The 70,462-nt window shown below is 50.4% G+C and overlaps 1 protein-coding gene across 1 annotated transcript; it reads right to left on the bottom strand.

Moving 5' to 3' along the window:
• Window positions 1-17,782: 17,782 nt before the first annotated feature.
• On the bottom strand, window positions 17,783-69,635 carry OAS3 (2'-5'-oligoadenylate synthetase 3). Its single transcript, XM_046641023.1, has 28 exons — window positions 69,340-69,635; window positions 67,028-67,310; window positions 65,457-65,632; window positions 64,409-64,647; window positions 63,306-63,459; window positions 62,527-62,871; window positions 61,164-61,446; window positions 59,358-59,533; window positions 58,314-58,564; window positions 57,757-57,901; window positions 57,208-57,381; window positions 55,649-55,934; window positions 54,821-54,922; window positions 54,442-54,617; window positions 53,869-54,107; window positions 52,809-52,956; window positions 42,496-42,570; window positions 41,783-41,980; window positions 39,941-40,208; window positions 31,336-31,514; window positions 30,190-30,425; window positions 29,531-29,672; window positions 25,483-25,656; window positions 24,439-24,721; window positions 23,104-23,291; window positions 21,732-21,970; window positions 20,248-20,401; window positions 17,783-19,114 (listed from the first exon to the last, which is right to left on the bottom strand). Exons 1-28 carry the CDS (start codon window positions 69,520-69,522, stop codon window positions 19,016-19,018), a joined length of 5,595 nt encoding a protein of 1,864 aa, XP_046496979.1. The 5' UTR covers window positions 69,523-69,635; the 3' UTR covers window positions 17,783-19,015.
• Between the last annotated feature and the right edge of the window lie 827 nt (window positions 69,636-70,462).

The following is a 70,462-nucleotide window of genomic DNA, read 5'->3' as shown; positions in this document are numbered from 1 at the left end:
GGATCTGAGGGCCCCAGGGTGGGGAAGAGACTGGCTCAAGGGCACATGGAAATTTAGCAGCAAGTTGGAAAGAAGAACCGAAGACTCCAGACTGTATAACGCTATTTAAGTTCTAAGGAAAGGTCACCACCTCCGGGAAGCCTTCCCTGAGCTCATCCCATCTTTCTCTGCTCCTCTGCCCAGACCTTGCTGTGACACCCTGTATCACCATTGGCCACTTCAGTGGACTCCGTCCCTGCCAGAGTGAGAAGTCCATGAGGTCAGAGACTGTGTCTTATTCACTTTGGTGTGATGTGGCTGGTGCTCCTTACATAAAGGTTATTGTTTATTGGGTGCTTGTTATGTGCTAGACACTTAGATAGTACTCACGACTCTGCACAACTGCCCCACAAGGTAGGCGACGTTGTCTTATTTGACAGATGGAGAAACCTTGGAGGTTAAGTGTCTTGCCCGAGTTCCCAGGGGGAGGAAGTGGTGGATCTGGGATTTGACTAGCAAACCCGGCTGTACCTGCCCCTGCACGATGCCGCCTCTGTGTGTGTTTGGGGACATTAGAATGGCATCCAGCTGAGGATCTGCGGCAGATCCTGGTGGCCCCTCTCCACTGGGCTCTGGGACATGTGGAAGTGCAAAGGCCCGGCCCCAGGGAGAAAGGGATTCTGAGGAGGGGAATGGAACTCGGCCTTCAAGGAGCCCACCACCCGCTGGGGAGAAGGCCCAAACATCAACGGGGAAGCCCAGAGAACAAAAGCGATCAATCATGAACTCTTTTCAAAAATTCGTCTGTGCGTATTGCACCCCTAGAAAAAGAATCTTGGGATTTTCTCTTCTGTTTTTGTCTTGCTTCCTCGCGGCCATGATACTCGCTGAGGTCATCAGGGCAAGCAAATCAAGCCGGCAAGATGGGAGAAGGTTATCCTGCCACTTTTGTAGACCTTTGAGATACACATCAAATCTGGGGCTGATCACACTTATTTAAGCTGCATGTGAGGTTAGCGACGATTTCCTCAGCTTCGTGACCTCAATGACTTCAAATTCGTCGATGTAACCATGGTTATGGTCACCGTTAGAAGCCAGATGAGGGTTTTGAAGCACGACCCAGAGGGACCTGGGGTTTGCCTCTCTCTTCTCAGTACTGTCGATGCTCTTGAGAGCATCAGTCAGGATGTTATGTGCACTGTTATGGTAGCATGGAAAGATGGCAGCAAGAGGTGAACTCATTTTTTTGTTCTCGTATCCATTATCTATTCATCCATCCATCCATCCTTGCGTCCATTCATCTATACATTCATCTGTGCAAATGATTTTTCCTCCCTCCCTGCCTTCCTTCTTCTCCCCCCATCACTTCCTCCTAACCACCCATCCCTCCATCCATCTACACTCATCTATCTGTCCATCCATTCATCCAAAAGATACCGGCCCTCGCCTCTGAGCCGGACACTGGACTACGCGCTGAGACACAGAGATAACCAAAACAGCGTAGTTCCTGCTCTCCTGTGTCTCCGAGTCTAGTGAGAGGGGGAGACATGAATTGAAGCATCACACAAAGTTGATTATGAAATTTTGCAAGAGCCATGAAGGAGAAGTTCAGGCTATCCTGAGGGCCTCTAACAGGCGTCCTACCAGGTCTCGGGAGCCACGGAGGGCTTCTCAGAGGAGGTGACATTTCAGCTACTCCCTGAAGGATCCATGATCTTCATGTGGTCAAGCGGGTGGGAGGAGGAACAGAGGGAACAGAGATGTGCAAAGGCCCAGAGGTGGCAAAGAGCTTAGTGTGTCAGAGCAACCGCTGGGAGGCTGTAGTGGCCACTGAGGAGGGAGCAGGGGAGAGCCTGGGGCAAGAAGACGTGGGCGAGGCCTTGTGAGCCCCAGTGTGGGCTTGGGATTTTTATGCTAAGAGCCACGGGGAGTTACGGAAGGGGAAGGCCCACGCTGAGAACCTCTGCTTTAGTTCCCCTGGGGGTAGTAGTCTTCCCAGTGGTCCTTCCCCTGGGTTTGGGGATTGAAGCTGAGAGGGGGCCGAATGAGCCGTCTCCAGCCCATTGGGCCCATAGGACATACTATGAGCTCTCAGGTCTCATGTGGGCCACCCACTTGTTCATTCAATCAGAAAATGTTGATTGAGCACCTACTGTGTGCCAGACGCTATTCCAGGCCCTGGGGATGAGATAGTGGGTAAAAGAGACAAAAGTCCCCATTCTCCCAGAGCTGACATTTGGGGGAGGGGTGGAGTTAGGCAGTAAACAAATGCGTAAATAAAATACATAGTCGATCACAGTGGAGAAAATAGAGGCCTCGCAACACGGCCCGGGGATGTGAATGGGCGCAGCCTTGCTGGGAACGGCCTGGCCTTGTTGCCTAAAGCTGAGCCTGGGCACAGCCTAGGACCCAGCCCTTCTACTCCGAAGTGTGCAGAAGTCCCTGCCCATTGACAAGAGGAGTCACGTGGAAGAATATTCACAGGGGTTCTGATCACAGAGGCCAAAATTGGAAAGCAGCCACACGCCCGTTGATGGGAGAGCAGATGAAGAAATTCCCCCAGTGAAATATTGCATGGCAGTCAAAAGGAAGGAAGCAGAACCATACGCCACAATACAGACGGATCTCTGAGGCAGAATAGCCCATGAAGGATGTCCCATCGCGTAAACATGATACCTTCATACAAAGTTGAAGCAGCTAAAATTATATGCACGTATGCAATAACGAGCTCTACAAAGGAAGCAGGGGAGGTTAAACACGGGACTCAGGATGAGGATTATGGTAGGGGATGGGATGCTGGGGTAGGGGGAACCACGTGGTTTGGTGTAGGTCATTGTCAAGATTCTAGTTTCTGTTTTGGGTGGTTTCACAGGTGTTTATTACCTTATGAAAATTAATCATTAAAAGCTGATAAGACTGGGTTGTGAAGCAAGGATTACGATAAACCCGTTTTTTTGTGAAGCAGAGTTAAAGGAGAAAAGCACGCACACAGGAGAGGGGCCACAGCACGCGTGCAGCAGAGGCAGGCTGCAGTTTTCAATCAATAGGTTAAGGAAGGCATCTGAGCCAAGGCCTGAAGGAGGGAGGTAGTGAGCCATGGGGCAGGTTTAGGGAAGAGTGTCCCAGACAGAGGGCACAGCAAGTGCAAAGGCCCTGAGGTGGGAGCATGCTTGGCATGCTCTAAGAATGGCAGACGGTCGGGGCTGGAGGGAGTGAGTGTGGGCAGGTGTCCTGGAGATGACCTGCGGGGAGCGGAGGAAGAAAGCAGGCTTAGGGAGGGGGAGAGAGAATGGGGAGGAAAGGGAGGACATTTCAGGGTTCCGAGAAGGGCCCAGTTCCTGAGTCTGCTCTTCTCAGCGATTTGCTGTTCAACTTTTCACTGGATTCCATGAGACCCTTCAGTTTCCTTGAGGCAGTTTAACTGAGTTTCTCTGACTGGAAACCCAGTGCGTCCCACCTGGGTGAATCGCTGACGCTGTGCCCAGAGGGCCCGGCGCTGGTTTCTTCAGGAGAGGTTTCTTAAGAGAAGATGCAAACCAGAGAGTGGAGGCTGGGCCGTGGGAAAGCGCTAAGAGGCGGGAGGAGGCCGGGCCAGCACGGATCCGACCCGGGTGTGGGATGGGGATCAGCCCGTTCACGGAGCGCCTCCTGCACCAGGGGTTTTTGAAGCTCTTCAGTCCTGCCCGGTGTCCTTACAGACTTTACAGACGGAGAGACGCAGGCCCCGGGCGGTTAGGACATGCAGGTGAGCAGCTGAGCCTGGAAAGCCCAGGTCTCTGACCTTGACCTTGAAGCTGTCCTGTCTGGGATAAGAGGTCTCTGACCCGTTTCCGCTGCGGCGTCCCCTCATCTTTGGGTAACCTGGGGGCAGGTGAGTCCTTGTCACCTGTGCCTCTTCCCCAGCCTCCGGGCAACCCAGAGGCCTGCGGGCAGCTAGGCGGGGTGGGCACGCCCCACCCAGGCCTCCCTGTGTCTCCAGCACAGAGGGAAGGGACCCGGAGAAAGAAGGGGCTCAGAGTCGGGGGGATGGGGACGGGGTGGGAGGGCGGTGCGGCCGCGGCGGGGCTCCCGCGGAGCTGGTGCATCCGGGCAGGGCGCGGGGAGGAGAGGGGAGCGCTAACTTTCTCCAGGACCCTCGCACCTTCCCTCTGCACACCGCCAGCTCGGGGCGTGGGACGAAGCAGGGAGGACTGTGAAGCGGAATAGGAGCGGGCGCACACTGCCCCCTGGTGGCCTATGTTTGGGCCGTTGCCCTAATGCTGGAGGGATTTCCAGAGAACTCATTTTTATTTATTTTTTTATTGTGTCGAAAACCATAACATACAATGTATCACCTTAACCGTTCCTAAGTGTGCAGTTCGGTAGTGTTAAGTATGTTCGCATTGTTGTGCAACCATCTCCAGAACTTCTTCATCTTGCAAGACGGAATCTCTCTATCCGTTCAACACGCCCCATCCCCATCCGCCAGTCCCCGCCACCAGCGTGCCGCTTTCTGTGTCTGTGTCTGTGACTACTCTAGAAACGTCAAGTGAATGGCATTATACAGCGCTCGTCTTTTTGTGGCTGGCTTATTTCACTTAGCGTAATGTCCTCAAGCTTCACCCATGTTGCAGCCTGCGTCAGAATTTCCTTAAGCCTGAGTAGTGTTTCATTGTACGTATGCACCACATTTTACGTGTCCGTTCAGCCATTGGTGGACACTTGGCTTACTTCCATCTCTTGGCTGTTGTGAATAACGCTGCTATGAACGTGGGTGTGCAACTATCTCTTTGAGACCCTGATTTCACTTCTTTTCGGTCTGTACCTGGAAGTGGAATTGCTGGATCATATGTCCTATGAAATGAATTGTGTCCCCCGCTAAGTTCATATGTTGCAGCCCTACCCTGGAGTATGGCTGTATTTGGAGACATGGCTGTTGGGGGGTAATTAAGGTTAAAGGAGGTCGTGAGGGCAGGGCCCTAATCCAATAGGACTGGTGGCTTTATAAGAAGAGGAAGAGAGAGTGTGTGTTTCTCTCCTCCCCTGTCCTCACTCACTCGCTGAGGAGAGGCCGTGTGAGGACACAACGGGAAGGCAGCCATCCACAAGCCAGGAAGGGAGCCTTCACCAAACCCAGCCACGCTGGTACCCTGATCTGCAACAGCTAGCCCCTAGAACTGCGAGAAAATGCATTTCTGTAGCTTAAACCTATATTTCTATGACATTTTGTTATGGCAGCCTGAGCTGACAAATACAACATGGTAATTCTATCTTTAATTTTTTGAGGAACCGTCGTACTGTTATCCACAGCAGCTGCACCATTTTGCATTCCCAACAAGGGTGCACAAGGGTTCCAATTTCTCTACATCCTCCCCAACACTTGTTCTTTTCTTTTTTTTTTTTTTGAGGAAGATTAGCCCTGAGCTAACATCTGCTGCCATTCCTCCTCTTTTTGCTGAGGAAGACTGGCCCTGAGCTAACATCCGTGTCCATCTTCCTCTATTTTATACGTGGGACGCCTACCACAGCTTGGCTTGACAAGTGGTGCGTAGGTCCACACCTGGGATCCGAACCATTGAACCACAGGCTTCCGAAGCAGAACGTGCAAACTTAACCACTGCGCCACCAGGCTGGCCAAGTTATTTTCTGTTTTTTTGATAGTAGCCATCCTAATGGGTTTTCCAGGAAGTTTTTTTCCTGACAACTCGGTGAGGGCTCCCTGTGTGCCAGCCCCAGGCTAAGTGCATCTCGTGCTTTCTGTCATGTAACCTTTGTGTTAGCCTGATGGTGAAAGTGTTACAGGTGAGGACACTGAGGGTTGAAGGGACAAGTGACTAGCTTAGTGTCACCAGCGAGTAAGTGCTAGGTCCATCAGGGGTTCACACTTGGTTGTGTCTCTCTACAGCTCAGGTTCTTGACAGAAACCTTATTAATCTTGATGATGATGATTCTAATGATGACAGCTGGTGGGTACAGAGCATTATCTCTGTGCCCGGCACTATCCTCCACTTTTTACATACATTTTATAGCCCACTTAAGCTTTGTAACAACCCTCTGAGATATGTGCTATTATTATCCGCATTTTACAGATGAGAAAACCAAGGCACAGAAAACTCAAGTTGTTGCTTCAAGTTATATGGCCACTAAATAGGAAAGCCAGGATTTGAACCCAGTGTCCTATTCTGCCTTTGTATGGATGCACATAGCTTCAAAAAATCCCACCTACGAAAACCCAAATTCTCCCAAAGGGAAAGTGAGGCAGGATTTGCTGCAGTAAAAGCACGACATGCATAGCTCTCCTGTGTGTGCGTGATACCGGACAGTTTGCAAAAGACTTTCACGGCTCAGCGGCATGAGGCCTCACGCCATCTTTGTTGAGGAGCGACTGCTTCTAAGTAGGAGAGGGCCTGTGGCTGACCTGAGGGGACCCCTGGGCTCCGGGAGCTGGGACTCCAACACTGGGCTCCCACGAAAAGGCCAGGCATTTGCATCGGATAAACCACGTTTGCACCCTGGCTCCTTTCCTTTTTTTTGGTTTAAATTTTTATTTTAAATTCATTCTGGGCTTACAGGGGAGTTGCAAAGAGTGCAATGAATTCTTGTCTACCTTCACCTAGATTCTTCAAATGATAACATCTTACCCTATTTGCTTTATCCTTCTATCATCTATCTATCATCCATGTGTCTTTTGTTTTTCTGAAATACTTGAGAGTAAGTTGAAACATACATATGTTTATTTTCGGAAACATTTGAGACTAAGTTGCACATACGCTATTCCTTTACAATATCCATATGTATTCCCCGATACAAAGGAATTCTTCTGCCCAACCACAATCAATGATTAAAATCAGGAAATCGATACAACCCGTGATCTAATCTACAGACTTGACTTAGATTTTGCCAACTGTCCCAGTAACATCCTCTATAAATAGCAGAATAACAATCATCATCGTTCCAGGCTCATGAGGGGCTTTGAGACCATTCTAGACCATTCATCTCAGCCACCCACCAACTGAGGCAGGTGCACGTGTGAGCTCAGCTGACCCACAGACTTACGAGAAATGATAAGTGGCTGTTGCCCTAACTCACCTATCTTTGGGGTGATTTTTCATACAGCAATAGAACTGACGGAACAGGTGCACCAACGAGGATGCTTTGGGCTGCAAGGAACAGAAAACTCAACTCAGAGTGGCTCAGACCATGAGGACACTTCTTTACTTAACAAGGAGTTCTGAGGTCAGTCGTCCCATCAAAGCCATTGTGTGAAGGATTCTCTGCAGAAACAGAACCAATGGGATGCGTGTGTGTAGAGAGATTTGTTTGTTTGTTTGAAGGAATTGGCTAATGTGATTGTGGAGACTGGCACATCTGAAATCTGCAGAGCAGGCTGAAGACTAAGGGAAGAGTTGCTTTTGCCACTGAAGTCTGAAGGCCGTCTGGAGATGGAATTTCTTCTTCCTTGGGAGAACCTCAGTCTTCAACTGATTGGATGAGGCCCACCCTCACTATGGAGGGTAATCTGCTCTACTCAAAGACTACTAATGCTAGTCACATCTAAAAATACCTTCACAGCAACATCTAGACTGGTGTTTGACCAAACATCTGGGCACCATAGTCTACTCAAGGGAACAAATAAAATTAATCATCTCAGCTATCAAGTCTCTTCCATCCTTCTGCTTTCCCATCCTTGAGATTTTGATATTTCAGCCTTAGTGTTGTCCCCTCAAGGTCACAAGATAGCTGCTGAAGCTCCAGAAATCACAATTTCAGACAGTAGTGTCCAGAGCAGAGGGGAGAAAGAAGATAAAAAAGGTGTTTTCTTTGCCCAGCTCTCTCTTCATAGGAGGACAGTCTTCCCAGAATCCCTTAGCAGGCGTCCCTGTGTGTTTAATTGGCCAGAGCCGGGTCACATGCCCACCTCTAGACCCATCACTGGCAGGGGCACGGGACGCCAGGACTGGCTTAGACCAATCAAGACTCATGCCCTGGGAATGGGTGGATCCGGGGGAGCAGGCAGAAAGGGAGGAGTGACTGGTGGGTAGCCAGCCAACTGTGCCGGCTGTGCTGGATGCTGTTGGAATGCTGAGGAGTGAACTCCTGGAAGACTGACCCTCTGCAGAAGCCAGAGGCCATAACAGAAGGCAAGTGTGTTGAGAGTCGGCTGGAGCCCCTTGGTGCGATTAGCTTTCCTGGCTTGCCCCGTGCCCTCAATAGTTAACAAGCCACCTGGAGGACCCCACCTGATCCGGTAGACAGGGCAGGTCAGCTGCAGAGGAAGAAGTGGCCACCACGAGCTGTTGTCTTCTCTGATGTGACACTCTGGTTCTGTCCCACGGCCGCCTGAGCTCTGGCCAATCCACTGACCCCTGGCCAGCCATCTGCCGTTCCTCTAGAAGCTGAGTCTGCAGGGGGAGACCATGGAGGACATGCCAGGAGATCCCCCAGCACCTAGTGTGGTGGGAGGAGGAGAATTGACCCCAGAGCTAACAGCCAGAGAGAGGTCACGCATGTGCTGAAGTGGACTGAAATTCCATCCTCATTCGTGGGACACTTCCCAAGGCTTTTCACGCTTTATTATCTTGTTTAAGTCTCCCCACAGGCCAGGGAGAAGATGTCACTCTCCTTATCGTACAGATGAGGCCCTGGAGGCCCGCAAGCTCAAAGGGCCTTGCCAAGGCCACTGTGTGCGTGTTCTGTTGCTGCTGCGACAGACGGCCTCAGACTTGGTGACTTCAAACAACACAGATTTCTTCTCTTACGGTTCTGGAGGCCAGAAGTCCTAAAACCAAGGTGTGGGCAGGTCTGCGTTCATTCTGGAGGCTTCGAGCGAGAATCCGTTCCCTTGCCATTTCCACCTTCTAGAGGCTGCCTGCATTCCTTGGCTTGTGGCCTCTTCCTCCATCCTCAAAGCCAGCAGCATAGCATCTTCCAACCTCGCTCTCTGCTTCCGTTGTCACATCATCTTTTCTCACCCTGACCTCCTGTCCCCCTCTCCTAAGGAGCCTGGTGTGGACATTGGTTCCACCCAGAGAATCCAGGATAATCCCATCATCTCGAGATCCTTGGCTTAATCACGTCTGCAGAGTCCCTTTGGCCATGTAAGGTCACACATTTATAGGCTGTGGGGATCAGGATGTGGGCGTCTTTGGGGGGCCATTACTCAGTCTGTGACAGTTACCCAGCTGAGGAGTGACTGAGATCTGAGCACCCCCCATTGCCCCTTCACCCTCCCCCTCAGCGGCTTCGCTGTGACTGCAGGACCCGACAGATCCCGGGCGTGCCCTGCACACCCCCACAGCAGCTTTTCAGTGGATCCTGCGCTGGCCATCTTTAGATAAGGGATGAACACGTGGACCCTGGAGTCTGGCTGTCTGAGCTGAAATCCTGGCTTCAACCCTTCCCAGCTGTGTGATCTTGGGAAGTTACCGCCCATCTCTGTGCCTCTGTTTTCCCATCTGTAAGATGGGAATGATGATAATAGATCCCTGTCCCATAGGTACGGAAGATGCGGACTAAGTGATTTAACGAACATAGAGTTCTTAGAACGATGTCTGGTTCGTAATAACTTCACTAAATGTTAGCCAGCTTATTTTTTATTGAAAGCATGACATTCCATCACTTCCTATCTACCAAGTTGCTTTGCTCTCTTCTAACTCTGGGGTCTGAATGTGTCGGGGTATTTAACACCAGCTGCCATAACAGACAAACCTGGAGTCTCGGTGGTTAAACGCCATCCAGGCTGGCTCCTCACTCACCTAAAGGCTCGTGAGGACGGGCAGCCCTCCTCCATTTAGAGCACATGGCCCCCGGGGTCCGTGTGGCTGGGAGGACTGAGAGGGAGTAGCTCTCTCCATCTCCCACCGGCAGCTCTCAACTGGCTCAGCTCGGAAGCGACGTGTCAGTCTCCTCACGGTCCACTGGCTGGAACTTGCTGAGGACGATCCTGGCGTGGCCTGAGGGTCAGCCCTGTGGGAGGCATAGCTTTCAACATTCTGGGTGGAAAACCGAATCTGGGTTTCATCTGGAGAAAGGAGGATGGGGCAGAAGTGGGCTGATTCATTGAGAGTTCGGCGGACCCAGGAGACCCCGTAAACGGGGGTTTTTCACCTGGGGTCCACAGACCCCTTGAACTTGGATGGAAATAAATTATATCTTTATTCTCGTCAACCTTAACTGTAGCATTTCCTTGCACTGTGAACACTGGCCACAAACGGTAGTCTGGGAGACTGTGGCGTCTGTAGACGTCGCAGATCATTTCGTGTCACATTTTGCGTGTTGGAGCTATCTCAAAAAATATGTTACCCATCACTACTGGGAGATCATGATGGTTATTAGACTGGAAGCTTCATTTTAACCAGGGCCGCAGGGCTGGGTTAATCGATGCCCCCACCCCGCGCCGAGGAGCTGCAGCTGAGGTCTGATGAGCTTGCCAGGCTGACTGGGGGATCGGTAACCCCCGGGGAGTGAGGGTCTGTCTCTGGGGTCATTACGGCTGATCATTACGGCTGCAGTGAGGGTCGCCTGGCCCAGGTCGGGTTGGGGGCTGCAACCGGGGTTCAGGGCTCAGCTGGGAGTATTTTGGAGGTTTCTCATCACTCCAGGAGAATCATTTTGTTTTTGAAACTCTGGCCATGAGAACCTTTTCTCCGGGCAATCCGAGATCTGCTATGGTTAATGAGCCCCTGAGACCCGTAGAGCTAAGGGATTAAAAGCTTAGAATTTGGAGGCGGAGAGGCCCAGGCTAGAATCCCACCAGGCTACTCACCTGCTGTGGGCCCTTGGGCCAGGGGCGTGACTTCACGGGCCTCAGTTTCCTTATTTGTAAAGTGAGAACAATGGTATCAAGCTAGACGGCAATGTTGAGGATTGAGGGCGACGGCACTCACCCTACTCTTGGCCCGAGGGAAGTGAGTGCTCAGAGCCTAGAGGCAGCTCTTATCCCAGCCTTTCACCTGGGCCCAACTGGACCACCGAGCCAGCAGCAGCGCCCCCTCCCTCCCCGTTCGCTCAGATATTGCAGCCATGGTGGGTTCCAGGCTTTCCAGTGTACTAAATCCAGCTGAGCAGCGTTGCCTGGTAACGGGGACATTTTGACTCTGAACAGCTCTGAAAGAGCAGGGCCCTAGAATCAGCTTTGCTGACGGAGTTTCTGCCTTGCGCTGGGCCTGTCCAGGCTGTTTGCTGCAGGACGCAGAGCAGGGAGGGGAAGAAGGACCTGGAGCCTCGTTGCTCCATGAGGCTCCCCGGCATCCGCTGAGCGGGAATCCAGTCTCCTCCTGTGGGGCCCAGGCGTGAGCACGGGGATGCTTCCTGGTCAAGACCCGGGTGGTGACCTCCGGCGAGAGAGCTGCTCTAAGCGTCGGCTTCCCCCTCTGTCAGATGGAGATAAAGTATCTACCTTGTAGGCAAGAATCGGATGTGCAGTGAAGGAAAAGCTCCGTGCCAGATGCACGGGACAGTCACCGTCAGCAGCTCTGTCGTCTCCTTCCTGGACAGGATGCGTGGAGCTGAGCCCAGGGTGGCCATGGCTGAGCGCAGAATGGGGCATGGGGTGTTGTCCCGTGTGCTTGGTCTGGCAGCATCTCCCAGGAGCCCTTGAGAATGCTGTGAGCTGGCGTTTGGCCTGAGCTGGGCCTGGCTGAGGCGGGGCTCAGGCTGGGGAGAGGTGTGGGTGTGTGTTATGTAGGAGGACAGTGGCATTGGGGGGTGACAAGAGAGTGGCTTTGGTGGCAGTAGCACTGAGAGGAGACAGGCCTTGTTTCGGGGAGGAGTCCGGGGGAGGAGTCTGGGGGAGGAGTTCGTGGCGCTGGGGAGGGATGTTGGGTACCTGGCTATGCCGGGGATGTTCTCGGTGACGGGAAGTCTGGAGGGGGCGGGTGCTGGCTGGTGTGTCGTGGAGGGCCCATGCTTCTACTTCTGCACTGTCCTACTCAGGCTGCTGGCTTTTGGGTCTCATGCTTGCCCCCTGTCTTTGCTCAATGGCTACTGCAGCTGCAGACTTGACAGAGTGTTGGAGGCAAAGTCAGGGAGCCCTGGGTGGTGCTGGCCAGCCAAGGCTTTCTCTTTTGTCAGGAGAACTAAAGGTTTCGGAGCCCCCAGCAGACTTCCCCTTAAGTCCCATTGGCCAGCGTGGGGGCTGGAACAGGCTCCATTGTTCAGCAGTGACGAAGCAGCGAGGGAGGAGGAATTGGGAATGGCTGCCGGCTTGGACAGCGACAGTGTCCGCCTCAGCTGCCCTGACCCCAGTGCGATCCTCCACCTGCTCTCCTCTCTTCAGTGCATCCCCCGGGCACACCTAGATGCCCAGCTGCTGCCCGGTGACCCCCAGCCCTCAGCTATGCCAGGGCGGGTTCACGGGCCCTCAAGGCTCATCCATGCTGTAGCCCATGCATTTCATTCCTTTTTATGGCTGAATTATATTCCACTATGTGGATAGACCACAATTTGTTTATCCGTTCCTCTGTGGATGGACACTTGGGTTGTTGCCACCTTGTGGCTGTTGCGAACAGTGCCGCTACGAACGCTCCTGGACAAGCATGTGTTTGAGTGCCTCTTTTTAAATCTTTTGGGTCTATACCTAGGAGTGGAATTGCTGGGTTATATGGAAATTCGATGTGTAACTTTTTGAGGAACTGCCAAGCTGCTTCCACAGCGGCTGCACCATTTTATGATCTCAACAGCAATGTGCAAGTGTTCCGATTTCTTCACACCCTCTCCAACAACTGCTATTGTCCAAAATTATAGCCATCCTAATTGGTGTGAAGTGACATCTCATTGCGGTTTTGATTTGCATTTCCCTAATGACTAATGATGTCAAGCAACTTTTCATGTGCTTATTGACCATTTGTATATCTTCTTCGGAGAAATGTCTATTCAAGTTTGTTGCCCACTGTAAAATTGGGTTTTTGCCTTTTTGTGGTTGAGTTGTTGGACTTCTTTATATATTCTGGATTTTAAACCAGATGTATGATTTTTATATATGATTTTAGATGTATGATTTGCAAATCTTTTCTCCCATTCTGTGGGTTGTCTTTTCACTCTCTCGCTAGTGTCCTTTGATGCACAAAAGTGTTTAATCTTAATGAAGTCCAATTTATCTATTTTTTCTTTTGTTGCCTGTGCTTTTGGTGTCATATTTAAGAAAACATTGCCAAGTTCAAGGTCAAGCAGATTTTCCCTTACATTTTCTTCTAACAGTTTTATAGTTTAGCTCTTAAAATTTAGGTCTTTGATGCATTTTTAGTTAATTTTTGTATATGGTGTAAAGTAAGTGTCCAACTTCATTCTTTGCCTGTGGATGTCCGGTTTTCTCAGCACCATCTGTTGAAGAGATCATTTTTCCCCATTGAATGATCTTGGCACTCTTGTTGAAAATCAGTTGGCTGTAGCTGTGAGCATTGATTTCTCGGCTCTCAATTCGAATTCATTGGTCTCTATGTCTATTCTTATGCAAATACCACACTGTTTTGATTACTCTTTGTACCAAGTTTTGAAATTGGGAAACATGTGTCCTCTAACTTTGTTTTTCTTTTTCAAGATTGTTTTGGCTATTCTGGGTTCCTTGAAATTCCATGTGAATTTTAGGATGAATTTTTCCATTTCTGTAGAAAATACCATGGGAATTTTGATAGAGATTGCCTTGAATCCGTGTGTTGCTTTGGATGGTATTGTCAACAATATCACATCTCTCAATCCGTGACCACAGTTCCATTTACTTTTGAGGATCTCTTGCAATTACCTATTAACAGGGGGTTCTTCAAAGGGAGAATGCCTCCAGAACTCAAAGACTTGAATCCCTAACGGTGAAATCTGAGGCCAATGGGAAGGACCTGTTTCTTGAATATACGGCATAGAATGATTTCAGAAACACCACAGTGGGTTAATTCTGTAGAGTGTGTCCAGTGTCCACAGGCATCTGCGAAGCCAAATTAAAAGGAAAAAAGTTGTTTCAGAGCCATTGGGTCTTTCCTTCTCTTCTCCTAGTGGGTAGTTAGTGAACAGTGTGTGGAAATAACGGATTGCTTAAAGATGCCTTGCTGCGTGGATCGTGACTCGAAATGAACCTCCCTCCCCGAATCACGTCACGGTGGCTTTAAGCGCACCTCACTGTCTTCTAGGACTTTCCCGCTTTCTGCTCAGGCTAATTGAACTCTCTTGAATACCACAAGATGGCAGCAAGAGCGGGCTGCAAAGAGCCGAGCAGAAGAGAAGATCAAGCGCAAGAAAGAGAAGGAGGGAGACGCGAGGAGAAGGAATGAGAAAGAAGGACGGGGCACGAGCAGGAAGACACAGCTCCGTGCGGATGGGGCCCCACAGCCGCACACTCAGCGGCCCTAGGGGACTGGCCGTGGGGCACGAAGCTACCCTGTGCAGGTGGGTTGACCTGCCTGAAATACGATTATACAGGAAATTGTTAGAAAACCAGTGTTTTCCTGTAACAGTGGGAATGGAGGAAGCACGGGGAAATTAGGGACCGCAGAGAACTCTCTCATTCTCTCCTTCACTTGAAGACGCAGTGAACTGGCAGCTCCCTGCAAACCTGCAACAGAGCGCCCACCGGCTGTTCCCGAGTTACGGCCTTTTATAAGGAACCGGTAATCTAGTAATTAAACTGTTTTCCTGAGTTCTGTGAGCCCCTCTAGCAAATGATTGAGCTGGAGGAGGGGGTCGTGGGAGTCCCCCGATTTATAACCGGTTGGTTAGAAGCACTGGACTCAGGCTGGCATCTGGCGGGACTGAGCCCTCACTTGTGGGGTCTGACACTGACGCCAGGTGGACAGCGTCAGAATTGCACTCACTTGTAGGAATCCGTTAGTGTGGGAACCACCTCCGCCATCTGGTGTCAGACACATTGAGGGCAGAGGAGAAAAGCAGACTTTTCCCTTCCACGTGTGACTTGCCTTCCCTGGACGCAGGCTGGGCCGGCCCGGGGCCACCGTGGTCCTGGCGTGGGGAGTGGGTCTGGTTCCCGAGCTCCTGAGCGACCCCTGCCCCTGTGAGACAGACGCTGCCAAAACGAATTACCGCAAACCCCACGGCTCAACGCCCCGCAAGTTTGTTGTCTCCCAGGGCCGTCGGTCGGAAGCCCAGGAGGCCGGGCTGGCTTCTTGCTGTGGGTCCCATGAGGCTGAAACCAACGCGGTGGCCGGGCCGCCTTCCCACCTGGAGGCTCCAGGGAGAAGGGCTGGCAGGCTCACTCGGGGTGTTGGCAGAGCTCAGTTCCGAGGGCTTCCTCGCTGGCTCTCACTGGGGGGTCATTCTCAGCCCCCGGAGGCCATCCACACCCCCGGACTCGTGGCCCCCTGAGTCTTCAAGCCAGCAGCAGCAGCAGCTCAGGTCCCCTCCTGCCTTTTCCTTGCCGAGTCGACTAACTTGAGTTTGGAAATGCTCTCTGCTTCTGAGGGCTCCTGGGCCCAGCTGAGTCACCCAGGGGATGAGCCGTCCGGCACATCTCAAGATCCTTAACTTAGTCCCACCTACAAAGTCCCTTTGGCCATATCAGCTCCCATACGTGCAGGTCCCGAGGAGAGGGTGTGGACATCTTTGGGGGCTCTCCCTCTGCCCGCCACACCCCTTCCTGCTTCCCAGGCCTCCTGTGGGTTTAGTGGCACTTTCTCTCGTCTGTCCGAGCTCGAGGTGGTCACCTGCTGGCTATCTCATTCTCCTGTTATTCTGGCCACACCATGGCCAAATCTTGGGTAGGATCCCTTATCCTGACTCCTCTCCCCCAGCAACAGAGCCTTGTCACTTCTCCCAGCGATAGCTTCTGCTCCATCAACTGGAGCCGTGGCCCTTGGAACGTGAGAAGTTCTCTTTTGTGATTCCCAGCCTGGCCCCACAGTGAAGAGAGAGTGGCTTGGAAGTGGCACCTCTATGAGGAACGCCAACCAAGATGAGCATGCCATGCACCATTGGTGCTCAGAGGGAACCCTCTCAGTTGGGTTCGGTTACTAGGATCCTCGCATCCTGCTCCCTGTGCCCACTTCCTCTCTCTGGGTCTGCAGCCCACTCCAGGGGACCCAGGCTGGCTCACACAGGTCTCCGGCCCACTCCAGGAGACCCAGGCTGGCTCACACAGGTCTCCGGCCTGCTCTAGGGGACCCAGGCTGGCTCACACAGGTCTCTGGCCCGCTCCAGGGGGCCCAGGCTGGCTCACACAGGGAGAACTTTCTTCACCTTTTCCTTGTCTGAGGTTCACCCCAGGCACGGAGGCCAAGAAATAGAACCAACGAGTGACCACGTTTTCCCTGCTCAGATTTGACCAAACTCAGCTAAAGAGGCCTCAGGGCAGAGCAGCTGAGGCCCTCCAGCACGCAGGTTCCAGATCATTCTTTCACCCACCAATTCTCCTCCTTGCTGGCTTCATTCATGGTCTGCTGCTCAAATCCTTCCCAAACTCCTCCTGGGCCATCGGTCACTCGCCAGGTGTTGCCCTGCTTCTAATCGTTGCATGATTCCTTCGATGGAAGTGGGGACCTTGTTGCCAGGGTAACCGGGAGTCGACAATGGGCCTTAGATCTTGACCTTTAACCCCACTGAGTTGGAGCCTTCCTATGTTCTTGGCTTGTTTCCCTTTTGCGGTCGTAAGAATGCCCGCCCTTCCACACTTCTGTCCTTGTTTCTCCTGACTCTTGTTCTCTTCCTATGAAGTCTGTCTGGTCTATACATTTTCTCTGGAATTTGCTAACTCAATTCCTTTTGTTACTTATAGCCAATTTTTTTTTTTTTTTTGCAGAAATACTTAAAGGATGGTGCCGTGTGCTCCAGATTGCCCCACACTCGCGGACACGCCGTGTCTGTCTGTCCCTCTCCTACTGAGGCTGTGATTAAATCGTGGATCTGGGAGGTGGCAGTCTGTCCCCCTTCTATTAAAGGGTGCCCCATCAGTGTCTCCTCTAATGGTTTCATCTGTTGCTAATCACTGCCTAAATCATTATTTCATCAGAGTTTGCAAGATGGTGATGTTTCTATTTTGTCATCCTTTCAACATTTATTAAGTAGAATTCTTCTGTAAAATTTTTTTTTTCCTTCTCAGTTAGGGGCTGTTCATTAATCCTGAAATACAGTTGTACAAGAGAGCCTGAGTTTAATTATTACCTATTCCTTGCTGTGCCAATTTTCTGAAAAAATGTTTGTGGCCTCGTTACCTCCAATGATGACCCATGACCACATTTCCTGATCACTGTGAACGCTCCCTTATCTTTGCTGTTAATGAACTTAAATGTCTACTGAATACTGAGAAGACATCAACGAAAGAGACTGAAATGGTTCCTTTCTGTCTTTGAGTGCCTTGAGTTCTCTCTTGCTGGTCTTAGTCCACTATATACCTATCGCTTAGTGCATGGCTGTAAATTGCCCTTCCTTTTCCTTTAAGAGAGTTAGGGTTCCTCTAGGTACATCATGAGCCCTGTGAGGATGAGGCAGTGTCTTACAGTTTCCTGTCTATGTATCAAGGGCAAGCTGGGCCTCCAGAAGGGTCTGGCGACTAGTTGTAGATGGAGTAGACGTGACCTTAGCCTGGTCATTCTTTCATTCTTCAATCTCAGGTCCTAGCTGTTTCCTTTGCTGTTGCTCTGGACAAGGGCAGTGATACATTCCAACACCAGCTCACCGACACCAACTGGGCGCCCTACAATTCAATTCCGTTCTGACGCTGCCTGGAGTTGGTGCAGGCCTCATGAGTTAAAGGGCAAGGTCCCACCAAGACTGCCCCCACTTCAGATGCCGGTCACAGGGGAGTCCCCAGACGACCCGTACTTCTAACTTGGCTATGGATTCAAGTTCAACAATTCACTAGAATGACTCTTAGAACCCAGGAAACTGCTATGCTTACAATCACCATTTTATTACAAAAGATACAGATAAACAGCCAGAGGAGAAGATACATAGGGGGCAAGGTCTGAAAGGGTCCTGAGCCCAGGAGCTTCTATCCCCACAGAGTCAGGATGTGCCATCTTTGTGGTACATCAGCACACTTGCCAACTAGGAAGCTCCCAAGCCTTGTTGTCCCGAGTTTTTATTGGGGTTTCATTACGAAGGCACGACTGATGAAATCATGGGCCATGCACTTGAACTCAGTCTCCAGCCCCCCTCTCCTCTTGGGAGGTTGGGGAGTGGGGCCGAAAGTACCAACCGTGTAAGCACATGCTTGGCATTTCTGGCATGGCCAACCCCTCCCCTGAAACTATCTCAGGGCCCACACCTCACTAGGTAAACTCAGGGATGGTTGGAAGGGGCTCAGTATGAATACAAAGGACACTCCTATCAGGAAATCCCAAGAGTTTTTGAAGCTATGTGCCAAGAACTGGGGACAAAGAACAGATATATTCTTAATTTTATGACAGTTGGTTTATATGGCAGTAATAAAATGTTAAGTGGGTATCTGAAGTTAAAATGCATAGACCTTCAAGCATCTTTGAAGCTAAAGCCAGAGGAGAAGGCCGTTAGATTTGTCAAGAAGATACTCATGGATGGGGGAAAAAGGTGGGCTCAGAAGGAAAAGACAACAGGCTAATATATATATATGGCAACAGTGAAAATCCCAAGCGTTTAGAGAGTTTGCAGGTCTATGCAGAGGCTGGCTCACTCCTGGCGTAGGAGACCTTCGACCGGGCAGGGGCAGACAGGATTCTGTGTACGGAGGAAAAGAGACAGGAGGTGGGCGAGGTGGAGGAGTATGAGAGTAAGATTGTAGAACTATGGGAGCCAAGGGGCAGGCAGAGGGCTTCACTTTGGGAATGCAGAGAGATTCCGCTTCTAAGACTTGAAGGAAAAAGAAGGAGCTAATTGGAATAATCCAGAATGGTGGACAGAAATATGGTGCACAGAAAGCTGGATGAAAGCAACTCTTTTTAATTAAGGTAGGTCACTCACGGAATGAGAGCTCAGCAAGGCGAGACTTTACAAAAAGAACTTGGCGGTCTTGATTTCAAGAGGGGTTGAAGAAACAAGGGAGGGAGCCGTGGGGACCGTCAATGGAAGAATGGATCTGGTTAGTCTTTTATATAGTGAACGGATTCTTTAAAAGCAGTTGCCAGAGGACCTCTAGAAGCTTCTTCTAGCATTGGTATGCCAGGATTCTATGACTTCGGAGTGAGAACATCTCCTTGACAATAGGATGCACCCCCGCTCCACAACTTCCTGGCATCTGCGCTGTCTAGAAAGAAAGAAATATATGTGTGAGAATACATATCCCAAGCAGTTACAACCGTTGGTTAAAAGAGTCAGAAAAAAAAGGAAGAACTGTATCTGAGAGGGTCACTATTACCAGGGGGACAATTTTTGGGTGCTTGCTGACAGTGTAGATCCTGGTAACTAAAGCTGACCCCAGAGTGGGGGTGGGGGTGTTCTTCTAAAGCAGTTCTCATTTGGGGGCAATTTTGCTCCCCATAGGACATGAGGCGGTCTTGAGGCAGTTTTAATTGTCACAACTGGGGGGGGGCATCTAGTGAGTAGAGACTTGAGATGCTGCTCAACAGCGCCCCACAACAAAGGATTATCTGGCCCCAAATGTCAATAGTTGCTGAGGCTGAGAACTCTGCTTTGAAAGAGCCTCGAGAAAGAACCTGGCGGAGAACAAGCAGACCTGGGGGCAGGTCTCTTGGTGGGAGGTGCAGCCGTGCACAGGTGTGGCAGGCACTCGGTTGGCTCACCAACCCTCATCCATAGTTGTCTTCACCCCCCTTTTTGGAGCCACTTTTATGTTGCGGGTAGCCATGTGAGTGTTCTGGGCAATGAAATGTAAGAGAATTTGCTGGATGAGGCTTCTCATAGGTGCCTCCCTCCTCCCTGTTCTTCTTGCCTGGACCCCGAACCCCACCTGGAGCGGCAGTAGCCACTTTCAGTGCCATAAGGACTAAAATCAATACCTAAAGAGGGTACAGCCAGAAAGAGCTGGGGATGAGTGTGTCCCCAAGGGACACTTTGTAGTGTCTAGACCTGCTGTTTTGATTGTCATACTGGGTGAGGCATCTAGTGGGGATGCTAGATGCCAGGCAGGCTGCCCAGGACAGCCCCCATTACAAAGAAGTGTCTGGCCCCAAATGCCAATAGTGCAGTGGCGGATGGAGAAAGCTCGATGGAGCTGTTGGGCGAGTCCTGGTTTGCCTGCCTTAGGATTTCTCGTAATGGGCAGAAAAAACCAATTGTGTAAGTGTACGCTCCTGAGTCGGGTTTTCTGTTATTTGTGGCTGAATGAATTCCAAGTGGAAACTACAGCAGGAGAAGCTCTTTGCTTTAAGTCTGTCGCAGGGCACACTCCGGATGACATTTCTTTTAGATTATTCTTACGGGCACTTCCCACTTTTGTACGGGGTGTGCACTGCCGTCTTGGAAGCAGAGGGAGGACATCCATTCCGTAGCTTCTTTTGCTAGAAGATGCCAACACCAACGGTTGCCTCCGCCCACATCACCAGTGGGTTCGGCTGGGTCCAAGATCACGGGCCTATGCAAGGGATTAGGAAGCATTAGAGGGTGCTTTTCAGAACAGTGGCCTCAGAATTGGGGGTCCTTTCTACTCTCAGCAATAAAACAACGTGCCCTCATATCTTAGATGTCAGCAATTCAAATGTACGATTGCAGGTCTAAGTAATTTCCTAGAATTAAATCACATTTGTCAAAAGAGTTTTGAAAGGGGCCAGCTGGGTGGCATAGTGGTTGAGTTTCACGCACTCTATTTGGGCAGCTGGGGTTCACGGATTCGGATCCCGGGTGTGGACCTACACTACTCATCAAGCCATGCTGTGGTGGCGACCCACATATAGAGTGGAGGAAAGATTGGCACAGATGTTAGCTCATGGCCAATCTCTCTCAGCAGAAAAAAAAAAAGCTTTGAAAACTGTTAATGATTATACACATGGCATAATATAAAGATCTTCTCCATGCTTTGTCATCTGAAGCATGATGTATAATTCAATCAACTGTAATGTCAAGTAGGGCACACCCCTGGTGGGTAACCCACCAGATCTCGTCCTCTCTTTCCTCTTCTCTGTTCTTTCTCAACGCTCCTGTCTTTTCCATACTTCCATTGTTTTCGTCCCTTGCTGGTGGCATGGAGCAGATACCCTAAGATTCCTTTCTATTCTTTTTTTTTTTTTTTAAGATTGGCTCTTGAGCTAACATCTGTTGCCATATTTTTCTTTCTTTTCTTCTTTTCCCCAAAGCCCCCCAGTACCTAGTTGCATATTCTAGTTGTAGGTCCCTCTGGTTGTGGTATGTGGGATGCTGCCTCAGCATGGCCTGAGGTGCGGTGCCATGTCTGTGCTCAGGATCCGAACCAGCGAAACTCTGGGCCACTGAGGCGAGCCCGCGAACTTAACCACTCAGCCACGGGCTGGCCCCTTCTTTCTATTCTTGAAGGATAAAGGTTTTGTGAGATGTGGATCTGAAAGGGCAGATGAAACCTGGTCTAACAGAAACCCTGCAGACTAAATCGATGGGGAACGATAGCGTCATTTCTCAGGGACACCTCCCAACTTCCACACCACTTAGACCTGCTAATGAGTCCACGCTTTTCCTTCCGACCTAGAAAGACAAAAGCAACTCAGGGACCCAGCACCTTGGTTCTCCCCTCTCTATTCCTCCCAGAGCATGTTTTCTCCTGCTTCCCTAGGACTCCACCCCTGGAGACTGGGTGGTTCTGTGGTTAGCGCAGTCCTCCCGCAGGGTCACATGAGGAATGATGAATCCTGACCCCGTGGGTGGAGAATCCAGGTCGCTGACACGGTGCTGCAGGAAATCAGGTTATGAGGAGGAGGGGGTAGGGTCTGGGGCACCTGGTTCTCTGCATCTGGGTCAGGAGGAAGTTCCTTATGGTCTCATCCTCGAAGCTGTAATTGACGGTCCAGAAGACGCAGAGCTGCTGATATTTTGTGACCAAATCCAGCACCGTCAGGAAACCTTCTGCCGTGTCAAACTGCGTCGCCCCGCTCCCACACTCCCAGGCATAGATGGTGAGGAGCTCCAAGGCGTACTTGGGGGGCAGGGACCCCTTTTTCTTGAGTTTCCTTTCACACTGAGGGAAGAGTGGGAAAGTCAGATGAAGCTGGGTAAGGCAGGGAGGTGCGATGGGCTCAGCCAGAACCACAGAGACTGCATGTTAAGGACCGCTGAGGCCATGGCTGGGCAACTGAGTAACAAGATGCGGTGCTGGGGGACTGGTCTGTGGGGGTCTGAGCGGGGCGGGTTTGCAGGGGCTCACTCAGCAGCTTGTGGCCAGCACACGCAGGTTTTTTAGTGTGCTTTGGCCATATATGACTTCCCAGAGTGATGACCTAGGTACCATTTTCTAAAACTCCCGTGAGACCTAATTATGGGGCCAGTTTCCCTATGTCCTTACTAATCCTCCAACACTGCTGGCTACCAAATGGCAGAGATTGCCACTTTAGATGAAGGCCTGAGGCTTGGGGAGGTGAAGTGACTTGCTCAAGGTCACACCGTAGCCCTGAACACTCTGAGTGCCCTGGGGCGGGCTGTAGAGCCATTTCTCAGATTTTCTGGGATGGAAGCCACAGAGCTCAGTCTCCATCTCAGGCTTCAGGGAGCTGGACACAGAAAGGACACATTGCAAGGAAGAGCTGATGGTGAGCTGGATGTTTGCTGCCATGAAGATCCTTGGACCACCCTGTGCACCAGACAGTTGATGGAAGCGAAGGGAGGCTAAGCAGCACAGAAAATGCAGCCTCCGGGCACGCCTGGCGCTCCGACTTGCCTTCCAAGAGAGTGTCTAATCTGTGTCTAATGGTGACAGGCACCGAGCGGCGGATAAGCCGTGCTGGCGACTTGTAGGCATATGCAGATCCCAACTTCACCTGGCCTGCGTAGGTGGGATAACTTGGATTCCTGCGGAATTCTTTGGTCAGAGCAAAGGCAAAATAAGCCACGTGTAGCAGCTCTGATGGTGGGAGGTGCTCTACGTTTGACCCATCTTAGTGGGGTTCGGGATGGGAATTCCGCACAGATACCCAGGATTAAGGCAGGCAGAGTCCCTACTTGGGGGGCAGGGACCCCTTTTTCTTGAGTTTCCTTTCACACTGCCCCCAGCGCAGGAGGCTGTGGGCGCATGGAGCGCTCGAGAGGCGCTGGTTTCATGGCCACAGAGTCCTGATGAAAACCATAACCAGAGGGCTGGAACGAGAGCTGGCATACCTGTTTGTACCAGTGCTTCACCAGGCGGATTAAACTCTTCACTTTCGTGGGCCGGGAGTCAACGAAATTGCGCTGCAGCTCTGTGAAACAGGTGGAGAACTCTCCCCCGAGGGCGTCCGAGGATTTATACAGCTGGATGAGCTCAGCGTAGACCCTGGGGCTGGGTGCAGAGCCGGGATTCAGTTGACCTGGCATGGGGGAGATAGTTACATTATGCCTTAATATGTACAGAAAGTAATAGGTTTCAAAACATTCTTGACAAATAGAATTTAATTCTGGGAAATTTCTTTCAACTCTATTAGTATATTTGAGTTCCTGATGTCTAAGATATTGGGAACATCTCCAGAGTAATGAGATATTTAAACAGTTCTATGATCTACAGGAGTACAGGTGGTACCATAAAAGTATTATCCAATATGGTAGCCACCAGCCAGTGTGGCTATTTGCATTCAAACTAATTAAAGGAAAATAAAAAAGTTTAGTTCCTCATTAGCACTAGCCACATTTCAAGTTTTCAGTGGATGTAGAACACAGATTATGGGAAATTTCCACTATCGCAGAAAGGCCCTTTGGACAATGCTGATCTGGAGTTTGCAAACTATGGCCCCCAGGCTAAATCTGGCCCACTGCTTGTTTTTGTAAATAAAGTTTTATTGGCACACAACCACGCCCATTTGTAAAGGTGATATTGATGGCTGCATTCATCTACAATGGCAGAGCTGAGTAATTGTGACAGGGACCTAATTGCCCTCCAAGCTGAAAATATTTGCTATCTTGCCTTTTACAAAAAAAGTTAGCCAGCCCCCAATCGATACTGTTATTTCCTCTCTGAGAGACACTAAGAACCATTCAGAGGGAAGGTGCCGTAGCTTCTTGATTCGGATTTGGGAAATGCCTGAAATTGCTGTGGTTTCTTTTAATACACCATTACGTGTTTGCCACCCGTGAATTGAATTTCTAAAGGAGATTTTTGCCTAAGATTGGAGGCGAACACCCAGATTTCCTGTTTTTGCCTCAGAATTCCTCCCCCAGGCTGTTGTTTACTTTCTTCCACTAATACTTGAGGAAATTTATCTAGAAATGTGCACAGAACTCCTGGATACCCCATTCTTTGATAGATACTGTGGATGATATCATGGGAGTAGAAGATGTGGATCTTGGCCATCCTTGGGATTCTTAAATGAGAATGAAAGTGTATACAGGTGTAAGGTATGAATGCCACCTGCTGGGGGCAGTGGCCCCATGACTGAGTCCCATTGCTTTCCCTCCATCCTCTTCTGCCATCCCTCCAGAATCCGCGTTCCTCCGCCAGCGGCTGAGGTCTGGGGATCTTACCTAACGCATTAAAGGCAGGCAGCACATCAAAGTCAATACTTTCGTTGAGCACTCTGGATTTCAGAGAGAAGCTCAGCACCCTGGGAGCCTTCCGCTCTGAAATCTCAAACTTCACTTCAAACTCCTTCTCCCGCTGACAGGCTTCCAGCTGTTTACGGATTTCCTTGATGATTCTCCATCTTTCCGTTTTCTGGGAGGTGTAGTTGTTAAGCGAGCTAAGGAAGACGATGATGTCGGCATCAGAGCCGCTCTTCAGAGCTGTGCCTTTGGCGGTCGACCCTCCCTAGTAGAGAAAGGCAAGTTGAGATATGGCATTTTCTAGACTGTGAGACGCTCAGCCCTGTGGGCTGGTACCAGTTGGGCTAATTCATGATGTTGCCCAGGGTAGGTTCCAAGTTAGGGTCCAGTTAGGGCTGGGTCCAGGGCAGAGTGTTTCATTCTTCAACAGATGGAGGGAAGCGTGTCAGCCCATGGCCTTCGAGCCATGGACAAGAATGGTCCAATCTGCTGAATCTCTAGCTAGGTTGTTGGCGTGAATCAGGCTCTAGTCATGGAAAGAGGAAAGAGGTCACTTTTTGGATCAGTTCACACTGAGCTCAAAATCTGCAGTGGTTTGAATGGTGGTCCCCCCAAAAGTTATGTCTATTGGAAGTGTGAGAATGTGACATTATTTGGAAAGAGGGTCTCTGTAGGTGTAATTAAGTTAGGGATCTGTGGGCCCTCCAATCACAGGCGTCCTTAGAAGAGAAGAGAAAGAGAGAAGATAACAGAGAAGGTGATGTGGAGACGGAGGCAGAGGCTGGAGTAGCTACAGGCCAAGGACACCAAGGATGGCCAGCAGCCCTGGGAAGCTATCACAAGAGTCAGAAGTGTGTGGTCAGTGACACGAGCCATGCATTATCACCCACCACTGAACATCAGTCTCCTAGCTGCCCATCTCCCCTCATCCTTTTGCCCTCCAGCTTCTGATAGATGCGTATTGTAGAGGGACAATCCCGCTTAGTTCCCGCCCAGCATTCCCTTAAGAGAAGCGCCTCTACTCACCTTGACAACCTTCTGAACTTTTGTAGGTGAATGTTGAAAGCATTTTTCTTTAAGGAATATACAGATGATGTTGACAGCTTTCTTGACTTGATCTAGGAAAACTTTGTTGGGCTGGAGAAAGTCCATGATGAACGTATCTAGAAGATGGCCTGGGGTCACGTAGAGTGGCGCTGGCTGGGGAAGATGGAAGAGCCTCACTGTGAGTGGCCCCTGTCCGTTCTGGGCCCTCTGCCCGCCTCTCCCTCCCGCGCTCCAACCCTCATGCTGGTACCCCTGTCATCTTCGGTTCTTGCACTGACTTATCCCGAGAACAGACCTGAGAGTGTAGGGTGACACCCACGGCCCGCCAGAAACAAAGCCTCTGCTAGTTGCCCCTTCTGACATCCTGGGAGAGACCTAGATTTTTCTCCCCACGGGTTTGTAATACTCCTGGCTCCAAACTGCTCTCTGATTTCCACTTCTGGTTTTGGCATTGTCTACTAACGGCCAGCACCTTTTACTCATCTGTTCCTTCCTTATTTTCCCGTTTACTGTAGCATTGTAGATTTCTGAGGATCACATGAATCCCTTTTCCAGGTTCTATCAGCCTCCATTCAACACCATGGGCCCAGGTGGATTGGTTCCCAGGGCCGCCATAACAAATTACAACTGGGGGCTTCAAACAGCGAAAATTTGTCCTCTCACGATTCCGAAGACTAGAAGTCTGACATCCAGGTATCAGCAGGGCCGTGTTCTCTCTGAAAGCTCCAGGGGAGGGTCCTTCCTGCCTCTTCCAGCTTCTGGTGGCTCCAGCAAAGGAGCTGCAGCACCCCAACCGCTGCCTCTGTCGTCACGTGGCCATCTGCTCTCGGTCTCACAGTGTCTCTCCTTGTAAGGACATGGGCCATTGGATTTTGGGCCCATGCTAAACCAGGATGACCTCATCTTAACTAATTACACCAGAAAGATCCTATTTCCAGAGAAGGTGACATTCTTGGAACCAAGTGGACATGAATTTTGGGGGACACTATTCAACCCACTCCCCAGGCCTACCCCGGGGGATGCTGTCCCCTCTAAGCGTCCAGCAGAGAGGCTGCGCTGGGTCCAGAGGGGCTGTGTGTTCAGCCTGAAGGGATGGTTCTCTGCTCTCTAATCAAAGGGGACCATGGAGGCGGGGACCTGTTCACTCTCGTGCACCTGTGGTCAATTCTGGAAAGAAACCCTATTCAGATTTCTTAGTGGGGTCTGATACCTGCAAAGAAGCGCAGCTGTCTCCTCTCCAGTAGAAAAGTTCAGATGGTGGGGTCGTCCCGTGCCCCCCGAGGTCGTGACACCCCGCTTGAGACTGTGTCTGCTCCCTGTGCTACCTGTTAATGGCCAGTCTCCCCTGCGGGTCTCAGGCTGCAAAGGCAGTCTGCTTCCTGCTTGTGGGGGGCAGAATAGCGGCCGCCCGCCCCAAATGGCCACGTCCGAACCCCCAGAACCTGTGAATCGGTTGCCTTATATGGAAAATGGGACTTTGCAGATGCGATTAAATTAAGGATCTTGAGATGAGGGGAGTATCCTGGATGATCCAGGTGGGCCCCATGTCATCAAAGACTCCTTAAAAGAGAGGCAGGATGTCAGTGTTCTAGAGAGAGAAGCAGAGGTCAGAAGGAGAGAAGATAATACCACTGGCTTTGAGGATGGAGGAAGGGGCCACGAGCCAAGGACTGCGGGCGGCCTCAAGAAGCTGGAGAAGACAGGAAGTGGATTCTCCCCTGGAGCCTTGTTTTATTAATTCTTGTTATTTTATGCTGTGAAGTCTCTAGCTTTTTTTTTTTTTTTTTTTTTTTACAGCAGTAGGAGGAAACGAATATACTGCTCTGCCTTGATGCTGTCCTTTTGCTCATGAGCACAGACAAGATGGGTGGGCTCACCTGGGGGCAGGGGAGGGATGGGCAGCTTGAAAGTTGAAGGTCGACCTTGGCTGCCCTCAGATGTTGTAAGTGAACCTTGCAGTTGCTGAGGACAGTGTCCCCTTGAAGGCAAATTCATTGGCAGTACTGCCCCCTCCGCTGGGAAGAATACTGTGGTATGTGTGAGCATGGGTGCACATGTGTGTGTTCATGTGTGTGTGCATGCCTGTGTGCACGCACCCTCCAGGGCCTGAACCTCCTTATGTAGTGGTTCCTGGGCCTGGACTGCCTCCAACAGCTGTAGTAAGAGGGATGGTCTCATAGGCCTGGAAATAGAGGTTGATGGGGTGGCAAGACAGAAGGACAAAAGCAGGTATCAAACGCCAATTAGGAGAGGCGTGAGAACTAAATGCAGTGTGTGCTTCTGGGTTGGAAAAAAGTGGTTATAAAGTACTTTCTCAGAATGATTGGCAAAATCTGAAAATGGATTATATTTGGACAATAATAGTATATTGATCTGAATCTCCGGAATTTGATCATTACACGTGGTTACCTAAGAGAATGTCCTTGTTCTCTGAGATGCCTATGAAAACACGTAAGGGTACAGAGGAGAGGTCTCTGGCAGCTGACTCTCAAATGGCTCGGTATGAACAACACTGACAGTGATGGTGATGGTAAGTGTGTACACACACACACACACGGAGGCTGTATCATAGCGACCGTGGTAACGTGTTCAACATTCGGGGAGCCGGAGGAAGGGCGCACAGGAGCTCAATGAATCATTCTTGCAAACTTTTCTATACATTTGAAAGCTTTTCAGAATAAAATGTTAGGGGGCAATAGTTTTTTAAAAAAAGCTATCTTAGGAAGCCAGCAAAATTGGGGTCAGGGAGCCAACACCAGGAGGCCAGCGAGAGGAGGGGCGGGGGGCGGGGCACAGGATACCGGCTCAGAGCATCACATTCCTTCTGGATCCAACTAGGGCTTCTCTCCGTGCACAGGTTCCTTCACTTCCAGGGCCCCATGAATTGGGTAAGCTCATTGACGCCTACGTTTGCATCCCAGATTTTTGCTTAATTGGCCTGCAAATTTCTGTGCAAATAGAATCTTGAGCTCTGCCCCCCATAATCGGGATATAAATTAGTCCTGTGTCTGTGAAATGTGGAATTTGGTTGACCCATCTGGCCTCACATGATACATTGGTCCCCACACTTCCACTCGGAGACCCCCAGGAAAGCTGAAGGATTCAGCGGTCAGACCTGAGAATGTGCTGGCCGGACTGCCCTCCTCGGATGAGCCCTGAGGGCACAGCGGGTTCCGTGTTGACTTGGGGGATGGGGCAGGGAGGGCAGGTGCACCTGTTTGCCCCTTGAGCAGTTCCCCTGTTTCCAGCCCCACTTCTGCCCCTTGCCCTACGCCTGCCTGGACGGAGCTCAGAGCCTGTCCCGGCATCAGCAGGCAGGACTGCCACCCACTTCCCTGGGGCTCCGCTTCATGTCACCACCTTCTCATCGGCTTTCTGTCTTACAGAAATTAATTGAAATCTCTTGTCTTCAGATGTCCCCTTTTCTCTTGGTTCCATCTTGCATGCACTTCACTATCATTTTCATAGACGGGAGGCCCCAAATGGTGTGTTACGGATTGAATTGCGTCCCTTTAAAAACTATGTTGAAGTCTCCACCTCCAGGATCTGTGAATGTGACCTTATTTGGAAATAGGGTCTTTGCAAGATGTAATCAAGATGAGGTCATTAGGGTGGGCCCTAATCCAAGAGAAGGGGGTCCTTCTAAGAAGAAGAGAGAGACGGACAGGCACAGAGGAAAGCCCTTCTGAAGACACACAGGGGGAAGGCCCTGTGACGATGGAGGCAGAGGCTGGAGCGATGCTGCCACAAGCCAAGGATTGCTGGCAACTACGAGAAGCTGGAAAAGGCATGGAAGGACCCCCTGCTAGAGCCTTCAAGGGGAGCGCATCCTGCTAACACCTTGATCTTGGCCTTCCAGCCCCCAGAACTGCGAGAGAACAAATTTCTGTTGCTTTAAGCCCCCGGCACATGGTACTTTGTCACAGCGGCCCTAGGAAACACACGGTGGGTTGGGTAGGACTGCAGTTGGTGTCCGGGGGGCCCTCCCTGCAGCAGGACGCAGGCTGTAACTGGAAAGCCCTCTCACCAGAACGTTCCAGGTTGGCCCACGCGACTCTCTCAGGCCGGGAGACGACAACCAGCTTTCAGCCGCTACTTTCAGCACTTGCCAGCACATCTTATCTCTGCTCACGTTATTGGTTGGGTCAGTTGGATCCAATATTACTGGCCTATGGATTTCATTAGATTAAAAATAAAAATCAGTTGGGCGGCTTGTGGAAGAAGAAATCCGTTTTGGGGAAAGAGGCCTAGACTGGACATCTGGTCACCTGGATTCTAACTCCTCTGGTTCCTCTCCATTGCTGGGGTGCTTTGTCTAAGATTCCTACCCCATCTGGTCCTGCTGGCTCTCTGCTTTACGGAGATGTTCCATTAACAACATAATAAAGTGGTCTCCCCTTCCTGCCAACCTTCTTCTCTCTTAGCCTCTCCCTTCCTTCTCCAGGGGGAGCACCTTCCTCGTGTTGGTTTTGGGGACAAAATGTGACAACAGTTTGGCATGTGAGTAGCATTGGTCAGGCTTCCCTCTTTCAGACAGGCCTCTCTTGGCCTCCTTCCCCACTGCTGCTGGCATACTGTGGGAGCATCCGTGGCAGGGGGGGATGGGGAGGGGTCCTCATTCTAAGCGGGTCCAGCCCGGCATGCAGACGAAGAGGTAAAGGGAGGGGGCCGTGGGAGGGTTTGTACCTGGACGATCGGAGCTGGCTCAGCAGCATGTTCCGGACAGTGTCATCCTCAAAGTTGTAGTTGACCGTCCAATAGATGCACAGCTTCTCCTGCTGCCTGATCAGCTCCAGAACAGTCCTGATGCCTTGAGCTGTATCGAAGTCTTCTTCTCCGCACCCCTGTTCCCAGGCGTAGATGGTAAGCAGCTCCAAAGCGTACAGGGGAAGCAGGGACGGTTCCCCCTCCTTTTTCACATACTGTGGGAGAAGAAAAGGGCCGTGGCTAATTTGGGGACCCCGTTCCTCCCACGCCAGGGGTCTGAAATCGGGAAACCAGAATCTATAAAAAGTTGCTGGCCTCCACCAGCGACTAAAATGACACCACGCCTAAAATTCGATGGACTGACGATATCAAGTGTTGACAAGGATGGGGAGCACCTGGAACGGCCTTGCATCACTAATGGGAGTGTAATTGGGTACAGACATTTGGGAACACTGTTTGGCAGTATTTACTCAAGTTAAAAAAATATATATATTCATTATGTACACACATATACATACATATGTATGCCATGTGTCTATGGATACAGGTATACCTACAAATTCGTATACCTTATAACCCTGCAATTCCCCTCCTGCATATTTACCCATGAGAAATGAGGGCTTAAATTCACAAAAAGACGTATAGGGGAATATGCATAGTAACCAATTCATTATAGCCCCCATTTGCAGATGACCCAAATACCCATCAGCTGTAGAGTGGATAAATGTGTGGGATATACATACAACGGAATACTAGAAAACAAGGAAAAACTGCAACCACATGGACGAACCTCTCACACATCTGTTGAACAGAAGGTGGCAGACACAAAGTACGTTCGGCAGGATTCCGTCGATATCCAGTTTAAAAACAAGCAGAATTAATTGGTGGTGGCAGATGTTGGCACAGTGGTTCGTTTGGGGGAAGCGTTGGCTGGGGGTGGGGTGGGTGGGGGCAGAGGCAGCCTGCTGGGGTGCAGGAATTGTGCCCTCTTTTGACCTGGGTGTTGTTTAAGAAGATATAAAAATGCTTTGAACTGTATCCTTAAGATTGTTGTACTTTGCTGGATGTAAATATCTCCATAAAAAGGAATGGGTGTCAGCCACAGATGTGCAGTTTGCAAATTACCTTCTCATACCAATGCTTTACCAAGAGGATCAAATCCTTCAGTTTTCTCGGACGGTTGTTGAAAAACTTCTGCTGGAGCTCTGTGAAGCAGACTGAGAACTCGCCGGGGCTGGCTTTTGTCATATCCAATGATCTTTTGAGTTCTCGGTAGGTCCAGGAGCTGGGATGCTCTCTCAAGCCTGGTGGGAAAGAGAAACACGGGACTTTTGGTGTTCGCATAACCTGGCCTCAGTGAGCCAATGATGAAGGTCGGTTGTGGTTTGACGGCCCATGCCAACAGCTTAACCTGTACGAGGACCGGGGTGCTTACAGAAAAGGTGAGGGGTGGCTTGCCCTGCCAGATAATAAAATGTAGTCTAAAATGGCCATCATGAAAATGATATGGTGCTGGCTTGAGACCAGATCAGCAGAACCCAACGGAGGGACAAGAAACACAATTATAAATGAAAAAGGGGGCATTCCAAATTAGTAGGACGGGATGGTATCTTTAAAAATGGTGTTGGGGGATCTTGTCAAGATGGCGCCATGAGCAGACATTGAACTCGCCTCCTCCCACGAACACAACCAGGTTACAACAATTTTTGGAAGAATTACCCTGGATTGAAAACTGAAAACTGGATAAAAAGAACCTCCATGACAAGGGACAGTCCTGACAAAGGCAGAAGAGGCAGTAAATCCGGCCGGAGAGGAAAAAAGCCACCTTTGGGAGCAGTGGAGCTTCTCAGCTGGCCAGGCGGGAGCCATCCTAAGGTACGCAGCCCTCCCTGGAGGAGTGAGGTCCGGAGCGGGGGCGATACTGCTATAACCATCCTTCAGACTCAGCCCAACTGAGACGGGGGTCTTACTGTCTGGCCTTGCTGGCTATTAACTGCAGCGAGGACATCCCCAGAAAAGCTATTGGCTGAAAGCCAAAAAGACCCGGGTCTTAAAGGGCCCATGTGCAAACTCACTCATTGCAGCAACCTAAAATCACCAGAGAGAAGGCTGACTGTCCTTTGGTGAAACAAGACTCACCTGGTGTGCTCTGGGGGCATCTTGGTGAGAGGAGGATCCTCTCTGGAGACTGAGACATTGGTGGGGGCCAAACAAGAGAAGCCCAAAGAGGCCCACACCAAGACATATTATAATCAAAATGTCTAAAATTAAAGACAAAGAGAGAATCCTAAAAGCAGCAAGAGAAAGGCCACAAGTGACATATAAAGGGAAGCCCATCAGGCTATCAGTGGACTTCTCAGTCGAGACCCTACAGGTGAGAAGAGAATGGGACAACATATTTAAAGTGCTAAAAGGAAAAAACCTACAACCAAGAATACTCTATCCATCAAGGCTGTCATTCAGAGTGGAAGGAGAGATAAAGAGCCTCCCAGATAAGCAAAATTTAAAGGAGTTTATCACCAAGGAACCAGTTCTGCAAGAAATGCTGAAGGGACTTATTTAAGTGGGAAAGCAATGACCACAAATAGAGATTAAAAAAATTATCAAAAAAACCCAAAACAACAACAACAACAAAAACAGGCAATAAAATCACTTTTAAGGTAAAAATATAGTAAAGGCAGCAGATCAACTACCTGTGAAGATAATATGAAGGTTAAAAGACAAACGTACTAAAATCACCTATTTCAATGATAAGAGGGTAATGGATAGACACACACTAAACAAAAGACTATATATGGTGTGAAAAACATATAATGTGGGAGGAGGGGAGTGAAAAAGTAGAGCTTTTAGAAAGAGGTCAAGCTAAAGAGTCTATCTACTCAATATAGACTGTTATGTGCATAGTATATTAAATAGCATCCTCATGGTAACCACAAACCAGAAACCTATAACAAGCAGGAAAAAAGTAAGACAAAAGAAATCAAACATATTACTAAAGATAGCCATCAAACCACAAGGGAAGAGAGCAAGAGAAAAAGAAAGGAACTGAGAAGAACTACTAAAACACCCCAAAAAAGAAAAAGTGGCAAAATGGCAATAAATACGTATTTATCAATAGTTACTTTAAATGTCAGTGGACTAAATGCTCCAATCAAATGCCATAGGGTGGCCAACTGGATAAAAAAACAAGACCCATGTATATGCTGCAAACAAGAGACAGACTTCAGACCTACAGACACTCACAAACTGAAGGTGAAAGGATGGAAAAAGATATTCCATGCAAATGGCAAAGAAAAGAAAGCGGGGGTAGCAATACTTATATCAGACAAAATAGACTTTAAATCAAAAACTGTAATAAGAGACAAAGACGGGCACTACATAATGATAAAGGGAACAATCCAACAAGAAAATATAACACTTGTAAATATCTACGCACCCAGCATAGGAGCACCTAAATATATAAAGCAATTATTAACAGACATCAGAGGAGAAATAGACAGTAACACAATAATAGTAGGGGACTTTCACACTCCGCTTACACCAATGGATAGATCATCCAAACAGAAGATCAATAAGGAAACACTCGCCTTAAAGGACACATTAGACCAGATGGACTTAGTAGATATATACAGAACATTCCATCTAAAAACCACAGAATACACATTCTTTTCAAATGCACATGGAACATTCTCCAGGATTGATCACATGTTAGGCCACAAAACAAGTCTCAATAAATTTAAGAAGATCGAAATAATACCATGCATCTTTTCTGACCACAAAGGTATGAAACTGGAAATCAACTACAGAAAGAAAACCAGAAAAGCCACAAAAATGTGGAGATTGAACAAAATGCTACTGAACAATGATTGGGTCAATGAAGAAATCAAAGAAGAAATCAAAAAATTCCTGGAGACAAATGAAAATGAAAACATGACATGCCAAAATCTGTGGGATACAGCAAAAGCGGTTCTATGAGGGAAGTTTATAGCAATTCAGGCCTACCTCAACAAAGAAGAAAAATCCCAAATAGACAATCTAAAAGCGCATCTAAAGGTACTGGAAAAAGAACAACAAACAAAGCCCAAAACCAGCAGAAGGAAGGAAATAATAAAAATCAGAGCATAAGTAAATGAAATAGAGACTAAAAAACAATAGAAAAAATTAATGAAACCAAGAGCTGGTTCTTCGAAAAGATAAACAAAATTGACAAACCCTTAGCTAGACTCACCAAGAAAAAAAGAGAGAAGGCTCAAATAAATAAAATCAGAAATGAAAGAGGAGAGACTACAACGGACACCTCAGAAATACAAAAGATAATAAGAGAATACTATGAAAAGCTATACGCCAACAAATTGGATAATCTAGAAGAAATAGATAAATTCTTAGAAACATACAACCTTCCAAAACTCGACCAAGAAGATGTAGAAAATTTGAATAGACTGATCAACAGTAAGGAGATTGAAACAGCCATCAAAAACCTCCCAAAAAATAAAAGTCCAGGACCAGATGGCTTCCCTGGTGAATTCTACCAAGCATTCAAAGAAGACAATACCTATCCTTCTCAAACTCTTCCAAAAAATTGACGAGGAGGGGAGGCTTCCTAACTCCTTCTACGAAGCCAACATTATCCTGATACCAAAACCAGACAAGGACAACACAAAAAAAGAAAATTACAGGCTAACATCACTGATGAACATCGATGCAAAAATCCTCAACAAAATACTAGCAAATCGAATACAACAATACGTTAAAAAGATCATACATCATGATCAAGTGGGTTTCATTCCGGGGATGCAGGGATGGTTCAACACCCACAAATCTATCAATGTGATACACCACATTAACAAAATGAAGAATAAAAATCACATGATCATCTCAATAGATGCAGAGAAAGCATTTGACAAGATATAGCATCCATTTATGATAAAAACTCTAAATAAAATGGCTATAGAAGGAAAACACCTCAACATAATAAAGGCCATATATGACAAACCCACAGCAAATATCATTCTCAACGGAGAAAAACTGAAAGCTGTCACAGGTGTCCTGTTCCTAAGAACAGGAACCAGACAAGGATGCCCACTGTCACCACTCTTATTTAACATAGTATTGGAAGCCCTAGCCAGAGCAATCAGGCAAGAAAAAGAAATAAAAGGGATCCACATTGGAAAAGAAGTGAAACCATCACTCTTTGCAGACGACATGATTTTATATCTAGAAAACCCTAAAGAGTCCACTAAAAAACTTTTAGAAATAATAAAGGAATACAGTCAAGTTGCGGGATACAAAATCAACATACAAAAATCGGTGGCTTTTCTATACACTAACAATGAAGTAGCAGAAAGAGAAATTAAGAATACAATCCCATTTACAATTGCAACAAAAAGAATAAAATACCTAGGAATAAACTTAACCAAAGAGGTGAAAGATCTTTACACCGAAAACTATAAAATATTGTTGAAAGAAATCGAAGAAGACACAAAGAAATGGAAAGATATTCCATGCTCTTGGATTGGAAGAATGAACACAGTTAAAATGTTCACACTTCCTAAAGCAATCCACAGAGTCAATGCAATCCCTATCAAAGTTCCAACAACATTTTTCATGGAAATAGAACAAAGAATCCTAAAATTTAGATGGAACAACAGAAGACCCCGAATAGCCAAGGAATCCTGAGAAAAAAGAACAAAGCTGGAGGTATCACACTCCCTGATTTCAAAATAGACTACAGAGCCATAGTAACCAAAACAGCATGGTACTGGCACAAAGACAGACACACAGATGAATGGAACAAAATTGAGAGCCCAGAAGTAAACCCACACGTTTATGGACAGCCGATATTCGACAAGGGAGCCAAGAGCATACGATGGAGAAAGGAGAGTCTCCTCAATAAATGGTGTTGGGAAAACTGGACAGCCACATGCAAAAGGATGAAAGTAGACCATTCCCTTACACCATGCACAAAAATCAACTCAAAGTGGATTAAAGATTTGAATGTAAGACCTAAACCATGAGACTTCTAGAAGAAAACATAGGCAGTACGCTCTATGACATTGGTCTTAGCAGCATATTTTCAAGTCCCATGTCTGACCGGGCAAGAGAAACAAAAGAAAAAATGAACAAATGGGACTACGTCAAACTAAAAATCTTCTGCACAGCAAAGGAAACCATCAACAAAACGAAAAGACAACCTAACAATTGGGAGAAGATATTTGCAAACCATATATCAGATAAGGGGTTAATATCCAAAATATACAAAGAGCTCATACAGCTCAACAACAAAAAAAACCCAACAACCCAATTAAAAAATGGGCAAAAGATCTGAACAGAGATTTCTCTAAAGAAGATATACAGATGGCCAAGAGACATATGAAAAGATGCTCAACATCATTAGCTGTCAGGGAAATGCAAATCAAAAGTACAATGAGGTATCACCTCACTCCGGTCAGAATGGCTGTAATTAACAAGACAGGAAACAACAAATATTGGAGAGAGTGTGGAGAGAAGGGAACATTTGTTCACTGCTGGTGGCAGTGCAAACTGGTGCAGCCACTATGGAAAGCAGTATGGAGTATCCTCAGAAAATTAAGGATAGATCTACCATATGATCCAGCTATTCCACTGCTGGGTATTTATCCAAAGAACTTGAAAACACAAAGGCATAAAGATACTTGCACCCCTATGTTCATTGCAGCATTATACACAATAGCCAAGACGTGGAAGCAACCTAGGTGCCCATCAAGGGACGAATGGATAAAGAAGATGTGGTATTTATACACGATGGACTACTACTCAGCCATAAGAAATGATGAAATCCGGCCATTTGTGACAACATGGATGGACCTTGAGGGTATTATGCTGAGTGAAATAAGTCAGAGGGAGAAAGTCAAATACCATATGATCTCAATCACAAGTAGAAGATAAAAACGACAAAAAAAAACCCCACATAGCTTTGGAGATTGGACTGGTGGTTACCGTTGGGGAAGGGGGAAGGGGGGAGGGGGGAGGGCAAAAGGGGTGATTAAGCTCACATGTGAAGGAATGGACTATAATTAGCGTTTGGGTGGTGAACATGATGTAATGTACACAGAATTTGAAAGATGATGTACATCCAAAAAAATAAATAAATAAATAAAATTTAATGGAGCCTTAATAATTAAAATAACTATGGATCAGAAAAAAAAATGGTGTTACCCAAGTTGGTACACACCCGGAGGAAAATAAAGTTCACGTCTCACATACAGTGTATTCTGCCATTGAGCCCATCCTGTGAAGGCTGTGTTTCAGAGACAAGGGTTCAGGCTCTCTGAGGAGGCAGGCCAGGTGGAGGCAGGGCCCTGGAGGCTGGCAATGGAGGCCAGTGGGCAGGCGCAGTCCCTGCAGAGCTGGACCCTGGGAGATGGGGTGATGCACGACAGTGCTTCCCAAACTGGGGTTCCTATTGGGACCCTGGAACAGAGGCCCAGGAGCCTCCCATGCCGATGAGCCTGGGCCTCTGAGTTCCAGATCCACTCTGCGGGAGAGCTGATCCCCAAGCAGAGAGACCTCGGGCCTCCGTATTTTCACTAGGTTCCTCAGTGATTCTGATACCCACTGAAGTTTGAGAACCACTGGTGTGGGGTGAGGAAGCCAATGCAATGGGAGAGATGTCAATAGGCCACAGGAGTTCATCAAAGGGTTTCCATTCTTGCTAGCCGAGCTCCACTGTTTACAAACACCCTTAGATAAACAACAGGAGATGGTAGCCAGCTTGTTCTTTTTGTTTACTGACTTCCTATCATCAGCCAGTCTCAGTTCTGGGCACTGGGCATGCAGGGATGTTGAAGGAAAGAGCATGCCATCCTTCTCAATACTGGCAGTAAGGTAGCTATCGTTCGTTGAGCGCTTCTTCCACATCAGGCACAGTGCAAGCGCTTCAGATACAGTGAAATACAGAAGCCACACACACTCTTAGGTGGTTATTGCGATGAACTGCTCATTTACAGGTGAGGAAACTGGCACACCAGGCAGTCAGGTAAATAGAAATCCCACTTTGGGTCAAAGACCCGGGGAGAGAGCAGTGGTGGCACACAGCAGTGGAGAGAGAGGTAGAGTTGGAGGAAGCCTGCCTGGAGCTGGTGTGGAGAGCGGGCCAGACTACGACCACCTGGTGGCAGCTTCTGGATACTCCGTGTGAGGAAGAGCTTATTTCTCCTGTCACTCCATCCTTGCATGAGGGTGAGCCCAGCAGAGGGTGCTCTGGCCTGGTCTCCAAATGCCATGCTCTGAACAAGATGAGAGAACATAGGATTTCCTACGAATTTTGAGTCACACTTTGTCTCTTCACCTGACTCCCGCTGTTGTTTGAGGCAGGCATGTACACTCAACCCTTCTCATCTTAAAGGTCCTGCAATCTAGCTGCTTCTAGCTTGATCTTACAGTTGGCAAAAGTGGGTGACTAGTGGGACCAAGGGAAGGGCTCAGGGCTGCCTGGTTTCCAAGCTGGTGCATTCTTCTCTGAACTGGGTCACTTTTCTGTGAATGTGAGTCATTAAGGTGTGTCTGTGTCACCATCTTAAAGGCACCCCTGGCCTGGGGCTTAGAAGACCTCTGCTTTTATTCTAACTCTGTCAGTAACTGGCTATGTGGCCCTGGGAATAGTCCTTTCCTTCAGTTTCCCCATTTGTTTAATGAGGGATGGAATTTCATCCCTAGCATTTAAGTTTGCGATTGTATATGTACCCGTGCTTGAGACTAAGCTGTGACTATCCCAAGTCTTATCCATCCACCCATACAATCAACCATCCATCCAGTGATCTGTCTGGATCCATCCATCCATCCATCCATCCATTCATCATCCACCCATCCATCCATCATCCATCCATCCATCCATCCATCCATCATCCATCCATCCATCCATCCATCATCCATTCATCCATCCATCCATCCAACTATCCATCCAATCAACCATCCATCCAGTGATCCATCTGTTCATCCATCCATCCATCATCCATCCATCCAATCATCCATCCATCCATCATCCATTCATCCATCCATCCATCATCCACCCATCCATCCATCATCCATCCGTCCAATCATCCATCCATCCATCGATCCATTCATCCATCCATCCATCCATCCATCCACCCATCCATCCATCCAATCAGTTGCTCGTGGACTTTGAAGGCTCTTGGTCTATGCTAATCCAAATTCCTAGTTCAAAACTAGGGCCTTGCTTTGATGTTCACCTGGTGAGAAGGCAGACTCCAAATGCCTGCCCCAGCTGAACTTTTCCCAGATGTGTGCCCCATCCTCTTCCTCTAACCAACATTTATTCTAGTCTAAATCCCCAAGTGTGGCCCACAGACCAGCAGCAGCATCACGGCACTGTTTAGAGACACAGAATCCCAGGCCCTGCCCCCAATGTTCTGAATCAGAAGTTGCATTTTAACAAGGTTTCCTGGTGATTTGTGGGTATGTCACAGTCTGAGATTTCCTCTAGATTCTAGAGTCTAGAACATTTTCTCCAAGGTCAATTAGGAGATGGGGGAAAAGTTCTAGAGAAGAGAGTAAGCCCAGGTAGGAGAGACCTCCTGGCTCGAAGGTCTATGGTCCCCTACTTTGGAAAGCACCAGTGGTATCCCCAGCCTAGAGGACCTGCATAGCTGCCCACCACCCCTTTCTTTGGCTTTGCACTCTCAACAAACTCCTCCAGATCTGTGCCTGCCCCCATACACCCAGGAGGGCTCACCCAGAGCATTGAAGGCAGGCAGCACCGCAAAACTGACGCTTTGCCATCTTGTGAACACCTTGATGATGAGCCCACCGTTGGGCCTCTGGATCTCTATCTTGGCTACCAGGTCTGTGGACTGATAAGCTTCCAGGCACCTGCAGATTTTGTTGAGGATTTCCTGTTGGCTTCTCTTCTGATCCTGGAATTTTTCAAAGTGACTGACGAAGACGACGAGGGTACCATCGGAGTTGCCCCGTAAGACTGTTTTCCGTCCATAGGAGCCACCCTGTCAGTGACGGAGAAGATGTGAGATTCTGGACCTATGAGGGTCACAGGGCACCCCAGCATGCAGTAGTATTTCTCAACTCCAGCAAAAGCCCCAAATGTCACCATAGTCTTAAAATTGAGTGACAGGTATCCATTTGTCCACCCAAAGACCTGAATCAGGATGCCCATAGCAGCACATTCCATACTGGCCCCAAACTGGAGGCAACTCAAATGGCCATCAACGATAGAATGGACAAATGCGGTGTATCCGCACAATGGATACACATACAACAAGGCAGCGATTCACACCACCTGCACATAATGACGTAAATTTCGTAAACAGGATGGGTCACAAAAACCACACACTAAAGCCACACAGTGCATGATTTCACTTATATAGGGCGACCAACCTGTCTGGTTTATGGGGGACAGTCCCAGTTTTAGCACTGAAGGGCCCATGTCCCAGAAAACCCTATAGTCCCGGACAAACTGGGATGGTTGGTCACCCTACATTTAGAGAAAGTTAAAAATCCAGTGAAATGAATCTATGCTGTTAGAAGGCAGGAGAGCGGCTGCCTGGGGTTGGAGGTGTGACTGTCGGGGGTCCAGGGGCTCTGGGGGTGAGAAGGTTTGTTTCTTGATCTGGGTGTAGGTTACACATGTATGTTGTGTGTGCCAATCCACCAAACTGTGCACTTAGAGCTCTGCAGTTTTCTTATTGTATGTTTTCTTTTAACTAGGAAAAAGTTAACAATATTGAGAGGCAGGATTGCCTGGTGGTTAAGCCCGCATGCTCCCAAGCAGATTGCCTGGGTTTAAATGCCAGCTCTGATGCCTGCTATTAACTAATTTCCTCATGCCTCAGTTTCCTTATCTGGGCCAGGGAGGGGGACACCGAGTGTCCAGGTGTCTTTGTTGCTAGGGCTACTGGGTGTGTGTAAGGGCAGAAGCCAGGAGCCACGTGACAGCAGAGACGTGGGAAGCCGGGCGCTGGAGAGCATGGGGGGAACTCGAACCACACCCCTCCCTCAGCTCCTGGCAGCTTCCCAGCACCATTTCCTCCCCAAAGGTCTAGAACTTTCCGCCTCAGCCCCGGGATTCCTGCCCATAGCACTGACCATTGCTAACTGATGCGAGCTCCCCACCTCCTTGCTGTTGAGCAACCAGAGGTACCTTGGGTGGCTTTACTGAAGTCCTCCAGCCTCAGTTTACTCCCCTGTAATATGGGGACGACAGACACAATAGTAGTGAGTAATCACAGCTAATTTATTGAGCACTAACTATGTACCAGGCTCTGTGCTAAAAACACCATATGCCTAAGTCTCATAACACCCTGAGGTGAGTACTATTCTCTCCCATTTTACAGATTCAGAGACTGAGGCACAGAGAAGTTAAGTAACCTGCCCCGGGTCACACAGTAGTAAGGGACAGAGCTGGCTCCCGAGCCCCCGCTCCTGAGCTCTACCCCATCTCCCATCATCTTGTGTGCCCAGGCCCTGGCACATAGTAGGTACTCAGCACCAAGTCTCCCTGCCTTCCGGTGGCCGTGGAATCTCTTGGCTCCCAGAAACGCAGCCCCAGCCCTCCACTCACCTGGGCCACCCATTTCTCCAGGGTGAGCTGCTCGGCTCTCTGCAGGGCGGCGCAGATGCCGGTCACCGTCCGGTCGATCCGTGTCTCACATTCTTCATAGGGCCGCAGGGACTCCTGGATAAACTCATCCAGTTTCCGAGCAGACACTTCGTACAGATGGGACTCCCAGTTTCCCATCGCGCCTGCTGGCTGCTGGGGTCACAGCTAATGGCAGAGCAGGAGGAGGAGGAGAAAGAGAAACTCCTGTGCCTGGAGCGGGAAACCGAAACTCAGAGCGCCTCAGCTGACTTCCTGGATCCGGAGTCCCACCCACCCCCTCAGCGGGGGGTTTACAGCCCTGCTGTTCCCAAGGGGCCCTCCCGTCAAACTCGCAGCCTCCGCAGCCCGACTGGGAGGGCTTTCACGTGCTAGAGCTGCGTCCTTGAGCACACTGCCTGCCCCTTCTGTGCCTCCATCTCGCCAGCTGTTAAGCAGGGGATGACAACAGTACCTCTCTCGTAGGAGCAACGTAAGGATGAAATGATACCTGCAAAGCACTCGGAAGGGGCCAGCACATGGCAGAAGCTTTATGAACGTTTGTTAAGCAAATAGCATTTTACAAGGGGTAAAGGTTGTCTTTTGAGCCTCTTTCCCTTTTTCTCTGTTCTCAGTGGCCTGGGAACTCAGAGTCAAGGAGAGCAGCAAGGAGAAAGAGACCCGGGGCGGGGACTGACTTGCTCAGGGACGCCCAGCAAGGCGAGGGCTGAGCCACACTCGGGTTTCACTTCTGCCACTGAGCAAACACAGGTCTGGGGGTGGGGGGTGGGGGTGTCAGCGGCTGGGAGCTGCTGTGTACTCAGTTCCTCGGTATACGTGTGGACATCTGCGGGGCCTCCTCAGGCACTTAGCCCACCCAGCAAGGAGGGAAAACAGGCCCAGGCGCCCCCAGGTCAGAGGGAGACAGATGGATGGGCAACGCTGTGACAATGAGACTGACTGAGGGCTCCCCCCGGCTGCCTCTGCGCAGCCACACTAAGTAATACAGAAGACAAAGGTCTCTGCGGTGTGGGAAGAGGGGCCCTTCTCCGCTGTGATCATTAATTTTGTGAATCACCTTGGCTGGGCCATGGTACCCAGATGTGTGGTCAAACATTATTCTAGATCTTTCTGGGAAGGCATTTTTTTAAAGATGAGATTAATATTTAACTCAGTACACTCTGAGTAAAGGACATGACCTTCCATAATATGGGTGGGCTTCATTCAATCAGTTGAAGGCATTAATAGAAAAAAGTACTGACCACCCCTGAGAGAGAGGGTAGGCCACCAGCAGCTGGCTTTCAGCCTTGAGCGGCAGCATCACCTTGTCCCTGGGTCTCCAGCCCCTCAGCCTACCCTGCAGAATTTGGACTCGCCAAGATCCACAATCATGTGAGCTCATTCCTTAACATAAATCTCTCTCTCTCTCTCTGACTTTAGATACATCCTATTGGTTCTGTTTCTCTGGAGAATCTTGCCTCCTACACTTGCCCGTTAAGGATCCTTCCTTGCCCTTATCTGAGTTTTACTGCGACACCTAGAGGTTGACTGAGCTGAGGCCATAAGCCTCCTTTTCTAGATGAGAACATGGTGCTCAGAGAGGTGAAAGGTTTGCCCAAGGTCACACAGCCAGTAAGTTGTCTGGCTAGGATCTAATTCTACACTACCTGATTGCAAAGCCTGTGCTTTATTTCTTATTATTTTTTAAACACTTTATTTAGAAATAATTTGAAACACAGAAAATTTGCAAGATGAGTACAAAGACGTTCCTTATGTCCTTCACCCAGATTATTCCACCACGTCTGCCCCTTATTCTCTCTCTAGGCACATCTTATCAGTATTATTATGGCTGAGTTCCCAGATACCCGCGGCCCTGACGTGCACACAACCTCCTCCATTGCCAGCATCGCCCACCGTACATTTGTCACAACTGATGAACCTGCGCGGACACACCATAGTCATCCAGACCCCTTACTCTTAAATACCTCAATGTGGATCCCCTAAGAACATGGGTATCTTGTTCTGTAAACGGAGCAATGATCTGATTCAGAACTTTAACACTGACATAATGCTATCATTCCTTACAGCATGTATAACGAATATATTCTTACCTTCAAATTTTCCCAGTTACTCTAACGCTGTTCTCCGTAGCATCCCCTCCGTCTCCCGCCTAGGGTCACATGTTCTGTTTAGTTGTCATGTGTCCCAGATGGGTTCCCTGGGAAGCCCCTGGGAAAGGATGATGGCTTTTTGGAGGAAATTCCCTGTGGCGTAATTGTCCATCCTTGAAGCATCCTCATGTGCAGATTGAGTAGTTCCCTGGTCTGTGGCCCATCTAGTCTGCCTGCAGGGGTGCTATATTTTATGACCAGCTCCTTAACTCTCTGTGGGTCAGGCCCTCCTGGCTGCCCCTCAACCCCACCACTCATTAGGAGAATTGTGTCCATCCGTGGGTAAGAGTTGCCTTGTGGCTGCTATTATCTCAGGGTTCTACCATCCCCAGTACCGTTAGGGAGCTTATAACGGCATCTTCTACGGAGGAGGCCACCCAGCCTCCTTAGTGATGCTGGGTCCTCTCACTGGCCTAGTCCTTATGGGCTCGGTAAAGGTACATTCTCTGCTTTTCCACAGAAGATAATTGGTGGTGTGTCTGGCCTTGGATAGCATACCCATCCCAGCATGCCCACTCCCCTGACCTTTTAATCCCATCTTCCACCATCTCCCATAGCAATATTGGTATTTGATCTCGCTCAGCACAGGCTCCCACTTTCTTCATTCTTCTAGGAGCTTTGCTGGCTGCAAATTTGCACTTTCTCTTGCAGTCCTTCCCGGGATGTGAAATCCTGAATCCCAGCAGGGGACTTTCAAATCAATAAACTTCCGCATCCAATTACACTGCAGGCCCTGGATCGAGCACCATTGGGTCCACTCCTACACATACCCACCTGACTTTTGCTGGTACACGCTGCCAGGGTCTTATGGCTATTTGGTTTCATTTGTCCCCAGGTATTTTTTTATTTCTTCTTTGAATTCTTCATTGATCCAATAGTTGTTCAGTAGCATGTTGTTTAGTCTCCACTTTTTAATTTTTATATTTTATTTATTTTATATATATTATATATTATTTTATATATTATTTATATATTATATTTATTTTATTTTTATATTTGTGACTTTCCTAGCTTTCTTCTTGTAGTTGATTTCTAGTGTCATACCGTTGTGGTTGGGAAAGATACTTGATGTAATTTCTGTCTTCTTGAATTTATTGAGACTTGTTTTGTTTCCCAACATATGTTCTATTCTTGAGAGTGTTCCATGTGCACTTGAGAAGAATGTGTATTCTGCTGTTTGAGGATGGAATCTTTTATGTGAGTCTATGAAGTCCATCTGGTCTAATGTTTCATTTAAGGCCAGTGTTTCCTTGCTGACTTTCTGTCTGGGTGATCTAACCATTGATGTAAGTGGGGTATGAAAGTCTCCTACTATTATTGTGTTGCTGTCAATTTCTCCCTTTGGGTCTGTTAATAATTGCTTTATATATTTTTCTGCTCCTAAGTTAGGTGCATATATATTAATAAATGTTATGTCTTCTTGGTGGATTGTCCCATTTATCATTATAAAATGTCCATCTTTGTCTCTTCTTATCTTTTTTATCTTGAAGTCTACTTTGCCCGATATAAGTATGGCTACACCCACTTTCTTCTGTTTACCGTTAGCTTGGAGTATTGTCTTCCATCCCTTCACTCTGAGTCTGTGTTTGTCTTTAGAGCTGAGATGTGTGTCCTGGAGGCAGCATGTTGTTGGGTGTTGTTTTTTAATCCATCCAGACACTCTGTGTCTTTTGATTGATGAATTCAATCCATTTACATTTAGAGTGATTATTGATATATGGGGGCTCAATACTGCCATTTTATCTTTTGTTTTCTGGTTGTTTTATATTTCTATTGTTTCTTTTTCTTTGTGTTTCTGTCTGCCATTTCAGTTTGGTGGTTTTCTGTGATGTGTTTCTCAGTTTTCTCTTTTTTTATGTTTTGTGACATTGCTTGAATTTTTGTTTCATGGTCACCATGAGGTTTGTATAAAAGATCTCATAGATGAGATAGTCCTCTGCTGAGAGCATCTTATCTCTGTTTGCCTACGCAGGTTCTGTCCTTTTCCTTCTATATTTTTGTTGTCACAAATTGTCCCTTTTTGTATGGTGAATTTGTTACCAAATTGAATTGGTTAAAGTAATTTTTGATACTTTCTTTCCCTTTAGTCTTCATGGTACAATAGTGTTTTCTAACCTGTTCTGATACAGAGTTGCAGTTTTCTGATTCTGTCTGTCTATTTATCACCTTGCTCCAAGCTTTGTAAACTTTTGCCTTTTTGTTTCAGGTAGGAGGTCTCCTTTCAACATTTCTTGTAAGGCAGGTCTTAGTGGTGATGAACTTCCTTAGCTTTTGTTTCACTCCCACAGCCTTTATTTCTCCTTCATATCCAAAGGATAACTTTGCTCAATAGCATATTCATGGCTGACAGTATTTATCTTTCAATATTTTGAGTATATCATTCCATTTTCTCCTGGCCTGTAGAGTTTCTGCTGAGAAATCTGCTGATAGCTTAATGGGGGTTCCCTTGTAGGTTGTTTTTCCCCTCGGCTGCCTTTAATATTCTTTCTTTGTCATTGACTTTTGACAGTTTCATTATCATGTGTCTTGGAGAAGGTCTTTTTGCAATGAGATAATTGGGTGTTTTATTAGTTTATCGAGTTCTGTCTCCAGGTTTGGGAAGTTCTCAGCTATTCTTTCTTTAAATAAGCTCTCCACTCCCTTCTCTCTGCCTTCTCCTTCTGGTATACCCATTGTCTTTATGCTGTTCTTTCTAATGGATTTGGATAATTCCCATAGAATTTTTACATTTTTTAAAAGTCTCAGTTCTCTCTCCTCTTCTACCTGCATCATTTCTAGGTTTCTGTCTTCAAGCTTGCTAATTCTCTCTTCCATATGGTCTGCTCTATTTCCAAGGCTTTTCAATGCATTCTTCATCTCCTTTATTGATTTCTTCAGCTCCAGAATTTCTGTTTGGTTCTTTTTTAGAGTTTTAATCTCTTTGGTAAAGTATTCCTTCTGTTTATTGATTTTATTCCTGAGCTCACTGAACTGCCTTTCTGGGTTTTCTTGTACTTTGTTGAGTTTATCATGGCAACTATTTTGAATTCTTTATCAGTTAGAGCACAATCTCCCATGACTTTGTGCTTGGTTTCTGGAGAAGCGTTATTTTCTTTTTGTGATGCTATGTTACTGTGGCTTTCTGTGGTGCTTGCTGGGTTGTTCTTCTGCTGGTGCATTTGTCACAGTGAACACTTTTCTTACTTAGGTGCAGCTTTGCTTGTTTTGATTCTAACTATTCAGCCGATTGGAGATTAGAGGGCTTTCTTTTGTTCTCCAGTAGGTGCTGCTGTGGCACTAGTTTTGGTTTCTCTTCCCTGAGCTGCCTCTGGCTGTGTTTGAGGATCAGCACGTTCCACCCTCCACTGCCCCTGTTAGGGGTGTCGCCGGGTACTCGGCACTCTTGCCTCATCACGTGTACTTCAGGGGTCACTGATACAGGGCTGGTGTTGCTATGGCTGCTGGCTTCACTGCTGGGGGTCACAGCGATGACTGATGCCTCCCCCATGTCTGTACAGAATCACTGTGGTCAGAAGCGCCACCATGGTGGCAGGGCAGGGGGAGGGTGGGGGAAGCAGGGTTTGTGGGCACTGCCTCTGCTGTTGTTTGCTTCCTTTTGGCCTCAGGTGTCACTGCAGTTGGGAGGTTCGAACATCTTTGCCTCTGCTGCTGCCCCCCAGGTTCTCTGGGGCTGGGGGTCCAGGATCCTGGGTACTGCCCCTGCTGTTCCCCCAGCTCACCTCCTCTTTGTACCTTCGTGTATACTGATGTGTGGGTCTCTCCAGCATCCTGGTGTGTTGGCCATGTAGCCTTCTTGGGTTACGGATGTTCAACTAGCTGTAGATTGAAGGGGAGAGACAAAGGGATTCTCCGACACTGCCATCATGCTCACATCCCTATGGGTCTTCGGGATACAAGTCCTTCCCTCCCTTCTCAGGCCCAGCACATCCTCAACTGGGTTATTTCGGGACTTAACATTAGTCATAGGCCTAGAGGGCAAGAGGGAAGGTGGGCACAGGTCTTACGGAAGACAGGCCTCCACAGGGTCTCTAGGTGAGGGGAGAGGGGCTAGCTTTTAACAAGGAGGGTGGGTGGGCCATTCCTGCAGCTCAGAGGAATCTGGGGATTCAAGATTTTCAGGAGCTTCAACTCTTACGTGCCCCGTCTATGAGTCAGGGTCCCATTCTTTCCCAAGCTAGGTCCTGACCTTGTTTAGCAGACCTGATTATTTTGAGAGTATATAACTTTCTTTCACACCCACTAGGATGGCTATAATCAAAATGATGGACGATAAAAAGTGTTGGCAAGGATGTGGAGAGACTGGGACCCCCATTCATTGCTGGTGGGGGCATAAGTGGTGCAGCTTCTGTGAAAAACAGTAAGGTGGTTCCTCAAATGGTTGCACCTAGGCTCACCATGTGACCCAGCAATCCCATTCCTGGGTATTTCACTTGAGATAAATGAAAATATATGTCCACATAAAATCTTGTACACAAATGTTCATAGCAGTATTATTCACAGTGGGCAAAAAGTGGGAAAAATCCAAATGCTCATCAATGGATGAATGGAGAAACAAATTGTGGCACATCCATACGGTGGAATATTACTCAGTAATAAAAAGGAATGAAGCCTAACATACGCTGTCACATGTGAAAACACTGTGCTAAGTGAAAGAAGCCAGACCCAAGAGGTCACGTATTGTAGGATTCCCTTTATACAAAGTGTCTGTGGTAGAGACAGAAAGCAGATTCACGGTTGCCAGGGATCAGGGGGAGGTGGCTGGAGGGAATGGGGAGTGAGCCCTGAGGGGTTTTGGATTTCTTTTGGGGGTGATGAAAATGTTCTGGAATTAGTGTGATGTGTACAGCTTGTGACTTCGCTCACCTTGTGAATATACTAAATATAAACCTTATGAATATGCTAAAACCACTGAATTGCACCCTTTAAAAGGTGAAATTTATGGTATATGTATTATATCTCAATAGAAATTTTTTAGGGGGCTGGCCTGGTGGTGTGGCGGTTGAGTTCACGTGCTCTGCTTCGGCGGCCCAGGGTTCACCAGTTCGGATCCCGGGTGTGGACATGGCACCGCTCATCAAGCCATGCTGAGGTCACGTCCCACATAGAAGAACTAGAAGGACCTACAACCAGGATCTACAATTATGTACTGGGGCGAAGGGGAAGGGGTTAGAAAGAGGAAGATTGGCAACAGACGTTAGCTCAGGGCCAATCTTCGAAACAAAAAAATGTACTGACATACAAAACTTTGAAAAAAAAAAAAAAAGAAACTTCCCTTCTTGGCTTAAAGAAAAATTTGTTTTTAAGTAAAAGTTAAATTTAAAAACAACACAACCCTTTCTTTGGAGCCCCGCCTCCCTTGCAGTTCGCTCCTGGGCGGGGGCCTCACTTCCCTGCCGTCTGGCTACAGGGGGTAGAAGGAGCCTCAGGTGCTCATTCTGGGCTTTTAGTTGCTGGTTGATCACATTTAGCTTTTCGTTTTTTTTTTTTTTTTACCAAGGTCATGGCAGGTGCCACCCAATTCCACTGGCCTGTTTATTTATGTGCCACTGCCAAGCTGTTTAAATACTAGAGGCTTCAGTGTATGTTTTAATATCAGTTAAGGGTAGTCCCTCCTCAGAGCTCTTTTCCTGGTTTTTTGCGTTTTCCTAGCTTTTCTTGGATGTGTATTTTTCCATAAGAACTTCAGTGCCAACTTGTCTAGTTACAGAGAAAAGTGCATGTGGCTATTTTTGGGTGATCATTGAATGCATAAGTCAACTTAGGGAGAACTGACAACTCCCTAAGGGTGTGGCTGCATCAGGAAGACCCCAAAAGTTACAGCGGAGCCACTAAGTCAATCCCAGGGGCCACTGTCAAAGACCAAGCGGCTAGAATAAAGTACGCCCCTGCTCCGATGGCAAGACGTCCTCTCTGCCCGGCCCAGGGGACCACCTCACCTCTCTTCCCACACACTCGTGCCCCCCCGTTTCCCACCAGCTCACAATTATCCTAGCTCTACAGCCATTTCGAGAGGGAGGCCTGGAGTCCATGTGGTGAGGATGGGAGTCCCCACATTGGGATCCACCTGGTCCACCCAGGACGAGAAGTGAAGGCTCGCAACGTGCGGGCTGAGTCCCCATCTGCTGCCGGACACGTGGCAGAGCAGGTCTCTGCTGCCCACAGGTGTTTCCCCTGAGTTCTCGGGACAGCGCGGAGCAGCAGCCGGGGCTAACACAGAAGGTGTAACTTGGGGTCCTGAGAGCTCCCGTCTTAGGTTCCCGGCCAGTCAGCAAGGTGAGTTTAAGAAGACTTTATTAACACCCATCCAGCAGCAAGAGCAACACGGGGATGGAGGCGTACATGTGGCTCGGGTCGTGGGGGGTCTGCCCGAGCCTCACCCACCCCAGACCCTGTGGGCTGAGCCGAAGGCGGAGGACTGGCTCCCTGTGGAGCAGAGCACGGCTCTCCATCCCTCTCTCTCTCCAAGATGATGATGGTGAGGGGAGAGCGCTTCCTCCCGTCCCCTGGCCTGCATCCCTGCAATGCATGGGATGTTCGTGTCCCCCTGGATCCCTATGTTCAAACCCTAATCCCAGGGTGATGGTGTGAGGAGGTGAGGCCTCTGGGAGGTCCTTAGGTCAGGAGGGTAGAGCCCTGTGAATGGGATTAGCACCCTTACAAGAAGAGGCCAGAGGGCTGGCTAGCTCTCTTCCCACCACGGAAGACACAAGAAGTCTGCAGCCCGGAAGAGGGCCCTCTGCAGAGCCCGACCGGGCTGGCACCCTGATGGCAGACTTCCAGCCTCCAGCACTAAGAGAGACTATAAGCCACGCAGACTGTGGTACTTTGTGACAGCAGCCCGAAGGGACTAACACAGCACCTGACCGGCAGTGCCCAGCAGTGGTCCCGAGAGAGTCAGACTGTCTGAGATACTCCGGAGGGCAGAGAGGGGATGTGCAGTGGCTGCTTTCTCTGTCTCCTGGCCCTCCCTTCTGGGATGGACCACTCCATCACCCACCCAAAAGATGTTCCCAGTGAAGCTGCAGGGGATGCTGGCCGGACCCTGGGCCCAGGCACTGGGCATCCATTCCTACCTGCGCTACGTGGGATGGGAGATGAAACATTCACCTCTCAGACTCCCCTGCAGCCAGAATTCTGGCTGTAATTTAAATTGTGCTAAAGGAGGGAGGCAGAAGCCATCTTCTTGCAGCGCTGGCAGCTGGCAAGTCCTGAGAGATGTTTGTGGCCGCTGAGCCCTTGTTCCCGGGTCTGGGCCCCAGCGCTGTGGGTGTGTGGCAGTGGGGCGGCTGCAGTGGCGTTGGCAGAAACAGCAGCTTCCTGACCTCTGAGTCAGCCACGGTGATCTGATCTTGAAACCAATAGTCCAGTGGTGGCCCCTGCCTTCTGCTCCTCTGGCAGAGTTTAGGTGGGTTTAGGTGGATCCCCTTTCTGCTTACGATTCCTGGAGTACTTTCTGGTTTCTGTGCTGAGCCCTGACTAAGAGGGGCACCGTTGTTGGACTGGAGGTCTGGAGTGCCTCCTGCATGGACCTGGTAGATTTGTTCTGGAGGCAGAGAGAAACAGGCTGAGCACCGTTGTTCGAGCATTGGCTCACATTCAGTTCAGGATGGAGGATCCCATGGGTGGCATTCCAGTGGGTCAGGAGAGAAGACAGAAACCCAGTAAAAATTCAGGAAGACAAACAAGGCATGGCATCGAGATGTACAAACTGGGGGAATGAATGCAACAGGAAGGGTAAAGAAACCGAGGTCTCTGATGAGAAGGGATCCAATTAGGTGTCCAGTGAGCGGGAACGCATGGCATTCATGTACCCATGTATATGTGACAGACAAAGCTAGCTGATCCGGGCATGCTCCCCTGCTGGCAGCTGAGCTCAGAGAGCTCCTCAATAGCCCAAAGATACACTGTAGGCCTGCGAGCACCTTCTTCCTGCATCCAGGCCAGACACTGCCAATCAATCACGGCACTCATGCCACCACCTTCCTCTACTGCATCCATGGCAGACATAACCAATCGATAAGGTCACTCTTCCCAGCTATGTATCCATTCTTCAGAATCCTTCAGAACACAGGGCTCCAGGCAGCCACGACCAACTGATAGTGGCTGACAAACGAGATGAAAACTCTGCCATCCCCGTGAAAAGTTCTTGGACTGGGGAAGAAGGCAAGGCACTGGGAGGCCAGGGATGGGTTTCTGCAGGAGGAAGGATGTGAGCCCGTGTGGATGGGCAGAGAGAAGTCAGGGAGAAAGAGGCCATTCACAGCAGGGGTGGGGTGCAGGGTAGGATGCAGCAGCAGCTGCCTGAGAACAGAGAGTCACGAGGGTGACGGAGAAGCTGAGAACCCAGGCTGGGGCCGACCCACGGACTGCAGGGTGCAGGGGAGTGTGTGAGCCGGCGAGGGCCCATCTGGTCCCAGGTGGTGCTCGATGAGACTGAGTCAGGTGGGGAGAGCAGAGGGGCCACTGGGAGGAGGGATGGGAGACTGGACTGCGGAGGAGGCAGACCCACTGATTCAGTCTCGCTGTCTCTCACACACTCACACACACATGTGCCAGGTGACCCTGAGTCTCCCCAGGGCAAGGGCTGGTGTCCATCTGTCCATCTGGCACAACCACTGACTTTCTGGGCTTCACACCGCAGCCTGGGGAGGGTTATAGAAGACGTTGGTTAGCCCTGACCTTCCTGGAGAAGCTGAGACCCATGGACAGACAGGACATGGAGGCCGGGGGCACACCCAGGGCCAGGACTGGGCCCTGCCCCTTTGGGAGCAGACATGCCCCTCCCCCGCCCACATTGCACCCCCACCAAGGGCGCCCCTGCTGCCCCACAGGTCTCTCACCTTCACCGGCCATGGCTGGATGGGGCTGCCATCCCTGCCCATGCAGCATGGGGCAGACATGCAGGCCACAGCTTCCTTGGCCAGCAGGTCCCAGCGGGCATTGGGGCCCAGGTTGCCTGTCGGGTCAGCCGGATCCAGGATGATGGGCCTGCAATTTCCATCCAGGGTCAGTCTTATTCCTGCAACTTTGAGGAATTTGGTTGGACTATTCTAGGGTTGGTTGGACTATTCTCTTCCCTCACCAACACTCTGCAGTGGGCAGGGACAGGGCTCAGAGACTCTTCAGGGCTCTGGACACACGCTCGAGGGCAGGGAGAGAAAATAAGCCACACGTGGTCCAGGTCTCCCAGCGGCATCCAGGGCAGACATTACCAATCAACCACAGTGCTCAGGCATGCTCACCCCTTCTGGACGCCAAGCAGGCATCCTTAATCAATCACAGCACTGGTTGCGCCCCTCTCCCTTCCTGTGTGGGTGGGACACCTCGCTGACTGAGCAGGCAACTCTTCTCACTGAGCCAAATCACAACCTCAGAGTCTTTCTCAACACATCGCTCAAGGAGCCATTGTCCACTGCCTGGAGGTGCCTCAGGCACTTGTGAAAGCACCTCTGGTACCTCTGCACCATTTCAGAGGCAGGCGAAATCCCCAAGAACGAGATATGCTTATGTTCTCCAAGGGTTCGCAGGTGGGGTTGCCAGATTAAACAAATACCAGTAGAGGATGCCCAGTTCAATTGGAGTTTTGGATAAATGAGTAAGTTTTTTTTTTTTCAAAGCATAAGTATATCCCAAATATTGCATGGGACATACTTATACCAGAAAGTTTCCCACTGTTTATCTAGAATTCAGATTTAACTTGGATCCTGCATCCCACTGGGCCACCCTGTTTACAGGTGACCAGGAAGCTGGCTGCCTGTCCCTCAGTACTGAGCACCACTGTTAGAAAGGAGCTCGGCTCTAGAAAGAAGACTTTCCTGCCTCTGCTCCATGCCCTTAGGAGGCGGGGAGGGAGGGAGCGACCCCGGAGCTGGGAACCCGGGCATGGAGGGTGGCCTGGACCTGGGCTTCTGAAGCTGCAGTTTCAGGAAGTCTCTGACGGTCTCGTTCTCGTTGTCGTAGTTGACAGTCCAGTAGACACAGAGCTGGCGGTACTGGCGGACCAGCTCAAGCACGGTGCGGAAGCCCTCGGCCATGCTGAACTGGCAGTCGCACCCGCCCTGCTCCCAGGCATACACAGTCAGCAGCTCCAGCCCGTGCTGGGGGGGCAGCGAGCCCCTCCCCTTGGGCATCTTGTTGCACTGGGACACAAGGAGACAGGGGATGTGTTGGTCCCTCCCGGCAATGAAGAGGAATGGGAGGGACCCTTCCAGAGTGGGCAAACCTCACCCCAAACTTCTGTTGGGCACCTCCGTGTGCCCATGCCATACGGTCATCATCCCGTCAAATCCCACGGCACGGTTATGTCAGCCCTATTGCACAGATGAGGAGACTGAGGTCCCACGGCTGGGAAATCTCTCTCTTTCTGCTCCACCAGCCCAGGGTTCCGGCCGGGGCCGGGCCCCGCATCCTCCCGGGACAGCGCTGCGGAGGGACAGCCCGGCCGCCGGCAGGTGGCCCCGCACCCCTGCAAACCTGCTGGTACCAGTGCTTCACCAGTCGGATGAGGCTCTTCAGCTTGGTGGGCCGGGAGCTGATGAAGTTGCGCTGCAGCTCCGTGAAGCAGGGGGAGTACTCGCCTGCGTTGCTGTAGCTGTGGATGAGATCCACGTAGACCTGCGGGCGGGGCCGCGAGTCCAGGACCAGCTGGCCTGCAGGGGGGGAGGAGGCCACCATCACTTCACTCCCTAGGGTCCCCGTGGGGCCAGCTCAGGAAGGACTTCTTGAGATCTCCTGCTGGGCGTCTCCCTGTGGGTGGACAGGACCCAGTGGGAGGCCCGGGGGTCTTTGAGGGGGAACACAGGCCCGGCATGAAATCCTTGGGGGGGGGGGTCTCATCCCCTTTGCTGCCCACCTTCAATGCACCCGCTTCCCCAGCAGGAGGACGTCTCAGCTGGGAGCTGACCTTTCTTTAACGTCTGACACCTGCTGGTCTCTCTCTGACAAGGCAGAGCCTCTGCAGGGAACACAGCGGGGGGTGGGCAGCACTGGCATCCCCGGCTGGTCCCTTGCACCCAAAGGCACCCCTGATACCCAGCTCTCGCCCTCTGAGCTGGGAGCTGAATAGATTCAGATGCATTTCTGGATGAATCTCTCCCTTGCTACTTGTTTCCCAAACCTCAGGAGCCAGATACATTCGTTTCCAGGGGGTTTCCTCCCCTGCAGACTCTGCTCTCACACTCGGAGCTGAGTACAGACAAAGGCATTTGTGGCTGTTTGGTTCAGGGGTTTGTGCTCAGGACTGGGAAGAGTCCGGCATACAGTAGGTGCACTAATTGAATGGACTGATCGAATGGGTCTGTGGCAGCTGTGGGAGGTGGTACACGGATACTCAAAGCTGGGGACGCACTGAGATACTTCAGTGTCCGCACTGTCAGATGAAAACGCTGGGGCTCAAGGGTGGGAAGTCCCTTGTTCAGATCATCCAGCATGTTGGTGGAGCTGCTGGGACAAGAACGCAGCTCAGGACCACCGTTTGCCCACATAGCACCTTTGCATGAATTAGCAAAAGGTGCCCTTTTCTCTGGACACTTTGCAGGACCAGTGTGACAAACATCCACATTGACAATGCCTACGATGTGAACAGGTGCGGTCTAGTTGTGCAGTGCACAAACTCTACAGCTGTCCGTGGCAGCCCTGCCTCTGCTGTTCCCCTTCTGGGGACTGTGCCTGGGCACCTCACCTAGGGCGTCAAAGGCCGGCAGCACGTCAAAGTCCACACTCTGATCCAGCATCGTCTGGGATGTCAGGGAGAAGCTCAACACGCGCGGGTTCTCCCACTTGGAGATCTCGAACTTCACTTCAAACTCCCGCTCCTGCTGACACGCCTCCAGCTGGGCTCGGATCTCTGAGATGATCTCGGCCCGCATGTTCCCCTGCTCGGTGAACTGGCTGAAGCAGCTGAGGAACACCACTAGGTCGGCGTCTGAGCGGCCTCGCAGAGCTGTGCCTTTGGCTGAAGAGCCGCCCTGGAGAGGACATGGCAGGTGGCTCGACCCTCGAAGTACCGCTTGACCTCCTCCTGCCAGAGACTATGGGCTCTGCACTCTGAGTTAGGGACCTGCTGTGTGACCTTGGGCAAGTCACCTAACCTCTCTGTTTTACATCTTTAATATGGAATTAATATGTGGCATTGTTGTAAGAAAAGGAAAAGTGCAATACATAAGTTTAAACCCTTCAATAAATGTAAAATTTCTCATTCTATTGTTTGGGGGCTGGAAGGGATTTGAGAGATTTTTTTAGGCCTTTGGTTCTCAAGCCTGTCTGTCCAATGCCTGGCCCCTCTACCCCTGAGGCTGATTTAATTTGGGACGTGGCTGGGGCATCAGTATATTTTTTAAAAGCCTCACTGTGATTCTAAGTGAAGCCACAATTGAGAACAGCGAGTCAGGCTACTGTCCTCAAGTGTTACAGATGAGGAAGTCAAGGATCAGAAAGGGGAAGGTATTTACCTGGGGTCACACAGCAAACCACCAGGCCTGGGACTTTTCATCGGCTGACTCTGTGCCGATGCTCTTTGCAGTGCCTCACTGTGACTCCGATTGGGAACTAAGGTTGTATATGCTCCAGTGGGTAATGTGACTTCTGGTACACCCCGACATCCATTCCACCCTCTGGGACCACATCCTGGCTTTCTCTGGGGGAGCCCCTCTTCCCCCACAGTCAGCCCATCATGTCCACATGGGGCTGAATCCACCATGTGACCCAGGCGTGGCCGGGCAGAGCAGGATGTCCTCCCAGCCCCGTGATTGGTTTGGGGAGGTATAGCCAGCCAACGACACTCAATTCTAAGACTTTTCTTTGAATTTCAAGAAAAGAGAATTTCCCTTTCTGGAAGCTTAGAGATGCCAAAGACCATCACATGGACAGGGCCTGTCCAAAGACAGAAGAAGACAGAGCCGAGAGCTAGGAGCTAGGGAGAAAAGCTGAGTCCTGAAGATCCTGTATGGGCTCCTGGATCTAGCTGTGTCTGAAGGCAGCTCTACTCCAGGGTTTTCCACTGACATCAGCCAATACCTTCCTTTGGTCACTTCTTTTGAGTTGGCTGTCATGAGCAACCAAAACAAACTCATTGGGCAACCTGAGCCCTCCCTCTGCCATCCAGCCATGACCACATTCTACTTTCTCCTTGATGCTTGGCCCTGTGCTGGTTGCTGCAGGGGCCACAGAAATGGCTCTGACCTGGCCGGACCTGGGAGAGATCGCCGCCCTGCTCTCTGCCCACAGCCCCCTGGGACTCACCTTGACCACCTTAAGCACCTTGATGGGAGAGTTCCGGAAGCAGTTGTCCCTCAGGAACGAGCAGATGGTGTCCACGGCCCTGTTCACCTGCTCCAGGAAGTGGCGGTTGGGCTGCAGGAATTCAGTGATGAACTTGTCCAGGTCACTGGCCGGGGTTTGGCAAAGGAGAGCGGGCTGCAGGGAGAACCCAGGTAGGGCCAGCTCGAGATGGGGTCCCCGCGGACGCCAGGCCCCACCCTATGATGTCTTATGAGGACAAGACTCCCACTATGTCCTATATTTTTTTCTTCTCAACTGGTCGGTGGGTCCCAGCATCATGGGGACCAGAGTTCCAGTTCTGGTGCCACCTCTGCCACACAGCCTCAGTTTCCCCAACTTTGAACGGGGGCACTGAGGAGGCCCATGCCTCACTGGGGGAACAACCCATGCCTCAGCTGTAAGCCGTCAGCAGCCTACACTCCTAGCGGCTGGGGATGTGTGCACCGGCCAGGAAAGGGGATCTGGGAAGGGGTGCCGCCAGCACCTGCCACCCCAGGGACCCCCTCTTACCATCACATCCCAGGGCTGCACTGGTGTCCCTTCTCTACTCATAAGGCAGGGCTGCGTCCCCAGGGCTGCTGCTTCCTGGGCCAACAGCTCCCAGCTGCCCTGGCCCACGTTCCAGGTGGGGTCGGCAGGGTCCAGGACCAGGGGCCTGGGGGCAGAGTGGGTGGGCAGGCAGGTGGGGAAGGTGGGAATCAGTGAAGGAACAGAGGGGTGGGAGAGACCGGGAGGGGGTGGGGGGCCTGGGGAGATGGAGGAGACTGTGAGGACTTTAAGGTTGGCCGAGGTTTGCCCAAGTGCAGGAGGGTACCCGGCTGGCCGCCTCTGTCGGGAAGCTATTGGGCAGCCCCTTAGTTTAAGAAATGGTATTTTACTGTGTTACTAAAACCGGCCCTGGGTTCCTTCAGGGCTCCTTGTGTCCAAGCCTTCTCAGCAGAGTCCAGAGGGAAGCGGGGTGGGGTGCCCCAACCCCGCCCTGGACCGCTCGTGGAACAGTGACTCCAGGGGACAATGGGTCAGGACAAGGATGACACAGAGCAGGCAGTGGGGAAGTGGGCGTGCACCTGGGGTTCCGCAGCTGGCCAAGAAGGTGCGTTCTGAGAGCTGGGTCCTCAAAGCTGTAGTTGACCGTCCAGTAGACGCAGAGCTGCCGGTGCTGCTGGACCAGCCCCAGGACGGTGCGCAGGCCTTGGGCCATGCTGAAGCGGTCCTCCCCACAGCCCTGCTCCCAGGCGAAGATGGTCAGGAGCTCCAGGGCGTAGGCGGGCGGCAGAGAGGCACGGGCCCGCTGCGCTCCTTTGTTCTGAGCTGCAACCTGTGTCACCCAAAGCCAGTCAAGAATCAGTGGACGCGGGCACCTACTGTGTGCTATGCACGGCCCTACGCAGTCAGAGAAACAGAGGAATATAAAAAGCAAAACGACAAGAGAGAGTAGAACCTGGAGGTAGCCTGGCTCAGCCTCTGCATTTTACAGGTGGATGAACTCATTCCAGAGGGCAGAGTGACTCGTCCAAGGTCACACCGTGAGGCTAAGAGGCTCAGACTGGGTCTTTGCCTAGAGTCTTTCCTCAAAGGGTGGATGGGCTCGGGTGTAGAGGAAGGGCAGCTGCAATCTATTCATCTCGGTATCCCAACAGTTAGCAGCAACGCGCGCTCAGGAGACGTTTGTTGAATAAGTGAGCGCGAGCGAGCTGGCCTTCAGAGGAGCGTTCAGCGAGGGAGCCCTGAAGGACGCTCAAGATCTGGCGCAACTTGCAAAGAAGATGGTGATGGGGGAAAAGCACGAGCAAAGGCTTGGAGGTGGGAAGGGACCGGGAAAACATCAGCAGCGCGAGGAGAAAGGAGAAACATGAGCTCGAGAGAAACGGTGAACTGGAGCCATAGGAAAGGAGGCTTTGGGGACTGATGGAGACTCTCTTTCAGCCTAAGGCTCCCAGGTCTTGGGGGGGACCTGGAGGATGGAGGTGGTGGTCCTTCTAGCTGGGATGGCCAATAAGAAGTGGAGGGGGGGGTGGTGATCGCGGCGTAGAGGAGGAGCTGATTGGCTGAGGCAGTTGCCATGACAGCACCCGCTTCCTGGGCGGAGCAAGGGGGCGTGGGGGCCTCACCTGGCGGTACCACTGCTTCACCAGCAGGATCAGGTTCTTCAGCTTGGTCGGGCGCGTGTTCACGAAGTTCCTCCGCAGCTCCGCGAAGCAGGCGGCGTGCTCGCCCCCCCGGCAGCCGCTGTCCAGGAGGCTCGAGTAGACCCCGGGCTCGGGTTTGGCGCCCGCGCGGAGCTGGCCTGTGGGTGTTAGGAGCTCTGAGCGCACAGTTCTGATTGGAGTCAGCAGCCTTCCCGGCCCAGCCAGCACCAGCCTCCGTAAGTTTAACAGCAATGATAAAACGTTGAATCAACTGTAGACAATCTATAACTTACAATAGCAAGCAGAGCTATTATTATTATTATTATTATTTGGTACCGACTATATGCTGGGCGCTTTTTAAATAATTTTCAGTAATTCACCCAGTAACTCTGCAAGGTGGATAATCTTGACCGCAGACAAGCCATGTAGCAAAGAGGTGAAGGAGATGAGCTTTGGGCTCAGACGGGCCTGGGTTCAAATCCTAGCTGTGCGGACCTGGCCTCTTTGAGGCTTGGTTTCCTCATCCGTAAGACGGAGGTAAGAAATAGCATCCCCTTCATAGGGCTCTTGTGAGAATCAAATGAAATCGATGTGTGAAGGCTTAGAATATGCAACATGCTCAATAAACATAAACTGTAGCTATTATTAATGTTGTTAGCTCCCAGAAGAGAAAATCAGGGCATCGAGAGGAAGCTGGAATGGAGTCCCGCCCCCCTCTTTCGTGAGGCTGGCACTCTGGAATAGATGCCTTCTCCATGGACAGTGACTAAAAAAGATCACCGTCTCTCAGAGAGACTTCAAGGAAGCCTGCCGTTGGGCTCTGGGTGGGAGGAAGAAGAAACGGAGACCCAGTTGTGTGCTGGATGTGGGTGTGAAGCCCAAATCGACAGTCTCTGTCTGGTGGGGGAACCCCTGGCTGTTAAAAGAATGTAAAACTGGCCTGAGAACTAGTGAAACTCTTGAAGCCTCGCTAGAAATCAAAATCAAAACTTGGTTCCCCAAAGGCTGTGCCTCCAACCCAGAGCAGAAGGAACGTCCACGGGAAAGGAAAGAAAATGAAGGTGCCACATATTCCGAAGATGAGCTCACGATCAAAAATTACAGAGCACATGAGGAAACCACGAGGGAGAGTCAGGAAACCCAACAACGAGGAGAAGCAGCCCTTCAAGAACTGGAGAAAACAGGACAATCTGAGAGACTAAAATAATTAAAGAGATCAAAGGAACTGAAGCCACAATGAAAGAATAGGAATCTATGAACAAATGATGGGTTGATTGGAGAAAGAGCCAAATAGAACTTCTACAAGTGAAAAATAAAGTCATGGAGATTTAAAAAAAATTAAGGCCAGAAGCAGATTAGACACATTTGAAGAGAGTTAGGAAATAGGAAGGTGGAATCGAACAAGCGAACGGCAGGCAGCCCTGAGAGATACAGAGATGGGAAAAACGAGACAGAAGAAAAGACAGGGAGAAGGAAGTGAGCCGCCATTTAAGAGTGGTTCCAGAAGCAGAGAATAGAGAAAATAGGGAAGAGGCAGTCTTCAAAGAGATGTTGGAAGACATTTTCCTAAAACTAGAGGAAAAGTTGAGTTCTCAGATTGGAAAAGCAGGACAAATTCAACAGTGTAAAGAAAAAGAGAGCATATGCAGACAGATCAGACACTGAAGAATGCTACGAACCGAGAGAAAGTCTGAAAAGCTACCGAAAAGGAAAGCAAAACAAAACAAACACACACACACAGATCGTCTATGAAGACAGCTCTCCAAGGCGCAGGCTGGGCACCCTCACCAATGGCATCGAAGGCAGGCAGCAGGCTGACATCCACCCGGCTCTCTAGGTCCGCGGACGCCAGCTGGAGCTGCAAAGCCCCAGGCGTGCTCTGCTCAGGGAACTTGAGGCTCAGGCTGGGGACCCGGTCCTGCCACCACGATTCCAGCTGTGCCCGTATCTCTTCAAGGATCTGCCCCCGGCGGGCCCCCTGGTCCTTGTAGTCCTTGAAGCAGTTGAGGAAGATGACCAGTTCGGCATCACAGCCACCCCTGAGGTCGGTGCCCCGGCCGAATGAGCCCCCCTGCAGGGAAAAGAACATCTCAGAGCAGGGACCCTCTGGGAGCCCAGGAGTCACCCTCTGACCCCACCAGCTGCACCCCACCCGCCACCCTGAGACTGTTCTTCGCTGGTGTAGGGTCAGGGGCACTACAACACAGCCCTGTGACCTCTGACTCTTGGGAGCCTGGCAGAGTCGGGCCGTGTCTGCCTGCACCTGCCTTCCAACCTGAGGAGGCTGCGCGAAGTCAGTTCGATATGCAGCAGCCGGGAACGTGGGCGGGCTACAGCGGGGCCGTGATCAAAGGTTTCAGTGGGATGCCTGCAGCACCTGCCGACTGCACATCTGGACCACAGGTGCACTCGGAGGACCCAGGGCTCCAGGGGCCTGCAGATGTGTTCTGTGGGCCTGTTTCAATCAATTCATTCATTCACTCATTCATTCATTCAATGAATGTTTATTGATCATTGACGCGTACCAGGATGTGCGAGTGGGTGAAAGTTACTCATTCTTCTGGAACTGATAATCTAGCAGGGGGTGGGGGAGGGAGGCACAGTCAGCAAACAACAGTTCCGGAAGGTTCCAGGTGCTGGGCAGAGGCCGATGGAGCAGTGAGGGGCCTCGGGGTGGGGTGGAGGTTGCAGTTTGAAATCGAGTAGTCAGGCCTCAGCGAGAAAGGGACTTGAGTTGCAGACTTAAGGAGGGGAGAGGGAGTTAAGAGGATGGGAGAAGAGCATTCTAGAAGAGAGAACAGGCAGTGGGGATGTGTGCTGGGTGAGTTCCAGAAGCAGCCAGGGGCCCAGTGCGGAGGAAGTGAAGGTCGGAGGGAGACCAGGGCCAGATCCCGCGGGCCTTGAGGCCGCCGTACCCGGTGAAATGCTGGAGGACTTTGAGCTGAGCAGGGAAGTGATCTGATTATGGTTGAATAGTGTGTTTTTTTTTTTTGAAATTGTCATTAAAAAAAAAAAAGCTGGCACTTAAATATATTTCTCCATCCAGCAAAGTACCCTTCCAGAGATGGCCAGTGTCCCTGCTCTGTCTCCTTCTGCTGCCACTGTGGTCCCTCTGTAGGGTCCCATTGGTGCCTGCACCCGCCAGACTCACCTTGCTGGCTCGTGAGGGCTTGTGGACGCAGTTCTCACGGAGGCCGCGCAAGATGACATCGATGGCCTTGCTCACTTGCTTCTGGAACTGGGAGCTGGGCATCAGGTGGTTCTGGATGAAGCGGTCCAGCTCCAGGGCAGGGATCCGAGACAGATCCAAGACCGCCTGCGGTGGGCGGGGCGCGATGCTGGCCGCGCTCGAGGGACCAGGAGCTCGGCTCGAGGGCTGCCTCCTCCTTGTGCTCGGGTGCACACCAGTGAGAACCCCGCTGTCCTCGGGGGTCCTCTGGGCAGGGTCTTGCTGGATGCGGTGGTCCAAACCCGGGCACCCGGTGCGTGGAAGGTCCTGGAAGATTGTGGAAGGAGCCATCCTACCCATGCTCAGAGGTTTCTATGCCCCTTCTCTCATCAGCCCCCTCCCATTGGTACAGTCAGGGCCACTGGGGCTCAGAGAGGGGAAGTGGGAGGGCCGCCACCAGCCCATATGGCACCTTAGTGCAGGTTAGAAAAGGCGCCCATACAGAGGGGATGAATGATAAGAAGGTCCCCCTATGGCGGGCAGACACAGCGTGGTAAGCAGACACTAGCTCCAGGAAAACCAAGGTGTCCTGTCCCCCTGGGCAGGCCTGGCGTGGTGGTCAGATTGCTCACACGGTGCTGCTCCTGCTTTTTCAACTCTGTTCCACACGCCACGGCCCCCGGCACGTAGAAGATACTCAGGAAACACTGAGCACATAACTTAGGGGTCAAGCCAAGGACTCTGGGGCGCCCCCCACTCACCGGCCCCTCCCAGGGCTGCACAGGGCCCCTTGCTGCCTGCAGAAAGCACGGGTGGTCACAGCACAACTCTGCCTCTTTGGCCAGCAGATCCCAGCGCCAGGCTGCCCCGTTTCCCACATCCCACGTAGGGTCAGCCGGGTCCAGGATCACAGGCCTGCAAATCCAGAGGGACGAGATGGTTCTGGGTAGCAAGATGGTCAAGATCAAGATTGGAACCTGGTTCTAATCCCAGCTCTGCTACTTTCCAGCTGTGTGACCTGGGGCAGATGACTTACCTTCTCTGGGCCTCAGATTCCTCACGTTCAAAATGGGGATAACAACCATGCCTGCTTTGATGGGCTGTTGTGGAGATTAAATTGGAGCAGTGGTCCTCAACTCTGGCTGCCTGTTAGAATCGTAAGCTAGCAGGATCCACCCCCACGCACTCTGAATTATACCCTACGATTTAGCAATTTCAATCCTGCGTCCATATCCAACATTTATGCATATGCACTGAAATACACATACAAGACTGTGTGTCACAGCCCACTTGTAACAGCCCCAGAACGGAAACAACCCAAATGTCCACCCTGAGTAGAATGGACAATATATTGTGACAAATTCACACAAAGCAATACTATTCAGCAACGGAAAAGAATGACCCGTGACTGCACGAAACCACAGGGATGGGTCCTAAAGACTTCACATTGAGAAAGGGAAGTGCCAGGCGATGCCATTTAAATGACGTCACAACAGAACTGTAACGACAACGGTCAGAATGGGGTTCCCTGTAGAAGGGTGCAGGGGACGCTCCTGGAGTGCTGGAACATTCTATCCTGATCTGGTGGGGGTTTCACAGGTATGTTCACTTTATACAAAGTCATTGAAATGTGCCCTCTGGATGCGGACGCTATATGTCACTAGAACATCCATGCACAAAACTTGTGGCAGATGTTTTAAAACTCCCCCGAGTGATTCTAATTTGCATCTGGGGCTGAAGCCCCTGAACTAGAAAGTGTGCGTGCCGCGCCGGCCTTGGCCCCCACGCAGGCCGCTCTATCAGTCTTAAGCACCTCCCTGTGGCCGGGGCGCGGGAGGGCGGGCAGTGGGGCATTAGGGGGTACCTGGGTCTCTCAAGCTGGCGCCGCAAGAACTGCCTGAGCGCGGGGTCCTCGAAGCTGTAGTTGAGTGTCCAGAAAACACACAGGTGCCGATAGTCCTGGACCAGCCCCAGGACGGTCCGGAGGCCCTGGGCCAGGCTGAAGGCATTCTTGCCGCAGCCCCGCTCCCAGGCAAAGATGGTCAGCAGCTCCAGAGCGTAGGCAGGGGGCAGCAGCTCCCTGCTGGCCTCCTGTGGGCACACCTGCAGACGGCGGGGCAGGGCTCAGAGGACAGAGCGGAGGGGAGAGCTCGTTCTCTGCACAACTTTCCTGGGTCTCTCCATCTCTGCCTGCAGGCTGAGGCTGGGACGGGATGCTGTGTTCCACGGCTGTGCCGAGAGCAATCTTGTGCCTCTCCTCTGCCTTCACTGCTGGGGCTTCAGCAAAGTGCTTGGCTCATATTCAGGGGGAGGGAGGGAGAGGTAGGAGATTCAAGGCCACAGGAGCAGGGAGCAGACAGGCCTTGCCTGGTGACCTTGCTCAGGGTTGCACAGCAAGTCAGTCGCTGAGCAAGAACTGGAATCCAGGATCTCCTTACACCAGAGCTGCTTTATGACGGGTGGTCCAACAGAAGGGCCCAGCCACGTTCCCTAAGATTTTGGGGAGCCTGTTCTCTCATCTCCAGGCACAGGATGAGCACCCCTTCCCCAATACCCAAGGTTCTATCAACAAGCATGAACAGTGCAAGGGGGCATTCCTGAGGCTGGCCTGGGAGGTCTCCTGTGACAAAAGACCTATACACAAAGTGAAAGTTCAGGGCACAGACTGGGATAATAGATTTGCATTATATTGACTCAATAAGAATTAGCACCTTGAATATATAAAGAGTGCCAACAAATCAACAAGAAGAAGACAGCTAACCCAGTAGGAAATAATGGACAAATGATATGAACAGGCACTTCCGAGAAAGAAAAACAAGAATAGCCACTAAATGTAAGAAAATATTCTATTGTGGAAGCACAAATTCAAACAGTCATATGCCTGCAGCAAGGACCCTCACGAGTGGCCTCACCTGGCGGTACCAGTGCTTCACCAGCAGGATCAGGTTCTTCAGCTTGGTCGGGCGCGTGTTCACGAAGTTCCTCCGCAGCTCCGCGAAGCAGGCGGCGTGCTCGCCCCCCCGGCAGCCGCTGTCCAGGAGGCTCGAGTAGACCCCGGGCTCGGGTTTGGCGCCCGTGCGGAGCTGCCCTGCGGGTGTGAAGTTCTGTGAGTCAGGAAGGGTGCTGAGGGCAGGCTGGAGGGTGGTGTTGGGGCGGAGCTCAGCTTGGGGTGCTGAAGAGAGTGGGGAGAATTTGGGGGGACCCACCAGCATGGGGGCTGGAGGATGAGGAACAGAGTCTGGAGCTTCTCAGGAGGCAGAGAGGAAAGCTCTAATGGATCCCTTCCTCCCAAATGGCCAGGTAGCCCCCGGGGGTTCAGCTGAAGAGCAGCCTCCTCGTTCCAAGATGGTTAAACAGGAGTGACACTTCCAGCTGAGTCAGGAGGCGGCGAGCTGGCAGCTCTCACCTCCCTGAGGCCCCATCGGGCGGTACTGCAACACCGCTGTACATCCCGTTAATTAATTGGTGCCACGGGGAGAGGAGACGATGCCAGAGGAACATAAGGCAAGAGGTCTGATTCCTCAGCAGCCATTGCCAATATTTTTTACTACATGCCACGCACTGTGCTGAGAGTTGGACATGAACCCCCTCACTGTACCCCGACCAGAACCCTCCAAGGGAAGCACAGTCCTTCACCTCATTTTACAGCCGAGGAAAGAGGCACAGAGAAATGCAGTGTTCTGCCCAAGCTGAACAGCTGGCCAGTGACGGAGACAGGATTGGAATTTTCAGGAGGTGCCTTTTCCTCCACCACTTCCCCTGAGCTTGGCTCGGGAAAAGTAAACACTCTGCATAATTTTCTAGGTTCCTGACATCACTTGCTGTGTGACTTTGGGCAAGTTACTGTACGTCTCTGTGCTTAAGAAAGACGATAAAATGGAAGATAAAACAGTACCGACCTCATAGGTTTGTTCTGAGGAGTTAATGAGATAAAACATGTCGAGTGCTTGGGATAGTTAAGCATTTAGTAAATAGCAGTTATTACGGTTAAGATATGGGTGCCCAGAGGGTGGGTGTCTTAGGTGTGGAAGAGCGGGGCTGTCAGCCAGGACATCATAACCCTGGATAAACTCAAGATAGCAATCTCCCAGAGCATCACGGCAGCTAATAATAATAGAAAAACTAGTAACAAGAATAATAGAAATAAGAATAGCAGACACTCATATAGCCGTGTCAGGTGCCAGGCTCTGTTCCAAGTTCATTACACATATAACGCACACTGCCGTTCCCACGACTCCATAAGACAGCTTACTATTTCCCATTATTATTATTATCCTCATTTGACAGATGTGGACACAGGGCGTATTATTATATTCACTCAAGCCTGGGTACACTATGAAGGAGAAGGCGAAAATCACAATGATGCTTTTAAGATAAAATACAAGATAGTCACACAGCAAGTTGGTGGCAGGCCTGGAACAGGAAGCCCTGTCTTATCCCTAATCATCTTGCCCCCAACGCTGGAACGGGCCGGACCCCTCACCTAGGGCATCAAAGGCAGGCACCAAGCTAACATCCATCCAGTTTTCAAGGTCTGTGGATGCCAGTCGGAGCTGTAGGACCCCGGGCATGTTTTGCTCAGGAAACTCAAGGCTCAGCCCCAGGACTGTGTCCTGCCATGAGGATTCCAGCAGTGCCCGCATCTCGTTGAGGATCTCCGCACGGTGAGCCCCCTGGTCCTCATAACTCTTGAAGCAGTCGAGGAAGATGACAAGTTCAGAATCACAGCCACCCCTCAGAGCTGTGCCCCGGCCAGAGGAGCCTCCCTAGAAAGAAAGAAAGAACTCAGAATTCTGCCTTCTCCAACTCTAGTGCCTGCACAGGCTGGCAGGCAATTTGAGTGAGGCAAGTGGGCTGGGTGGAGACTGTGGCCACACAGCTTCCAGCATTTGAAGCTATGCAGGAAGGCAGGCCCAGGGCAGCCAGGTCTGAGTTTTCAAGAAAAGTAATTTTTATATGTAAATCCATGATTTCTAAATGTTGGCAGCTAACTTTAAAAAAAATTAAAACTGTAGGTGAAACAAATTCTGCTTCGCAGAACATACATTCACAACCTTTGCCTGGGATTAATACAAAACTGCGACATGATTCACTGAGTCTCTGAGACCTGTCTGACCAGTGTTTCTCTCTGCAAAGCTGCCAGCCTGAGGATTTGGGAAGGAAAGTCACATTCTCAGAGTCTCTGCTCCATGCCTGGGGCTCTGCCAAATGTCTGACCCCTGTAATCTCGTTTCCAAGAGGCAACAACGTGATGTGGTCACCAGTATGGGTGAAGCTCAGAGAGGTGAAGTGAGTAACACAGCCAGGCGGAGGCAAGAACCAGGACTAGCTTCTCACTTTACAACCAGGAAATGAAAGTGCAAGGAGGCAGCCGCTGTTCAGATCCCCAGCCGGGAGAGGCGAGGCCGTGCTCTGCACTCAGGGAAGCACACTCCAAACCCACATTCTTTTTTTTCCTCCATAAATTAATTCACTTAAAAATACTTTTCATTATGAAAATTTTCAAACCTACTCAAAGGAAGAGAGGATTTTAAAGGTCTCGCCACATCGCTCCATTTGTTTGACCCCTTTTCTCCCTCTTTATGTGATTTTTATAAGGAATTCCAGCCACTGTGTCATTCCACCCACATACACTGTCAAGAGCATCTCTAAAATGGTGATTCCCAATGGTGGGCGACTGTGCCCCCAGGGGACACGTGGCAATGTCTGGAGACACTTCCGGTGGTCACAGCTGGGGCAGGGGAGTCACCTCATGTTGGCCCTCGTTGGGGGGGGGGGGTCCTTCTGGTGTGACTCCAGAGGTGTGCGACCCCTTCTTTGCTTTCTGGTCTAACCAGAAGCCCCAGGCTCATCCTGTCCACCTCCCGCCAGCCCGAATCAGCCTTGCCTCCAAGGAACCCCTTCCGCAGGGAACAGCAGCTCAAGGCTGGAAAAGAAGCCACTGCCCACTGCCTCCTTCAAAGCCTCGAAGGATCAGAAGGCCAGAGCGAAATTCAACCACAAGGGCAGTTCCAGGTCTCCCTGGAAGCTAAGGATGGTGGGCGCTAGGGAGCCTTAGACTCTTGCTGAGCAGAACTTCCTCCCATCCACTCCCATCCACTCCCGTCCATCTCGAGGGCAGAAATCTGCCTCCACATCTCCCAGGCCGCAAGGCTCTCCTCCTTTCCACCCCTCTAGCTAAGATTCAGCCCTAGGAAACCGCTGGGTCTGTGGGCATCCTGAGGTCACAGGGGCAGAGTGGCATTTATGTGACAAAAAGTGGCCTGGGCCAGTGGCTTAACCACGCCCTGTGTCAGTTTCCATATCCATAAAACCGGGACAAGGATCCCCACCTCGCTGAAGGTGAAGTGAGATAAGTGTCATTTAATGAGACAGTGTTCCCTGTTATTTGGTAATTTCCTGGTACATTGGGCTGTAATTATAGAGTGTTATTATTTCTGCATCCTTCGGGCCAGGCATAGTGTGAGGCCCGTAAAGAGCACAGATGCAAGAATCAGACTGCCCAGCTTCCAATCCTGGCTGGACCTCTTACAGGCTGACACGTTACTTTGTCTCTCTGTGCCTCAGTTTCCCCCCCTGTCAAGTGGGAGTTAGTAGTATCTGCTCAGCCGCGCTGTTGTGGGCAGTATGTTGGTGCTGGCGCATAGAAAGGACGTTATTCGTGTTAAAGAAATCAATCAAAAGAGCTGATAACCTCCTCCCAGGTCGCACCCCCCATCTCAAGGCGCCCAGCGTCCTCGATCGCCCCTATTTACAAATGAAGCCCCTGAGATCGACCCACCCGGGGCCGCTCACCTTGACGATTTTCAGCACCCGCCAACGCTGGGCAGCCGCACCGGGGCGGCCCCCGCGCTCTCGCAGGGCGGCGCTCAGGTTGCCCAGGGCGCGCCGCGCGGCCCCCACGAACTCCGCGGGGGGCTGCAGGCTGCTGGCCACCAGGCCGTCCAGCTCCGCGGCGGGGGTGCGGTACACGTCCATGGTTCGCGCGGGCGCCAGGAGGCAGGGCTGCGCGGGGGCCGCGGGCGCCGATGCCCTCGCGCGCCTCTGGGTTCGCGTCCCGGCGTCCGCGCGGTCCCGGTGCTGGACCCTGCGCCCGGAGCCGGGGGAGGGAGGGATCCTTCTGACCCAGCCTCCCGCGGCTTCCCCATTTCCCGCCCAGCCTCCCGGAGGTCCGCCTCCTTTTCCCGCGTTCTGTTTCAGTTTCGTTTACTTCCTGCAGCTCTCGGCCCGCGCCCACTTCCCGGTTCCCTTCCCAGTCGTGGCTCCCTCTCCTTGGCCTCCCCGCCGCCAGCACCGGGGCTACCTTCCCGGCAGCTCCCAGCAAGGATGAACTAAACGTCACTGAACAGAACGCCTCCGCAGCGGCAGGTCCCCAGGACACAAGCCTTGGCACCGAGTGATGCATCCTGAGCGTTTAAGAAATGTGCAGGATTTACGTGAAAAAAATGGTCAGAGCTGGAACTGAGCAGCCTGGAGGTGTCTTCCATAAAGAAGGAGCCCCTGCCTTGCTCTCTGGCTGAGGGATGCCTTCTAAACGCCAACAGTCAAAGGAACACTTGCAGAACGCTTGTCGTGCTGCTTTACACACACCTCATTTAAGCCCACCCACAAACACAATGGATGCTGTTATTGTCAGACCCGTTTCATAGATGAGGAAGCTAAGGTACAGAGAAGCTAGGCATCTTGTCCAAGGTCACACAGCTGGAAAGTTGTCAGACCAGCTGCGAACCCAGGGCACGCTCTCACCACTGCGCTCTATTCTTTTGGCTTGTTTCTTTAAATCACTTTATTGAGGTCATATTGGCTTATAACATTGTGTACATTTTAGGTGTACGTTACTGTATTTCAGCTTCTGCGTAGACTGCGTCGTGTTCACCATCAATAGTCTAGGTTTTATCCCTTGCCATACATATGTGCC

This window comes from Equus quagga, chromosome 15, assembly GCF_021613505.1.
Source record: "Equus quagga isolate Etosha38 chromosome 15, UCLA_HA_Equagga_1.0, whole genome shotgun sequence".
NCBI classification, from domain to species: Eukaryota; Metazoa; Chordata; class Mammalia; order Perissodactyla; family Equidae; genus Equus; species Equus quagga.
The sequence above is the reverse complement of the archived record's forward strand: the minus strand, read 5'-3'. Positions and strand labels throughout refer to the sequence as shown.

Excerpts from the sequence above, each read along its gene's own strand:
- OAS3 (XM_046641023.1), bottom strand. The coding sequence starts at position 69,522 with ATGGACGTGTACCGCACCCCCGCCGCGGAGCTGGACGGCCTGGTGGCC. Across the intron at positions 61,447-62,526 it reads AGCCCTCACGAGCCAGCAAG|GGGGGCTCATTCGGCCGGGG; the intron begins GTGAGTCTGGCG and ends TTTTCCCTGCAG. Across the intron at positions 20,402-21,731 it reads ACCCAGATGCAGAGAACCAG|GCCCGTGATCTTGGACCCAG; the intron begins GTGCCCCAGACC and ends TCCCTTGCATAG.